The following is a 72,089-nucleotide window of genomic DNA, read 5'->3' on the forward strand; positions in this document are numbered from 1 at the left end:
TTATGAAATACATTCATTACATATCAATTAGGCTATTAGTAGATTTTGAATCCTTGTTAGGAGATTCTAACCTTGTTAGGAGTTGTAGAAGGTAGATGAATGCACTGTCCAATGAAACCACTATCCCAAATAGCTTTAGAGGCAAGACCAATAAACCCACTATCCAAATGATCTCTCTATTATTCCTTGCTGAATAATAGAATTAAACTATACTTATACTTCCTCTTCCTCTACCCTATCAACTGGACTACTCTTCTCCTTCTAATCTTGATACTAAATTACCAACTTCACATCCAATTATCCCTTAGATCACTTAATCACATTTATGAAATACTCTTCTCTTGCTCGCATTCCTTACACTTGATGCTTCTTTGAAACAAGGAAAATATCTTTCCTTTATATTGAGTACTTAAAAAAATTCCTTGAGTTGACCTTGAGGCATTCCAAATTAATTATAATAGGACCACATTAAGATAATTAATTATATCACAATCACATAACATTGTCTTCTCATAGTCTTTACAACTTCTCACACATGCAAATATAGAATTTGGGCACTCGTTGATGTCATCATTAGACTATCTTCTGTCACTATCTACTTCAAATATATCACAATTCTATCTCTATTATAAGATACAATCCATTCATCAAAAAATGCTTATCAAGTACTCTATCTCTATATTGCTCTCTATAAATCACATATAGCTTTTGCATATCTTTGACTTACTTGATGCAAACTTAACCTCGACATTAAGACATAATGTAGAACATGTCCATAACCACGCTTCACCTAAATATCAAATCTTTATCTATAGGACTACAATCTCTTATCTGCTACTCTATGAGTCTTCACAAAACCATACTATGTTGTTATGAATGAAAAAATAATCATGAATTGCAACACATAAATCATGCTAAATTCTCTCCAATGCTTAGGATACTCCCCCAAAGGAATACCATCAGCATTCATGCTAACAATCTCCCCCTTTGGCATTGATGGGAACATAGATGAAAATTATCTAAGTTCTAAGAATACCAAACAACACTCTATTGCAACTAGTATTGTTCTCTTCTTTTCAAATCCTCTTCATCGATCAAATTTTAAACCCTTTGGAATACTACCATGTTCTACATTTTTTAGGATTGGCATTAGTTGTTCACACACTAAAAAACTCTCAACTACCCCCCCCCATTCAATATTTTGATAAGTAAAAATAGGTTTTGAAAGGAACCAAAACCTTTTACAAAGTAACAAGCATATAAGAAAAGAAATCCCATGAGAAATTGTACATCAATACAAAAAAATAGACAATCTAGAAAAAAAGACCATAAAACATTAAATAGTAAATAGGACAAGAAAACAACAACATAAGGTCAGCTATAAGATCCTCATTAAGTCAACAACCTCATCAGCTAGGATTTTTATGTTCATTGCAGAGGCCTTCGGCTCATCAATCTCTTTGTCATCCAAACCATCTTCTTTAAATTTTCCCTTGTGCACTTTTTGGGTCCTTAATCATCTTTCATATCCTTTGTACCCTAGTTTCTCCCTTATTCCATCTTATTCAACAAATTCTTGATGTTCTCTGTGATAGCTTTCAACATGGAACAACTTTGATCAACAAAATTCTTTAACCCATTTTGAGTACTGTCAACTCTATTCTCCATGGTATCCATCTTCTTCTATATGTCCTTCAACATTTATTCCATAGCTCTATTTTTAGCTTCAAGAGGTGTGAGTCTCTTCATCAATTTCTTAACTTCTTCAACATTCCCAATCATGTCCAAGAGCCTACTCAAATGTTTGCCTAAAGTCAACTCACCTAGCTATTAGTCTTGCTGATTTGTTCAAACTCCCTTATGATATCCTGCATATGTTCCTTCATATTGCTAATTTCCCTTCACATCTCACCGGCGTTTCCAAAGACACCACTAATATGCCCTTGATCATCCTAGGCACTAGCCTAGTTCATATTTTCCTTATCAATATCCAAATTATCTTTCCTAAGGTCAGCATCCTCAATGCCTTTATCCTCATCCTTCCCACAAGTAAAAATCTTCTTTCCTTTTAGGTCCTTCTCTTTTTCTTGGATCAGAAGATCATCATCCAAGGGGATCTTCAAACATTTCTCATCCTTCTTCAAACTATTTCTAGTTTTAAATCTAGTAGTTTTTCCATTAGTCTTCTTCCCTTTTTCCTCTTCAAAATCCTCATCTATCCCAATCTTTGTCTCATAATCTACCTTGTTTCTTTTCCTTTTTTAGATGTCAAGCCCCTAGGGGAAATATTTTTCCTCTTTTTAACCATTAGTGCAACTCCTTCTTCCTCAGTATCATCTTCATAGGCTTCATCTAGATCACTCCCCTCAGTATCACATTCCAAGGACTTTTCATTGAAGTGAGGTCTATCCACTTTTTTGGACTTAAGAAAACTCATAACCAACAACATCAAACCCTCATGGAAAAAGCATGATCACTTTTGTGGTCATTCTAAAGAGCTAAGATGGTAGTATCCAGAGATTGTCTCAAGTAGAAAGGGAAAATTATTCTAACCCTATGCCTAAATTGATTAATCAACATGAAGTAGTGGCTATAAATCTTATTAAAATGATCATTTAGGTTTAAATACTCAATAAAAACAAACATAACACACCTCCAAGGTCTAAAAATAGAACGTGGGCTAAAGTAAGAGTTGCAAATTTTGACCAACTTATTTATCTCCTTGGTCATCTCTGCAAACTCATCCACAACTTTATCATAAATTTTCCTATCTCTTATGAAATTAATACCTTTTGCTTCTAGGCCAACGGGTTCAACAATAATATCCTCCATGACTTTCATTCTCTGATTACCCACCAAAATTGTATCATTCTTCCAAGTTTTGATGAATTGCTTGGTGATAGTTGGGTTGCTTCCCATGAGTTTCTCCATGAATCCCATTAAATTGTTGTGTTCCAAAATGTCTCAAATTTTTGTCTTCTACTTCCATTTTTTGTAACTTCCTAGCTCACACTTCTTTCTTCTACCTCCTATATTCCTGAATCTATAGAAATTACTATCCTTACCAGTGAGCTCAAGAAAATTGGAGTTCTCAATCTCAAAACTCCCCATTGGTATCAACAATACTTTCACTTATACATAGGTATCCAATCATTGATTTTTACTTCTTCTACTCAACTATAGGTGTCTCATCTTTGCTAGATAACTTATGACTAGTTATCATTGGTGTACCAACATTCCTACAACTTTTCAGGCCAAATCTATTCAACAAGTCTCTCAAATATGTAGCTTGTAATATGAAAATTGCATCATTATTTTGCACAATCTGCAAACCTAGAAAAAACTTCATGTCACCAATCATGTTCATCTCAAACTCATTCTTCATTTCTTTAAAAAAATTATTACTTGTTTCGTCATTGCCTCCAAAGAGTATATCATCAACAAATATCACTATTATTAGCAAGCCATTCCAAATTTATTTCAAGTACAAGTTACTCTCTAATGTACCTTTACCAAATCCAAGTTTTTCCCAAATACTTGTCCAATCTTGCATACCAAGTTATAGGTGCTTGCTTTAGACCATACAATTCTTTCTTCAATCTGCATACCATATCTCTATCATCAATCAAAGGAAATCCTCCAGGCTACTCAATGTATACCTTTTATTCTAGGTCTCCATTTAGAAAGGCTAATTTTACATCCATCTGATACACTTTGAACTTCTTATTTGCTACATAAGCCAAAAATATTCTTACTACTTCCATTCTAGCTACAAGGGCATATGTTTCCTCATGATTTATTCCTTCTTTCTTTGAATAAACTTTGCATACTAGTCTATCTTTTTATCTTGCAACTTCTCCTTCTTCATTCATCTTATTTTTGAATACCCATTTAGTTCCCATAATATTTTTTTCCTTAGGTCTAGCAACCAATTCCCATGTGTCATTCTTCACAATGAGTGAATCCAATGATCATATTTTCATGCTTCATTTACATTCTTAGGTTCAACTTGAGAAATCATACACATTTCCTCATTTACTCTATTTCTTATTATTGCTCTTTTATCTTTACGTCAAATTAGCTTCTATATAGGGTGATTCTTTGTAAAGTTCTTGTTAGGTGTAGAAGTTGCTATCTCAACTTTTATCTCTTTTCTTGCTTCTAATCTCTGTTCACCTCCTTTCTCAATCATTTACACACTATTCTACAAGCTATTATTAGTCTCAGAGAAAAATTCAACATTCTCTCTAATAATTTTAGGATTTTCTTATTCTTCATCAGAGCTATAATCCATCATCCTCTCTTTAACTCCAAACTTTTCATGAACTTTTACATTTGCACACTCAAAAATTGTCTAAGTTCTATGATTAAAACATCTGTAAGATTTTCTTGTCAATGAATAACTAAGGAACATGCCTTCATCGGTTCTTGGATCAAACTTACCAACATCATCATCTCTCTTTATGTAGAACTTTTTTCCAAAAAATCTGAAATATTATACTGAACGTGTATGAAAAAACCATAATTCATGGGGATTTTTATTCATACCTTTTCTAATCTATATTTTGTTCATGGTGTATACTGTTTTATTGATTACTTCTCTCTAAAAAGTCTTGAATACATCATTCTCATACAACATTTCTCTTGTTGCCTTTGATACTGGTATGTTTCTCCTTTCTAGTATCCCATTTTTCTTAGGTATCTTGGGTGATGATAATTATCTCTTAATTGTATTCTCATCACAAAAATGTTAAACTCTCTAGAAGTAAATTCTTTGCCTCTGTTTCTTCTCAAACATTTAATCTTTTCACCAAGTTCATTCTCAACCCTATTCTTGAATATCTCAAAATTTTAAAATGCTTTAGGTTCTTCTTTAAGAAATTCTATCCACATCATTTTAGCAAAATCCTTTCTCCATAGAATCCTCTTGTTCTGGTAGGACCACTCAAAATCTATATGAACAATCTCCAGCTTCTTTATAGTAGTAAACTTCTTGCTGGAAAATGATACCTTCTTCTTCTTAGCCATGACACACTCTTTGAAAACAACATTAGTAGGCTTCATGATTTTACAAAAAATATCTAACTACAAATGTACTACTAGCCTTCACAATATTATGAAATTTTATATGATAAAACCTTCAATGCCATTACCAACTGTTATCCACTTTTGCAACCAAACATGTCATCTTAGTAGGATTCAATTAAAATACAGTACCTATTGATCTTGTACCTATTCCAATAAGCTTTCCATCCTTTTCTTTGATAATACAAGTCTTCTCTTTGAACTGTAACTAATAACCTTTATCCACCAACTATCCAACACTCGACAAGTTTTTCTTTAAACTAGCAACAAACTAAACATCATTAGTGTTAGTCTTTCCATCAAGATTAATAGATCCTATCCCTATGATGTGATAGGATGCATTATTTCCAACTCTGATAATACCTCCATCATGGTTTTTGAATTTAACAAACTTGTTTATATCACTAGTTATATGATGTGAACATTGAATGTCTATTATGCAATCAAATTTCATTTTAACTTGGGAAAATAGAGCCTCTTCTTCTCTATTTTTTTTTATCAATCTCAGCTTCTTTTATTGTTACAAATCCTAACTCATCACCCCTTTCACTCTAAAATATTTCCTAAGACACATCATCTTCATTTGCATATAAACAATCTCTTGGTCTTCTAGGCTTAAAATTTATCGTATATACTCTCTCTCTCTCTCTCTCTCTCTCTCTCTCTCTCTCTCTCTCTCTGGACATTTAGATGCGGAATGACCAAATTCATTAAAATTCCAACATTTAAATGATTTTCTTACCATGTGGCTCACTCCTTACAAGTAGGGCTATACCTTCTTCAATCTTTCTACCCACTTTAGATCCAGTTTGGCTACTATTACCATAATCTCCATGGGTGCTTGCACTAAAACCCATCTCCATTCATGTCACTTCTCCAAAATATCTCAAACTTTATTCTATTCCTTCCAATCTTCCAAGTAAAATTTCCTTGGAAAATTTCTTAGTGCCTGGTATCAAAAGCTCAATCATTTGTGCTACTTACTTGAATGGTGGTGTCAAAGTTCTCAAAATCTTCCATACAATCTCATCTTCTTCCTTAGATCCACCACATAATTTGATTCCTACAAAAATTGCAAATATCTAGTACCTACATAGCTTTTCATAGATTCATCTTCTAACATTTTAGCATCTTGAAATAAGCATATTAAATTCTGCAATCTTATTCTCTTTGTACGTTTATCCCCTTGAAAAGTAGATTCTAAATCTTTTAAAATCTTATGAGATGTTTCTAGTGGTTTTACTTGACTTTATTCATTTTCAAGAAGAGCTATCAATAAAGCTTGTCGGTCTCTCATATTGCACATAAACAGATCTCTTTTTGCTTCATTGTATTCTTCAAGCTTCTCTTCTTTCACAATTTCCTTGTTAGTCTTTGTCAAAATAAAATATCTTGGAACCGTACATAGCATATGCCATTTTATCTTTTCTTTCTAAATTTCATAGTTAACTCCATCAAACTTAGTACTTCTTTTTTTGAAGTGACTCACCATTGATCTTCCAAAGTTGTCAAGCTTTCTCTTCAAGGACTTGATGCTTTGATACCAATTGTTAGAATATAAAATTCCACCAATATAACTAAGTGGGGGTGGACTAAGGGGTGGTAAATCATTTATCCAACTATTATCATGAGTATAAACCTTATTAATCCTTAACCATAGGAGCAATATGATCAACAACATACATAATAGCACTAGACATGTTAACTAGGGAAAACCTTGATCAGAGGGAAAACCTTGGTGAGGATGGACCCACAAAATGATGTATTAATATAAATATTCCTTATTAGAAGATGAACCTTGTTAGGAGTCTATGAAATATATTAACTACATATTAGTCCATGTTAGGATACTATGAATCCCTGTTAGGAGTTGTGCTAATCCTATTAGGAGTTGTAGAAGGAAGATGGACCTACTATCCAAATAACTTCAGTGGCAAGACTAATGAACCTATTATCCAAATGATCTTTGTATTATGCCTTGTAAAATAATAGAATTGAACTATACTTGTACTTCTTGTTCACCTGTCTTGTCAATCAGACTGATATGTGCCTTTTTATCTTGATATTAGATCACCAACTTTGCATCCAATAATCCCTTGGATCACATACTCTCATTTACCAAATACTCTACTCTTTGATTGCGCTCCTTATACTTAATGCTTCTCTCAAAAAAAGTGAAACATCTTTTTGATTTATACTGAGTCCTTAAAAAAATTCTTTGAGGTGGCCTTGAGGGTTTCCCAATTAATTATAATAGGGCCACATTAAGGTAATTAATTATTTCACAATCACATAACACTATCATCTCACAGTCTTTATAACTTCTTATACATGCAACTCCATACTTTGCACACTCACTAACATCATCATTAAACTATTTTCTATCAATTTCTAACTTTTCATATGATGATTCTATCTTTTTTATGAGATAAATTCCATTCATCAAAAACTTCTTATCAAGTATTTTGTCTTTGTCCTACTCTCTGTAAATCATGTATATCTTCTACATATCTTCAACTTACTTGATACATACTTAATCTCATTATCAGGACATAATGCACAACACATCTATAACTACACTTCACCTAAATAATAAATCTCTATCCATAGGACTATGATCTCATGTGTACTATTGTGGTAGTCTTCAAAAAACCATACTATGTTGTCATCAATAAAAAACACAACCATGAATGCAATACATCAATCGTGATACATGATCTCCAATGCTTAGGATACTACCACAAAGGAATATCATCAACATTTATACTAACATTTTTAAGAAATTTGCCTCTAGGGAATCTTGATATCTTGCCTCAACATCATGTTACAAACACTTTCTTCTCGCTAACTGATAATCTATCCAAACACTTAAAGTGATAGTCCCTCTTTGTAACTGATAGCATTACCAATAGTTAATGCATTCATGTAAAACAATAGTAATGAAAAGTAACCAAACAAATCATAAAATCATAAACACATAAAACAATGATATTGATAATGCATTAAACCCTTGGTTAGAGGGAAAAATTGTGGTGAGGATGATACCCACAACTCATCACTATAGTAACAGGGTTCTTAGTGAAAGCCTTACAATAGTGTCATCTTCTAAATGACTAAATGGAGCTGAGTATTAACAGTCCTATTAAAGAAAACTCTTATAAGAGATTTAATCTCACTAATATAGTGTTCAACCAATTAAAGGATATACAATATGTTTAAAATAAGAACTTCTAAGTCCTGTTAAAGACTACCTTGTGAAAGGGTTTTACAATCTTGTTGATATTCTTGTTAGGTAAAAAAACAAGTTATTGACTTGTACTTCACCTTTCCTTTTTCTTGATAGGTTCATTTACTCTTCATTGACTTTCCTACTTTTGATAGCTTGTTTTATTATTCCTTAACTAATAATCACTCCACTCTCCACTATTAAGATAGTTTCCTTAATGTTGAATACAAACTCCTCAACATCAACTTCTCTCTTTTTTACTTCTTCTTATCTCTTTTTTAATTACTTACCTCATTTTCCCACTTTGCAACCTAATTAGGGTTTATAGGCCCTCCCATACTTGTCGTCTTTGACTTTTCCACCTTGTCATGTCGATAGGTCTTATTGTCTCTAATATGCTAATCCTTATAACATTAAGATAAAACTCTGGCTTATTATAGTATAGCATACTTATCTTCTTTAATCATTTGCTTAATCATTTTTGCATCCTTTTGCCAGTAATGACAACACCACTTAAAATTAGTACCACAAAGGTCTATGATTTTGTTAAGGTAACAATATTATTTAAGGGAATAAATTACACTCACATAAACAATAGAAAAATTAATTAAATAGCAACAATATAAATAATTGACTTATATTTAAGAGCTAGGATTGATACTTTACAATCATCATGTCAAATGTAAAGTTATCTAACATAAAAATTTATGCTTTCTTTGGTTGGAATGTAAGAATGAACACACACACATGCACACACATGATGATCTCATAGTTTTTAGATCTCCTATATGAATGTTGTTGACCTATAAATCTAATAAGGTTTTATTTGAGTTCACTTCTACATGTATAAAGGTGACTTCTATGTTTATGAAACTAAAGCTAGTGTATGTGTTTGAACTCTACATTGAACATCAATCTAATTATCTAAATCATTGTGTCTCTATATTTATGTTTACAATATTTATAAGGTCAACTAGTATTATTATATCTTTCTTATAAAATTTAGTGATTTATAATGGCCATGCTTTGAATGGTGATACTCTGACATGAAATGATCCACTATAGATGAACCAAGGTAAAGAAAAAAGAAGTGTATATTACACCCCTTAGATAGTAATTCATTTATGGTATAATTATTTACATCCCTTTTAAACTATATTCTAGATGTGCTCAATCTTATTTCTACATGATTGACACAAATTAGAATTAGTCTTCAAATACACCAACCTGACATTTGATTTCAAAAAATATACACTTTAGTCAACTTATAATACCTAGTAATAGACGGTAACAAGTGCCTAAATTAATATATTCAATTATAAATGGATAGGATTTAATATTACAACTATAAAAGTGATATGGAGAAATTCTATCTTTTATAAATTAGAACCAAGATTATAAATTATTTGATATGAAAATGATTCAAATCTTGCAAATTATAAATAACAAAAATAACAATAATATTTATATTATTTCTCAAATTCTATATACACAGTAATAAACTCATTAGAAATATATTGAATGTTGTATATTTATTAATTAAAACAAGAGCTCTAAGAGAGCTTGAGTCCCTGCCTTATGCAAGGGTTTAAGGTAAAAGAGTGTGAAAATGATGCTAAGCAAACATATTCTAAAATTAACATTTTAATTGTATTGTTGTTAAATAAATAAAAACAAGATGATGTTAAAATTAAATGAAATTTTTTTCTTATTTTTAATATAAATCAAATATAGTCATTTGTGTAATATGATAAATAATTTAAAAAATATAAAATAAAAATGTATTTGTTTTTGATAAGGTAAACAGGTTTTAAGGGGTCCTAAAACCCATAAGTTTAACAACAAGAAAGGCTGAAAATAAGTGAAAAAACGCCCAGCCAAAACATAAGCCTTATGGCTGAAAATAAGCCCAAAGGCCCAGCCCGAAACAACTGCCCACTAAAAAGGCCAGAGAACCAACCAGAAAAACAGAGACCAGACAAAAAGCCAAAGCCAGGAGAAACAAAAACCAAAGGACAGAGACCCAACCTAGCAGACTACTTCTCCATCTCGAGCATGGTCTGGGCAGCTTTGGCGCACTCTTGTTGCTCTTCTGCCTTATGATCCTGGGCGTTCATCAAATCCTGCTCCATAGTGCTGTCCTTGGCTTTATCCACATCCAGCCTATCTTTGTCTCTGTTCTGTTTATCATCTTCCTCCATCTGGTTCTTGTCTTTGAGATTTTCCAAGAGAGAGAGGATGTTGTCGTTGATCGAAGCGAGGAGGGAGATCATTTGACTTGCCAAGTTGTGATTGTAGTTCTCAATATTTTTTACTCTCCTCTCCATCAGAGTCTCCCAGCTGTTCTGGTCGCCTTGGCTTTCTGCACCTGTCTTGCTCTTGATTTTTTCCATTTGGGAAACCCTATCTCTGACATCCTCAAGCTCATGGAAAAGCCAAATTGATTTGAAGTTGTCGATCATGCTATTGCGGGCATTGTTCAACAGATTCATGCCCGTTTCTCTTGCATTATCAGAAATAGCCACCATAGCCGGGTTAATTAGCTCATTGAGTCTAGGCTTCTCGAGGTCGTCCACCAGGAGTTGGGGGTTCATCGCCTCTCTGTAGATTCCCATAGTGGCCGTTCTCACATTGGAGTTCTTCCAAGCCTTCCTTCTGTTATTAACTTGCACTTCCCCCTCAATCTGTCCAGAGTTGTCATTTTCCTCCAAAGGAGGCTGAGGATGTATAGGGGAGAGGGGAATGGGCAGAGAATCCTTTCCCTGACTACTGGAGCGCTCCATGCTCTCTCCCTCCCTCTTCTGTCTTTTTCTCAGTTTCTCCTCATCCAGCTCCTCCTTCGAAACCTTGTCAGAATCATCAGTATCCATTTCCTCCTCCACCTCAGCAGAGCCAATTTTAGCTGGGGTATGACCTCTAGGGCTCTTTCTGTTGGGTAATTTGATAGAGGGGTAATCCTTCTTATGGCTTTTAGTCTTCTTACCTGAATGCTCAAAAACCTCATCAGAGCTGATGCTCTCGACATCGTCGGAATCTGAGGAAAAATTGGAGCTGCTCTTGTCAACATCCGCCCCCTGGATAGGGTTTTTGCTAATGGTTTGAGCGTGGAAATGCTCATGAATCAGAAGCAGAAGACCCTCATGCAGGGCCGGGTTGACGGTAGCTTTCTTTTTAAATCTAGAAATGGCCTTGTTCATCGAGTTAAAAAGATAATACGGGAAGGAGATCTTACTACCATGGCGAAAATGATTCAGAATCACAAAATGGTGAGTCCTAACCCTATCAAACCTGGGGTCTAGGGTTGTATATTCAATGACAGCGTAGAGAACATACCTCCAGAGCTTCTTTATAGTATCCGTTACAAAAAATGTCTCTTTCTTGTCCAGCTTGTTCAGCTCTTCAGTGTTTTTCACAAAATCCTTGATTGCATTAGAAGACATCTTCTTGTCTCTGAAGAATTTATGCCCCTCCATCGGAATCCCCGTGACTTCAGCAACCACATCCTCAGTAATTTGAAAGTAGACCCCGTTCACCTTAACCTTACCATTATTCCACGAATTCACCATGCTGTTAGTGATCTCAGGATCCGAGCCATGAAGTTTCTCGAAGAAATTAGTAACCCCACCCTTTTCCAGCTCTCTCCAAACTTTGGCCTTGTTCTTCCACTTCTGAACTTCCCCCACCGGCTCCTTTCTGCTCCTCTCACCCGTCATGTTTACCTGATCAACTTCCACAATTCTCATGAACTCTGAACTGTGCAAGTTATTTGCATTCGAAAAAATGGTGATGTTTCTTTTATGATACCCGTGAATATACCCCTTTTTGAAAATAATGGTATCGTCCTTTCGAACGTGTCGAAATGTCAGAGGAAACCCCTTTTGTTGGTGAAAATCACGATGCCAATAATGGCACTTACCATTTATTAAGCAATCTTTATTATCCATAATTGCATTGGATTTGAGCCATCCTTCCCAAGATTTTATCTTGGTCGATAAGCAGCTTTGCCTCCGCCGGAAAATCTTTTCCGGCATGCCAGGTCAGATTATTGGTGGCGTTAACCCCTTTATTAGCAAACCAATCAGCGACTGGGTTTGCCTCTCTGTAAACATGAGTGACGTGGACCTTATCGAACTTTGTGAGAGTGGCACAAGTCTCAGCAATTATGTTCGCAATCGTCCACGAGGGAGGGGAAATACCATTAATGGTATTAATAATATTTTTGGAGTCCCCCTCAAGCCAGAGTTTAGTAATCCCGGCTTCAAAAGCCAACTTGACCACCTTACTCGCAGCTCTTGCTTCAGCCAGATGAATGTTCTGGATTCCCAGCGGAGAAGCAAAGGCAGCTATTCCCTCCCCATAGCTATTTCTTATGATTCCACCGCAACCTGAAGGGCCTAGGTTACCCTTAGAAGCCCCATCAAAGTTGGCTTTTGACCAACCATCTGGGGGGAGAAGCCAGCTAGCATCCTGCCTTTTGAGGTTCCTATCTTTTTCTTTAGCTATCTTTCTGTCCCCTTCTTCTTCTTCTTCCTCCTTCAGCACTTGGAGATTTTCCTTTATATTCTTCGAGACCTTCCTGCCAAGGATTATAGCCGGCTCCTCTCTGTCTCTAAATATTCTATTATTCCTTTCCTTCCAAATTTCCCAGCAAAAATGGGGTAAAATCCAGTCCGAGTGATAAAAATGTATTTGTTAATGTAGAATTTTTTTACATAAAAATAAAGAAAACTTATTTTATGGTTATAAATTTTATTATATAAATTTTTTCAACACTAATACAATTCAATGTAAAAATATAAATTTTCCAAAATTTGTAAATTTCTTTTTGATCAATAAGAGGCTAAAGCCAAGATTTATTATTATTTATTAATCTTGTGTGGAGTCGAAGCCAAGACCTAAGAGATTCACAATTTACTATTGTGTTGTAGGCTCTTGTCTAAAATTTGTAAAAATTTTATCATATCAAGTGAAATACAAAACAATTAATTGTACATGGATTATAAAAATCTATTAACATTAATATAAATAAATCTTCTCTGTGTTACAAAATTTATTATTGCAAATGAATTTCAGCCATTATTATTTGAAAAATTACAACTACTCTCCACAGACAATAGATTTATCCAGTTTTAAAGCTTGCTTCTTATCAAAGCTTGCCCATAAAGATTTTCTTTACCACCGACATTCTGAGGGGTATTAGACACAAACACTGTAAAAATAATAATTCCATTTGGTATATGGAGTGCAGAGAACTGTCGGGAACGACTCGTGAATTTTATTGAGTATAAAGGTTAATTTTTCATAATAAAAAAGTGGGAGGTTTTGGCGTGAAAAAATAATTTTAATAACAACAACAAAAATTATTTATTCCTCATTACAGCGGTCGTCGTCAGAGTATTTCTCTCCTTTCAACTCACACACATGGATAAACAATTATTTAAAAGGCATTGAAATCGATTATTACTAAATGAATCAATCATTTTAGCTCATCGATTCGTAAGACTCCCTAACGACTTTGCATAGTTGAGATAGTTATAGGATTTTAATCAGTCCACACACGAGAAGATTGTAGAGGACACTTGGGAAAATAACATTGCTTTTTTTCTTTGGGTGTTCCGGTTCAGTAAGGATTTCATAGGCAGTGGAAACAATGGGATGAGAAGTTGTGAAGCAAGTTGTTTGGAGAAGTGAATCTGCAGTGAATCATATTGTTCTTCTCTGCTGTGTTGGGGACTACTATGGATCGTGGCCATTGATAGTCGGTGGAGCCTTATAGAACTTTCTAGAAATTGAATCTCGTTTTTTGATATTTTTTGAATTAAAAATGTAAAATTACCCCTAGAAAAATACAGTCCAACCAATCATAAAAGATAAATTAGTTACTGAAAATTATTTTAAAAATAAACTGAATTGTAAATTTATAGAGGTTATAAGATTTGATTAGAAAAAATAACTGTAATCCACCACTGAAAACATTAGTTCCCTCCTTAGATAGAACTAATAATAAGTGTATATAAAGATGTCACTGGTCACTGGTCATAGGATATTGATGCCCACATAGAGTACAATTTAGTGGCTATAAATGCTTCCCACTACTATCAAATTTGAGAAAATAGTGAGCAGAAGAAGAAAGTATTGGAATAAGCAACCGACTTCATTTGAAAATAATTCCAATATGGTTTCCTAGTTTTAGCATGTGATCATGGTTGACTGAATTAAAAGAAATTGATAGGAAGGAACACTCTTGGAGGTCAACCCGTTGAGATTCGTCCTTTCATAATTTAGATAAGGCGGTGTGAAAAGGGTGGTCAACTATTCCTCATTGCGTACGGTATTTTACCTTTGTGTTCGGACGTTTTATGGGGTCAATCATCAATTCATGTTTCAGGGACTTAGATAAAATTATTCCCTTCATTATGTATGGTCGTTTTGCCATATCATTTCGTAGTTGTCACTTCAGTTTTCACAAACGTCCGCTTATTATTATAATAAATTATTATGAATTGTCAAGTCCGGGAGAAAAATTATGGACAATTTCTTACTTGATATGTGAAGAGTTTAGCAACTGTTTGCCGCAAGTGGTACAACTTGATTTGATCTTTATTTCAATTATATGTATCGGTTGAACTATATATTCTTTTTCCTATCATGCAATTTTCAATTTAGAATGAAATATTTTATAGAGTCATGGGTGTTTTCCCTTCATTTGTATTGTGTCTTTTCAGTTGATCATTTGTGATTTATAAATGTTGATGGCATTTATTTGTAAACTCATTCTATTTCATCAATATAATTCTTTTGCTCTCAGTGTGGACATAGTCATGATTTGTGGTGAACTATGATAAACATTTGTGTTTATGTGTTTTGATGTTTTGTACTTTTATTAGTATTCTTAATTAACTTACAATTGGCATTAGAGCTTTACGGTTGGGTGGAAGCGGAACTAAATCACAAGTTTTATTGGTTATCATTTGTGATCTATAAATGCTAATGGCATCTATTTGTAAACTTATACTATTATATCAATATAATTCCTCAGCTCTCAATGTGGACATAGCCACGATTTGTGGTGAACCAATGCATCTTGTTGTTCTGTACTTTTATTTGCATTCTTAATTAACTTACAATCAATGTCATTTTACTTAGTTTAAGTAGTTGCTATTGGTGTTCAGTTTTTAATTTTTGATGTTTTATTTTCTAGCTATCTTGTTTTGTGTCTATTTCAACTACATGATTTGATAAATTAGTTATGATAATTTATATTTTGCCATAGTTTTCTTGTATACAACTAATAAAAAAAGAGGTTTACATTCTCAAATATGACCAATGAATGTTAAATATTAGAGACTAATTTCACAACTCACAAGTTCAAAATTGAAATTTTTTGTTCTTGCCAAATAAATTTAGCACACTTAATCAACCTTATATTTTTCAAACCAAAAAAAATTCTTCAAAAAAAATTAAAGTATATTGCCACAAAAAGCTATGACTACACGTTACATCTCTTCCCAATATCCTAAGCATAGTTAATTGGATAAGAGTCTCAAAAATGATATAGCCATGCAATTTTAAATTTTTTCACACATTGAGATAAAAAAACATTAAAAATAAATACTTCAAATACAAAAAGTTTAGATATTTATCTCATAAGATATTTGGAAATTAAGATTATCATTGAAGTAAAAGAAAACATTTTTAAAAGGTATAGTAAATTGACAAAAGAATGACTTGTCTCCACTTGTGAGTTGATGGAAAAGAATAGAGACAATTCCATATAGTAGACATATACATAAAATTCACAAGAACAAAGAAAAATTGAAAGAATGTAAAGAAACTAGGTCAAAAACTAAGGAAAAGAGATGATATTAGGAAAAAAGGGAAAAGTGGACGTGAACAAATATATGACAAAGATGAGGAGATTTATAGACAAATAAATTTGAAATATTGGTAGTCTAAACATTGAATTGGGATATGAACTTATCATGATTTTCTACTAGTTGCAGTTGAGACATCATGGTTTTTAAGTCATACTTAGTCCATATAGCAAGTTGCATGAAATTAGACTCTATAACTTGGTTTTTTTATGCAACTCGAGCTAGTGATTTGATGTACATTTTGAAGATTTTTGTAACTATGAAAATTCATGAGAATTAATAAGAAAAATATTTTCTAGTGGTTATGGTATAATTTTACTAAATTTTTCTATATCTAATTGATATTTTCTATACTATATTTGCACCAATATATTTCATTAAAAAAAATATGATATATATCTTCTTCATGTTAACAATAACAATTTTTTTCTTTCATGAAAACTTTATAAAATAAATGGTCAAGACATTGATAAGTATGTAAAATTCATGAGCTCATTCTATTTTTTTATTTAAAAAATACAAGGTTTATTATACTTTTTTCTATCCATATGTGAAACCCTTTTAAGATATATTTTGATTTCAAAATATTTCATGGTTTGAAGTATTTAGTAATTACCAAGTCCTTGGAAAAAATACATCCGATTCATGCATTTATTATTCTATATTTTTTTAAAAATAAAATGAATTTATTAATATAAAACTATGTTTATAAGTTATGCATCCTTTTGTAAAACTTAAAGCCTAGTCACTTTTACACTAAGTAATAGATGTTTAGGGAAATAAATTCAAATTTTATGTTAAATAATAGGGTGAAATGGGGTTTTCTTCTACTAGCATTTTAAATTGATTGTATTTCCATATACATCATAATGAGATAAGTTAATGTGGGAGCTATCAAGCTTATGACTACTCCTAATGGATATCTATTTACAAGTGAAGTTTTCTTTTCCAACTCTATCATTAATTATTATATTGTATTGTAATTTGAAAACTCTAAAGATCTATATTATGTATTTGTCCTTGGTTTAAATGCATATTTCAAACCTAATCTTTTTAATTGTAGTAACAAAAGTTAGTGTTGAATAATGTAATTATTTCTATATCTATTTAACCTTTAAGATTGTCTACCTTTATCACCATTGAAATAATTGAGACTGATTTTAGTCTTTTGTACCCATATCAATGAATGAATAGCATATTTTCTGTTATATTAGTAGGGGCCACAAGGTCCTTAATCCTAAATACATGAAGTGATAGGGTTTCATCACAATATAAAAATAAACAAAACCCAAATATAATTTTTTTTTCTCAAGAATAGTACAAGAAGTGTTTTTGTAAGGAACCCAAAACCTTGTAGAGTTTTAGAAGAATCTGTGACCTTTTAGAGTTTCAAAATAACCTTAAACCTTTCAAATGAGTACATCACAAATTTCCACAAGACATAAAAATTTAATACTTATCAAATATCCAAGTACAAAATGTATAGAGATTTTTTTAATGATCCCCAAATGTTGTGATTGTGGTTTAAAATAGTAGTTTAAACTACCCATTTGCATCTAGCACTAGAGTCCTCATATGAAACCACCTCCTCAATATTAAATATCCCCTTCACATTTGTAGAAGAGGATCCAACCTTAATAGGGGTGATAGAGAGGAAGGAAAAATGTGATGCAACCTTAGAAATAATTTATCTATTGGAAAGGTAGCTAGTGCTAAGAGAATACCATACTGAGAAACCATTATCCTCCTCCCACCAAGAAAGCCCCATCTCTATATGTGATGCATCTACCCAATAAGAAATAGGCCAAAGACTAATAAATTAGAAATACACCATTCTTGTATCCTAGCTATCATCAAAAGTGCCACCTTAATGGAGGTTCGCTTCACCTCCATAGAATCTAGACTAGAGGGATCCCAACTAGGAGCTATGGAAGTTTGAAAAAGAAAGGATAATATAAAAACTTTATAATAATACAAATCCAACCAAAAATAAATCATGACAATGTTGGGTTCTTTAAAAATTATGGCATCATCTTGAACATCAAGAAAATAGAACTCTCCACAAATTTCATAATACACAAGTAAAATAAGAAGATGTCTAATAAGATAAGAAGATCATGGAGGATATTTGGATAGATTATTTTGGAAAGGTATTTCAAAAATAACTAGAAGAGTTTATAGAAAAATCACATTCACCATAGCCTCCCTATTGCTTTCAAAATTATCATAATTGAACCAAAGATATGTCAATCAATCTCACCAAGCAATGACACCATTTGAGGGGAGTAGGGTAGGAATTCTTGCCTTCATTAAGAGTGACATATAAAATACTCAAAAGCTTCTATCTTAGACAAAGAGAGACAACAAGATAAAAAACAATCTACTTAAGGATATCCATTAGTTGAATGAATAGATAAAGCACCCACAACATCTTCTCTACCAATCCCTCTAAATTCTCTAATCAGAAAATCTAAATCATGAAAAAGGAGATCATCCTTTGACTATTTGAGCCTAAGGAAAAGTGACTAGTGGGGAGGGTTATTTTTTGAATAAAATAATAAATCCCCCTAAAAATTTCTAAACAAGAACCTCTCAAAAACTCACCAAGAAAACTTCATGAGGGAGTTGTAACTATTGCAATGTACATACTATTGTTTCCATGAATAGAATTCCTCAAGTAAGAACACAACACTTTAGAATTCTAATAATCTTATTCATAGGACAAGATCCAAAGTATGTGTAAGAATTTGGCTTACGCCTGAATTCACCCAAGACCAAGGAACTCAAATACAAGCACAACAATAGACCAAAAAGAGAGTATCATCAGAATGACAATATATTCATTTAATATGCCACATATGCCATATGCAAGTACAATACGAGTGCCTCTATATAAAGGTTTCAAGAGAGCTTCTAAAATGCATAGAAGTCAGCATCATGATATGTCACACAACCAAACACATGTCCACTAGATATGGGTTATCCTCCATTAAGCATGGAATTAAGCGTGATGTTGTGAGGATAAGCCTACAATGGTGTAGCATGCAAATCAGTGGTGTAGACAACCTGTGCTAAATGAGGAGTGTGAATAACTATGTTGTCAACATGACAACTCACTGAATGATGCAAACTCCTATGTTGTAGATACCGTGTGCATAATTAGAGTTGTGTAACTCATGAGAGTACACAAACTCCTAAGTGTGTCACATAAATAAATAATAAAACAATGAAAAATACTAAAATAATGCATTAACCTAAGTAAACTTAAGTAAAGTGTAAATAATAAATACTTATTTACACCAAAACCCCCCCTTAAGTGCAACTGAGGGCAATTCCCTTAAGCTTATGAAATCTAGGATGAAATGTAGGATGGGTCCTAGCTACTAGGCCATGTTAGGTAAACATGTACATAATGATATGCAATGTCTCATAAAGCGAAGAAAGAGGAAAAACCTCATGGAAAAAACCCTACTCCAAAAAGAGAGATGAAATGATGTATGGATGGATGGAGTAATCAAGACCCCCTCATTATGACATACATCTAGTATATACATTAGAGAATGATGAGAAGAGGAAGAGAGACAAGATAGGCTCCCCCCCAAAAAAGAATGCTTGCCAATGATTGCTCCAATGAAGAAGCTAATCCAAGATTGTAGAATGGTGTTCCTCCCCTTAGGAAGAAATAATGCCAAAAGTACAAATGAGATGCTTCCACTGTGTGTGGAAAGAATCCCATGGATAAGTGATGTCTCTAAAACTTGCTCAACTGGCTGAAGAACCTATCTCAAAGAACTAACTATCTCTGCAACTAATGAAGAACTCCTCTGCAACTGTTGATCATAAGTATCCACAATCACTTTAACCTGGGACAATTGATCATGTAGAGAATGAACAAGAGAGTTAGATGGAGCCCTCGTGACAACTAAGGAAGGAGTTGTTGTATCAGGAAGAAGAGGTAGATCATCAATGATGTCCACCAAATCTATCACTGTAATGTCCCCATTTTGGAGGAATTAATTATTTATAAAGTTATCTATAAAAAAATATATTACAAGGTAACTTTATAATTAATTAAGTGATATATCTTATAAATTCATTAAATAAAATAATGTTCTAGAGGTTGCTAGAAGGAGCAAAGAAATAATTTTAAAAAGAGAAGCTGACCTAGCGAGGAAAAAAGAATAAATAGGCATTAAGGGCTCATTTCCTATCATCGAGATTTATTATTGACTTTTGTTGATGTGCATTGTGGAGCCTAGAGTTTCTACAAGTAGTCACAGTTGGCCATTGAGAACAAAAACTCTCAATTGGTACACAATTTTGAGGGTGTGAAAGATCAGCTAAATTATTGCAGTTGTGGGAAGGATATTTTAGTCCTTTCACTTGTGCTTAATTTCTAGTTTGGAGTTTCAAGTGGAGTTGCACTTTCACCATATCATCTTTAGCAGTTAGTCTCTAGTATCTGATCAATCTAGATTCTTCATTTCAGTTTGTAGTTCTAACAAGTTCTTGATTGTATACAACCAATTAGGGTTTGTTTATAATGTGTCATGTCATAATGTTTTGGTGCTAAAAATTGCCATATCATTTGTAAAAACATTTGGTTTTCATTAAATGAATACATTGGCACTATTATTTCCTTATTTCAGCAATATACTTTAGTAGTGTATTGAATTTAGGGTTTTGTTTAGTGGCCTATTGGAAAGGGTAATTACAGTGGTATCATAGCAGGTTTCCTTCCATCTTGATAGGGTTTATCTAGCCAATTTACATAGGGAACCAGCATAACTAAGAATATGGTTGAGAGACATTCTGAAAGCCCATCTGGAAGTGTGTGAGATGATGAGACTTTACAACATCAAGAGAGGCTTCAACAGTCAATAGAGGCAAGTACATAGGCAATGATGGTTATGATGCAACATTTGATTAGGGAAAACAAGAGAAATAATCATGATACTAACCAGGATGACAAGAGCATAGTAGGATCACAACATAGGACACGGTCCGGAATAGTTGACAAACCCACATTTCCTACATTCAAGGAAGAAACTCCAGCGCACACACCTGATGCTATGGTAACGAATATTGTAGATGAACTTTGACAAGAAAGGAATGAGTGGGATTCGTTACCAACATATCTATAGGATGGGTGGACATTTGACAGGTACCTGAACTACAGAGCTGCCATGTAGAAGCAGGTAGATAAGCACAGTGAGTTGCAATAGGTCACCAACAAGTTGGTATTACCCACATTTGATGGCAGTGGAAAAATGACTACTCAGGCTTGGATTCATAAGGTGGATACTTTCCTATCTCTGAAGACTATGACAGAATTTGAAGTGCTCAAATATGCCACTTTAAACTTAGATGGGGCAGCACATGATTGGTGGACACATGGCATCATCATATTGAAAAACAATTAGATAACCACTTATCAAGAATTCATGGATAGATTGATAGAAAGGTTTGATAAAAAAATCTTGAAGTTTATTTTTGGGAGTTAGCCCAATTGAGACATTCAAGAAACTTAGAACGATTTATCAATGACTTCAAGAATCTTGCAGTGATGGTGCCTAACATTTCAGAATGGAGGCTAGTCATTTTATTCACAGAGGGATTAATTGAACCACTCAAGGGGTGGATAAAGGCTTTTGATCCTCCTACATTATAGGAAATCATGAAGAAAGCCCGTAGTATGGAACTTGCTGCTCCAGCAAACCGATTTAGTTCAAAGGGTTCTTCATCATTTAGAGATAAAAAAGGGGAATTCGACAAGGTTAAAGAGAAGAGCTTAGTGACTCAAAAGGAAAGTTAGCTATACTCTTGGATAAGGAAACACTTAATGACCTATGTAGGAAGAAGCTATGCTTCTTTTGCAAAGGTCCTTATGAGTTTGATCATGATTGTCCTATGAGGCCTAAGGGGAAGGCTAATCAGGTGATGTGGGCTTATTATGAGGGTTTAGATTTAGAAAGCTTAGAGCACCATGATGAGGATCTTAATGAGGTAGAGGTTGAATAGGAGATTAATAGTGCTGAGAAAAAAGAGGCTCTAGAGCTACATTTACAGGAGGCACGTTTGTTTAGTATTCAAAGAGAGGGATCTTTTAGACTCCGAGTAGTCTTGGCAGGGCAAAAAGGTTATTACTCTATTAGATATAGGTGCAACACATAATTTCATTGATGCATGATTTGTGGAGAGGCGTGGACTCATTATTGAGGAGTTTGAAGGATTGAGAGTCAAGGTTGCTGATGGATATACTCTTCACTGTGACAGGATGGTGCAAGATCTACCTTTGCACCTGAACAACTATGAGTTGAAGGAAAACTATCATGTGCTCAACATAGGTGACATGGACATAGTACTTGGGATGTAGTGGCTACAGTCTTTGAAGGAGGTTACTCTAAGACTAGAGGATATGGAGATACAGTTCAAGGTGGATGGCAGGACTCATGTCCTGAAAAAATTTGTACTATTGTTGATTAGCCACCACCAGAGAACCTTACATAGTTAAGAGGGTTCCTTGGTCTATGTGGATTCTATCATAGGTTTTTCATAGCATTTTTGTGGACTCGGGAGGCATAGGAGTGTTTTATGTGGTTCAAGGAAATAATGACTACATGCCTAGTATTAGCATTTCCTAATTTCACAAAACCATTTGAGCTTCAATGCGATGCTTTTGGAGAGGGATTTGGTGTTGTACTCATGTAGGACAAGCATCCTATAGCTTATGAGAGTAGGAAACTCAGAGGGCCTAAGAGATCATTCAGCATATATGATAAGGAGATGTTGGCCATCATGCATGCCTTGGCCAAATTTAGACAGTATCTTGTGGGCAACAAATTTTGTATTAAAACTGATCATAATAGTTTGAGGCACTTTTTAGGACAGTGGGACCTGAATGATCATCAGCAAAAGTGGGTGAGTAAGTTACAAGCATATGATTTTGATATCACATATGTTAAGGGGATACATAATATTGTTGTAGATGATTTATCTCGTAGGCCACACCTCACTTCTATGATTCAGATATCAGAGGATTGGCGACACTTGATTGTAGCAAAATATGCCAAAGACACGTGGGACTCTACTATAGTGGAAGGAACAACAATCAACACCAGATACACTCTCATAGATGATTTGATCATTTACAAGAATAGGATTTACTTAGTCCTAGGATCGGAAGTGAAGCAGTTGATTTTGAGAACATTCCATAATTCACCTACAACAGGCCATCCTAGGTATTTCAAGACTTACAAGTTAGTACGGGAATGATTCACTTGGAAGGGACTTAAGGCTGATATTTTGCAGTATGTGTATGAGTGTCATGTTTTTCAGTAGAAAAAACAAGAGCACACTTATCCAATAGGGCTCCTACATCCACTTCCTATTCCTGACAGGAAGTGGGAGTGCATCTCTATGGATTTTATTACTGGCTTGCCCAGGGCCTAGGGGCGTGATTGTATCTATGTGGTGGATGATAGGCTGACAAAATATGCTTACTTCTTCCCTATCACTACTACATACTCAGCAGCTTAGGTGGTAGAGGTCTTCTTCAAGGAGGTTTTCAAATTACATGGTTTGCCTCAAAGCATTATGAGTGACAGGGACAGCTGCTTCATGAGTCACTTTTGGTAGGAGGTATTTCAGTTGTGTGGTACTAATCTTACACCTAGCACTAGTTATCACCCATAGACTGATGGTCAAATAGAGATTGTAAACAAATGGGTGGAAGGGTATTTGAGGAATTATGTAGCAAATAAACAGCAAGCTTGGGTTTGATGGATATATCTCTGTGAGTATTGTTATAATACTACATACCATATGACTATACAAATGACACCCTTCATGGCACTTTACAGCTATGAGGCACTTAGTTTCTTAAATTTTTTGTTGGACAGTCAAGTACCCCGTGCAGGTGAACTATTATAGGAAAGTAAGGATATAGTTGCTACTCTCAAAGATAACATTGCTAGAGCTTAGAACCAACAAAAGAAGTATGCAAACAAGAATAGGACTGAGCATAGCTTTGAGGTAAATGATATGGTTTACCTCATGTTGCAACCATATAAGAAGTCCACTCTCAAGAAGAGTGATGTAGAGAAACTCAAGCCACGCTATTATGGACCATTCAAGATTGTCAAACGAGTTGGTGAGGTGGCTTATCAGTTGGAGCTTCCTGCATATAGTAGAGTGCACAATGTGTTTCATGTATCATGCCTCAAAAAAGTGTTGGGTCGAAATGCGATGCCTTCTATAGTATTACCTCCCTTGGATGATGAGGGAAAATTGATCTTAGTGCCAGAATCCATTCTGGATAATAGAGAGAAGTAGCTTCACAGGAGAGTAATCAGAGAGTATTTGATTAAGTGGAAAGATTTACCTGTTAAAGATGCTACTTGGGAGGGAGAAGTGATTTTTCAGCATCCAACATTAAGATTGCTTGAGGCCAAGCAATTTTAGGGGGGGCAGACCTGTAATGTCCTCATTTTGGAGGAGTTAATTATTTATAAAGTTATCGATAAAAAAATATATTACAAGGTAACTTTATATTTAATTAAATGATATATCTTATAAAGTCATTAAATAAAATAATGTTCTAGAGGTTGTTGGAAGGAGTAGAGAGATAATTAAAAAAGAGAGACCGACCTATCAAGGAAAAAATAATAAATGCATTGAGGGCTCATTGCCTATCATCAAGATTTATTATTGATTTTTGTTGATGTGTGTTGTGGAGCCTAGGGTTTCTACAAGTAGTCACAATTGGCCATTGAGAATGAAAACTCTCAATTGGTACACAATTTTGAGGGTGTGAAAGATCACCTAAATTATTGCAGCTGTGGGAAGGATATTTTAGTCCTTTCCCTTGTACTTAATTGGTGGTTTGGAGTTTCAAGTGGAGTTGCACTTTCAACATATCATCTTTAGTAGTCAGTCTCTAGTATTTGATTAATCCAAGTTCTTTATTTCAGTTTGTAGGTGTAACAAGTTCTCAATTGTATATAGCCAGTTAGGGTTTGTCTGTAATGTGCCATGTCATAATGTTTCGGTGCTAAAAATTACCATATCATTTGTAAAAACATTTGGTTTTCATTGAATGAATACATTGGCACTATTATTTCCTTATTTCAAAAATATACTTTAGCAATGTATTAAATTTAGGGTTTTATTTAGTGGCCTATTGGAAAGGGTCATTACAATCACTAAAGTTGGACCTAGAAGACTAGATGTACCCTGTTGTGCTAGACCTATCACTGTAGCGATGTAGGCATGTGGACTGAATTGATGTAGTGACCTCTTGCTACAACTCTCGATAGAACCCCATATGTATGAATCTATTGAAGCACTATGACTAGTGTCACTATCGGTTTCCACATGGTATGATGTGTGAAGAGGATTAGAGGACAAGATTGGTGAACTTTCCTCAATGTATATATCCTTCTCCAAAAAAATTTGATGTGTCTCTAGATCCAATAGTTTCTATGCCTTCACACAATCTTCATAACCAATGAAGGTACAAGGCCGAGGTGACTGTGCCTTTCAACCCCTAGAAGATGTGTTTTCCCATGCAAGATAACCAAAGACTCTAAAGTGTGTCATAATAGGTTTTCTACCGCACCATGCCTCAAAAGGAATCTCTCCATCTAAGGTTGGATGAGGAGATTGATTAAGAATGTGAGTGGCACTACTAATTTCTTCAACTTCTAATGATGGATCTAGAAACTTGGCATGTACCATGCAACCCACCATAGATTTGAGAGTCCTAATCCTTAGTGTTGCAACATCTATCTTGTGCAGACTGAATGCTAGTAGATTCTGAAGATCAATGCCCTCGAGTCTGCAAAAGTCTTTAAGTCTTCTATTCACATACATGCTTCCACTGTCCATTCTCAGAACTTTGATGGCTTTTTGAGATTTCTTTTCAACATGATTCTTGAGGGCTAGAAATTTGTCTAACACTTCATTCTTATTATGAAGAAAGTAGACCCAAGTGTATCTTGAAAAGTCATCAACAAAGGTAAGTATGTAGTTACCCTAGTTGAATGCAAAAGGACCTACTAATACCATGTGAACCATCTATAAAACACATGGTGCTCTTGAATACTTCCCTCTTTGTAACTTCCCTTTGGATGCATATCCACTAAATCTATTGAACATTCACCCTTAGAAAAGTTGATTTGAGGTAGACCTTTGACCATTCTATATGTGCAAAGTTGTTGGAGATAGCGGAAGTCAAGATGACCATACCACTCATGCCATTATTGCATTGTTGAATTTGATTGTGATAACAAAGCCTTTGAACTAGACTTGGGCACAAAATGGGAGAAAGAGTATAACCTTTTGTTATGATTCACTTTCCCCATTGCAACCAAGGAATCATCTTTTAAACTATGCACCTGTACTCAGTCTAGAAGGAAATCAACTCTATGTCCATCTCCAAGGTGAGTGATTTGGTAGATTGATAGCAGATTTGAACTTAGGTTTGAAACATAGAGAACATCTTGAAACTCTCCATTTTCCATCTCCACATTTCCTTTCCCTTCAACTTCCACTTTGGTATCATCTTCCAAAAAGATGTGTGGTACCTTTGAATTCTTCATTGAAGAAAAATCCTCCTTTGAAAAGCCCATATGATATGAGGCACCTGAGTCAAATATCCATTCCTTTGAAGAGTTAGAATTAGACATGAGTGATTTCCCTTTGCCCTTGGAATCCGAAGAAGACCCTTTATCCTTAAAAGCATTAGGCAATGGAACATTATGTTTCTTCATGATGTTGGTCAACTCATCAATATTCTTAAGATAACAGTCATGCTCTTCATGACTCATTTTCTTACAATAGGCACACTTTTTATTCTCCTTATTGTTGTCCCCCTTCTTGTTGGAATTCGAGGACTTGCCTTGTTGATTGGATTGGGGTGTTGTCTTTTCTACATCCTCTAATTTGTTCTTCCATGTCTTCTTACCCTTTCCTTTATTTGAAGATTGTCTAGCTAAATTTTGAGAAGCCTCATTATTGGCCACCAATGCTTTAGACTGAGGTGATTTGAGAATCTGCATTGATTTCAACTTCTTTTCTTCAGTATCCAATAGATTAGCATATTCATCAAAAGTGACTTTCTTATAAGAAAACCCTAAGGTAGTCTTTGAGGTGTTAAAAGAAGATACAAATGTGGAATATTCTGATGGTAGCTTGTTATGTATGAGATAGATCAATCTATCATCTTTGATAGAACTCGCACAACCAGTAACCTTTGTCCTTAGTTCATTCACCTTGATGATGAAATCCTGTATTAAATCATATGACTTACGATCTAAGGAGACATGCTCATCTTCAATTTTGAAAACATCCTCTTCAGACACTTTACCATAAAGGCTTTCAAGGGTATCCCAAGCTTCCTTGGATGTAGAACACTTCTTAATTTGATACACGATCTTATCATCAACCCCCAAACATATATCACCTAGGGCTTTCCTATCCATTGCTACCCAAGGTGAAATATCACTTGCTGATACCTTATCACCTACTAGTTTAGGAAGAGTACCTATATTGTGAAACTCCATTATGCATTAAGTGATACCACATTTTGATGGACCATGTAGCATAGTTATGAGGAATTAATTTTGAAAAATTAAAGTTGCCCATAATGCAAAAAATGAAAGAAAATTGTAGAAAAGAGAGAACACAACACCAAGAACACCCCTCCTTTTCACTAAATCAAGAAACCCCCCCCCAAAAAAAGATGCTTTTGGAACTTTATCAGTAGTACGATTACAATGGGCCACTTGCCAATTTTGGCCTTCGTGGACTTTTGATATTACTTGTTACAACCTCTTAATGGATTACAAATCTAGAACTTTACAATGTGCTACAATTCTAAAGCAATACAAAGCAAAGAGAATCCCTATTTTTGAAAGTGACACTTTTGTCCACACAACACTATGATTTGACTACAAATCTAGAAAGTAGAAAAAAATAACACACTTTCAAAAAAAAAACCTATTTTCGACTCTAGATGTGCCCGTACGGAGCGTTTGAAGTTGCAAAATGTAGGATTATATAGGTATAATTGCCAAAAAATAAAATTTCTAACAAATTCATGCACCAAAACTAGAAAAATGCTGCACCACCAAAAAGCTTAAGAAATTCTACCCAATTTCAAGAAAAACTCATCTGATTTGGAGTCTAGATGTCTGAGTTATAGCCTCGCAAAGTCGGACAACAAAAACTAAAATCAATTTGGAGAGGGGTTGCATCAGCAAATGATAGGGTTAAATTTGATGGTCATATGGCAGACACAGAAGTTCTATTTTAGCCTGGTATGATGGTTAGATGGCTATCAATTTTAAGCTCATGTAATTGACGATGTCAGCGACTCCAAGCCCAGTGATGACATCAGTGATGACGTCAACTATATGGACATGTGACATGGAAAGAATCCATAGTGTATGGATTCCATGTGTCAACTGAGTCAGATGTACATTGGCTAACTGTGGAATCTAATTGGCTTCCATGTAGATGCTGATGTAGGTCCACGTTGGTAGTGGACGTGGCTGTGATAGTGAACCAAAATGCACTGCGTGTTAGATGATTATGTGGGCAGGCTTGAGGTGGCGGGGTCAACTAAGCAAGTGGAGCAAATTAAAAGTTGATACATGGTTGTCCTCTAGGTGTAGGAAAAACAAATGAGTACACAACATGTGGCATGCTGTGAATGGACACAGAATAATAGATCAATGCCATGTTAGTTTTCTGTCGCTAGGTAACAAAGTTTTATGGGCACTTGAGTTTGTAGTCTGCAGTCACCAAAAAGGGAAATGTTGGTGTTGGTATTTGGGATTTTTCCTACTAGATTATTGATTTATAATCCCACATGTGTGGGGTAGTAAAATCCAATGTGATTTAAAAAAAATACGTTGTGAGTTTGAAATAAATCGACTACTAGAGTTGTTGCCTTGGCTGCCAAAAGTCTACAGTATGTTTGATTGCTAGAAATTCAGACTTGGCCATCAAAGGTTAAGTTCTATGCAACCAAATTTAATAAGGTCAAAAATTGAATAAAGATCCTTCCCAATATGAAAATTCCCTGCTAAATAAATAAAAATATTCCACCAAAATTGCAGAGCTAAGATCTACGAGCCTAATTCTGCAAAAAAAAAATTCTCTACAACTAGCCCAAAAGGTCAAAATAATTTGATGAAAAATAATAATTGTAGAAATAAATTAAAAATTAGATCTTAATAAGCAATTAAATAGATTTGAAATTGATCATACCCAAACTACAAATTAGGGCCTTTGGGTTTTGATTTGCAAAAAAAATTGCATCACAATCAACTTTCACCCAGCATAGGAAAATTTATAGTCGATCTTCATCGAATTGACATTCTGAATGCAACAGTTAGGTCAAATCTGGCTCGAGACACACCCAAATTTGGTGGATTCTCTAGAATCAAGTTGAGGTTTTGTAGCATGAACGATCTCGAATGACTATGTGTAGAGAATCTCCCTCAGCTCTGATACCATGTAAGAATTTGACTTAGGCTAGAATTCACCCAAGGCCAAGGAACTCAAACACAAGCACAACTATAGACCAAAAAGAGAGTATGATCTAAATGATGATATATTTATTCAATATGCCACATACGCCATATTTAAGTACACTAGGAGTGCCTATATATAAAGGCCTCAAGAGAGCTTCTAGAATGCATAGAAGTCAGCATCATGATATGTCATACAACTAGGCACATATCCACTAGATATGGGTTATCCTCCATTAAGAACATAATTAAGTGTGATGATGTGAGGATAAGCCTACAATGGTGTAGCATGCAAATCAGTGGTGTAGACAACATGTGCTAAATTAGGAGTGTGAAAAATTGTGTTATCAACATAACAACTTACTGAATGATGCAAACTCCTATGTTATAGACACCATGTGCATAATTAGAGTTGCATAACTCATGAGAGTACACAATATCCTAAGTGTCTCACATAAATAAATAAATAAAGAATGCATTAACCTAAGTAAACTTAAGTAAAGTGTAAATAGTAAATACTTATTTAAACCAATAGTGTTAAATTACTATCATTAAAATAAATATAAATACTAGTAAGCTAAAAAATATATCTTGCTAATGTCATAATGGCATGAAGTGAAGAAGGATCTTGAGCAGACAACCTTTCCATCACCCTTCATGAAAAGATGATAAAGAAAACTAAGGCATAAATAGACATCAAATTCCTGCAACCAAAGCTCAAAATCTAGCTCTCCTACACACAAACCCCAAATTAGGGCTCTTAACCACACATCAAAAAAGATTCAATAGAAATAGTGAAAAGATTAATTCAAATATTAAATTCCATCCATAATATTTGTAAGAATTTCCCTTAGGGAAAAATTCATCCAAGACCAAGGAACTCAAACACAAGCACAACAGTAGACCAAAGAGAGTATGATCAGAATGGCGATATATTCATTTAATATTGATTCATTGAAAGTAAACTAGGAGTGACTCTATATAAAGACCTCTAGAAAACTTCTAGAATGCATAAAAGTTAGCAACATGATAATTCATACAACCATTCACATGTCCACTAGATATGGGTCATCCTCTATTAAGCACAAAAGTAAGTGAGATGATGAGAGGATAAGCCTACAAAGGTGTAGCATGCAAAATAATGTTGTAGACAACATGTGCTAAAATGGGTGTGTGAATCATTATGTTGTCTACATGACAACTCGTGAGAGTACACAAACTCCTAAGTGTCTCACCTAAATAAATAATAAAATAATGCATTAATGTAAGTAAACTTAATTAAAGTTTAAATAGTAAATATTTATTTACACCAACAATATTGTACATCCTAAAATAGATCAACCATAAGGAAACCCACCCCTCAAAAATAATTTTTAAAAGGGCATGAACATGGTGAAGACACCCACTCCAAAAGAACTAGGTGTCCCAATCCTTTTGACCATATCCAAAAAAATCTACTTATAAGCATGAACCACATACAACAAACTACAATGCTTAAAAAACCCTAGTTCCACTATTCTAGTGAATTCCTCTACAAATTTAAATCTTATCATAGAAAAACATCAAAAAATTAGGGATAGTCTTATTTATCTCCATTGCACCAATTGGAGATAAAGTAGCTCCTATGTCTCCCCTACCACTATTAAAAAAAATAATGGAGCTCTAGTCCTCATCTTAGGTAGGTGAGAAATCTCACCTTTCTTCCAATCTATCCCAACAAAGCTAAAAACCCATGAACCATGAGTACATTAAAAATGTTCCCAGACTGAACTAAAAATAAATAACTCATCTCCCTCATCTATTAGAATATTGTATCCTTTAAGACTCACCATTAATATATCCATCCTTTCTATATCATATTTACCTCTATTCAATGCTATAATTGGTGATCAACCCCTAAGGACATAAATATAACAATCCCTCTTAGTAGGACATACCATCATCATAGTAACAAATCTACCTTATTTTGTAGCAAATATTAAAAATTCTCAAGAGAAGCATTGTTTTATTCTCTAGGAAAACATTAGGCGTTAGAGGATAGGTGCCCAAACTACTAATGTTAGAACCCTTCAAAACACATGCATATACACACAAAAACCCTCAAAATATAATATTATCCTTAACCATATCCAAAATGTATAAAATCTTAGAGTCATTCAAGAGTGTACCACAACACACCGATAATGAAAAACTAGTAGGGAATTGATTGTTGGAAAATAATTCCAAATGACACTAGATGTGCTTGCACCATTGTGATCAAAATCCTCCTAATCCTTTGATGCCTCACTTGCATCTCAATCTCTACATCCTTCACTATTGATTGTACTCCCTCTAATTTTTTATCTATAAATTAACATGTATTTTTGTATTAAGGTAAAAACAAGTTTTGTTAGGACACAAAGCCCCAAATAAGTATATATTAAAGAGGATCTAGAACACTACATAAAAGAAAAATTATCACAAATAAGATAGATACCAACTAGCATCTAAAAAAACCACAAAATTGTAGCCTTGAAATATAAGAAAATCAAAGATAAATATAAATCTAATAAAAACCAGCACACATGAGATCCTAGATCATTTTTTATTTTCTTACATACAATTTCATGTTTTGTTGTGGATCCTAATCAGACTCAAAGGTTTATTCAGCACGGTTTTCTCCCCATATTATTTCTATGAGGGTTTGGGGGCAGTGCCCCTAAGATGAGGTCAAGGGGCAATGCCCCTGCGGGGTCCTGCCCAGATGTGCCCCTATCATAGTATAGGGTGGGGTTGAGGGGGAGGTGTGTTCCCTTAAATTGTAAAAGGTGTTAGCTGCTATTTTTCCTATTGGATGACTTATTCTAGCTCTAATTTTGTAAGTAGGAAAAGATTGTATAAATAGGCTGAGTAGGGATTTCATAAGGTAATGGTGGTATTGTAGCTTCTTGTGGCAGTATTGAGGTATAAGGGATTGCAAATTGTAATCACTAGATAATAATAATATTGGACTTACTTTTGGTGGATGTAGCCCAGGGATTGGGTGAACCACATTAAATCTTGGTGTCTTTTGTTCACACTTGCATGCTTTATTATTTTTTGATATTGGTTATATTTGCATGTAACTATTATTTCTTTCCGAGGTTAATCCTAACATTTGAAAAATCTAAGTGTCATGTCTTTCCTGTTATCTCTAAAAAAATTGTAAATTCAGCATCAAATATTTGAATCACACCTTTGTCTCTATCCTCTGGATTAGGTTCTAGTGATTTCATTGTCAATGTTTCTTGTAACTTTTCAGTTACATCTATAAGAGTTTTCCTCAAAATCTTCACTTCCTTATTCTTGTTGACAATCTTGCTTAGGGATGATATTAATTGTGTTTGATCATCATCATCCAAGCCTACAATTTTTACAAGGGATAGTGAAGTGTTGAGTACATTCTCCTCCTCCTCCTCTTCTTTCTTCTTCTTTTGTTCTTATTCTCTTCTCTTTTCCTCATCCTCTTTCTTCTTCACATCTTCCTTTCTTATGATTTCTTTGTCCTTTTTCCTCTTCTCCTCTTCTTCTTCCTTCTTTTTTCTTCTCTCCTACTTCTTTCTTCTTCTTTTCTCTTCTTTTCTTCTTCTTCTTTCTTTATCTAATCTTCTCTTTGTTTTCCTTTCTTTCTTTTCTTTTTTCTCATCTTCTTTTCTCTTTTTCTATTTTTCTTCATTCATTCATTTCTCCTCTTCCTCATTTGAGTTGGAGAAATCAATGATAGTTCCAACACTACCTAGTCAGATATTCTTAAAAGGATCTTCTACAATGTTTACTATCACCTATGTGGCACCAACTTGTATGGTGTTGGTTCCAATTGTGATATGGGGCATTGTTGTTGCTGCTTTAATCAAATCTTCCATCATCTACATAATTTAATTCTATGTTTCCTCATTAACTTCTTGATAGTTGCCTCCCATTATCAATATGGATCTCTTCTTGTTCCTTAGATAAGGTTTTATACTTTTTATTAGACTAGCCATGTGTGCATCATTGTCAATTTGACATAATTTACTAAGTGAATTTTGTCTGATATTTTAATCTTCTTTAGCAACTCTGTTCCTTCTAGTTATTAATCTCTCATAGAGGTCTTTGGGAATGTCATCATTTACATCCTCAAATTTCTTATTAGATAGAAAAATATGTCTAATAAAAACATTTTCTAATTGTAGTCAATCTATGCCAGTGTACAAATGATGAAACATGTTTAATTGAACAAAATTTCCATCATTTACAATTGTGTTGTTTACCTTTTCTATTTTAGGCTTCTAGTCCTTCCTTCTTATTTGTGCACATCCTTATTCCTTCTCAATAGATTTCAAAGGTTCTATCTAACCTAATGTCTTCTTTCTTGGCAAGCTTGGCATGATTTACATGTTTCTCTTGTTTGGTCCTATAGTCATATCCTTCATTCTCTTCTTCCTTGGTGAATAAGGTAATTCTTGTTTCACCTATGCAAGTCTCATTGACATCCTCTTCACCTCAACAACTTCTGCCTCTTTCTCCTCTGAATCCTTTTTGAGTGGAATGAGAGGTGTAATAGGTGTCTACTAATGTGAAACCACTACATAGGGACCAATTGGTGTTGCAGTAGGAGGTGCGGCCATTGTCACACTATCATTTGGTCTTGTTGATGCCAAGGGTTGAATGTACATCATCTATTGCTAGCCAATTTTTTGCAGTCTAGTGAGAGTGTGTCTCACTAGCTTACTTCCTCAGTTGCCATTCCAACTGGTTCTGGAATGATTTTTCATGTCTCCTTCTACCTTTTTCTTGGTAGATTTCTCTAATTTAGTTTGACTAGTTGATTGTATCAACTCCTCATATGTTCCAAATCTATCAAACTCTTTATCTTTTTCTTCTTTAAGGATAGCTTAGGCATATCCTTCTATCTCTTCTTATGTTAATTCATAACCCAAGGGTTCAATATTCAACATTCTTGGTTCAAGTGCTTCCATGTAGGTGAAGTTTGTGTCTACCATGAAGGAAATGTCTTCCTTGAATTTGTCTACCATATAAGGTGGGAATCTGAATCTTTCCTATAGCTCTATTTGATGTGTCTTCATTATAAGATTTGCACTATCATTCACCTTCTCAATAAGGTATTTGTTATATATGCTTTTGAAATCTTTTCCATTGTACATCTGTTACTCCTCACTATTGTAAATGTCTCCATAAATGGAAATCTTTTGATAAAATGGAAGAATATATGTGTATTTAAGAACTAGAATCTAAACTAATTTTTCTTCACTTTCTTTATCCTCTTCAAGTTCTCTGTCAATTGCATTCTCAAAATTTCACACATATCAACCTTCTCCTTGTCAACACAAATCTTATAGGTTGCTTCTATAGAGCTTGTCACTAGGTCATCTTCTGTAGAGATATAACACATTCTTGCGGCAATAATTCTACTCAAGAATCTAACATCATGTTATTTGGTTTTGCTTATGACAATCCCTCTGCCATTGCAAACTAATTTATAATTGTCAAGCACTAACTTCTTAACATTTTTCTCATTGACTAGTATGCTACTTTCATTATATAGTTGTGCTACCTCATGAATCAAGTTAGCATAAATTTCTATCACATTATCTCCTAGCTAGAACTTAGCATCATGAATTCTACTTAACATTATCCTTTTCCATTCCTCATTATCAAACTCATAGTAGAAAAGAATCTTGATAATGACATTTTCCTTCAAATACTAAAATCCTTTCTTATAGCTCATATCCTAATTATAAATATTGTCAAATTCCATGGATATATGATCCTCTCCTACATTCTCAAACTTACTTCTTAGATAGCTTTTAACATCTTTTGAGTGTAAGATGTTTCCAAGAATTCTTGACAATGTGAAACTAGGGTCATCACTTACATTCTTGACTGCGTTCAGCTTTAGTTTGGGTGTTGCTTCATCTTCCACATTATGAATCAAAGATTTATCCATACTTACAACTGAATTTTTGACATAATTTTGAGATTTAGAAGTGAAATACTTAGATAAAATGCGTAACTACGATGTTCTATGCTTCACACTTGTAAACCCTTCAAATCTTCTTCATTTTTTTGTCAAATTGCTCTTGATAGCTTCTTAATACAAGTGAAGAAGGCACTCTTTAAAAATAAACATTCTATAACATATCTAATGTGAGTTTGTTAGAAGAAAAAACAAGAATATCATAAATTATTTAGACAAAAGTATATATTTCCATCTGCATTACAAAAAAAAAAAAAATCTTGTTCTTGAACAAATAAATGATTGTGTTAAAGTCACTAGACCACAATAATCTAAAATGTTGTTTTTATATCTCATACTATTCAGTTAATACAAGTGAAGGAGAAACTCTTTACAACTAAACATTTTATAACATATCTAATGTAATATGATAAGTGAAACATATTGAACTTAGTATTGAACTACTAGGTTTATTTTCAACTTTCTATATACCTTTTGTTCAAATATGGCCAATATTTGCATTAGCTTTGAAAATATTGACATTCTTTAGACAATGGATGGTGACAATGAGATATTTTAATGTAGCTTTTTATATCATCCACAAGTTCATTTTGATATTCTGCACCAGTTCATCTAGATAACTATTTAGTGGAGAGCAGTATAAATTCCATCAAAGTCTTTTAAACTAAAATTCCAATCATATCTCTTTTATGATACTATTTAATATTCCAATCTTGATAGATATTGTAATTATTGAAATACCATCATCCTTATCAATTATACTTAAGAAAATAAATTATACTCTATTGATATGTCAATCATGGTGAAAACCATTTATAGATTGGAATGTGACCTAAAGATAGAATATTTAAACAAATTGTAAGTTCTTGCCACGTGTCAATCCATATACACATCATAATCGCCTCCATGTGGCCAATTTTGAGTTTTCAAGCTTATTTGTTTGAGAAGACATTTATTATTAATTTTTAACCATTAGTGAAAAAGAAAGATTCTTCCCATTGAGTTTAGGAAAAAGTTCAGAGATGAATAAAAGAAGTTTGGATGGCAGTGAGACTTCATAGAGAAATGGCATCTATAAAACCCCCGACCCTTCCTCCAAGTTTTATAGCACAAGAGTCAACTAAATCTCATGGATCATGGTCAAGAGTCATCTGAATCTCTGAGGTTCGCTCTTGCTTTACCTTCTCAATAGCTTTAATCCTTTCAATCCCAATTAAGAGTTGTCTATTAGAATTTTTGTTCTATTCCTCTAAGTTTTCATATAGATTGGCTTCAAAATCAATTGGGTTTTTTGTATTCATGCTAAGAATTAATGCTTGCCTTGTCTGAATCAATTGATCCTTGCCAAGTGATCTTTATATTCTTATCTAGCATATGTTGATTAATATGGAATTTTTTTGTTTAGAGACTAATGCTTGCCTGAATCAATAGTTTTTTTTTATGTTAAGTATTATTGTGTACATTTTTTTAGTTTTTTTTTTATATTAACTATTATTGTGTACATTTTTTTTTAGTTATATGCCTTGATAAAATCATTTAGATAGCTTGTTGCTTAGTTGAGTGACACAGTGTGTTAAACTATTTGACCTAAACTAGGAAAGGATCTATCAGTCATCTAAGCTAGTTTATTGGTTTCTTTTGGCTTTATTGGTACTTAAATGGCTTTCAAGAAGATGAACATGTTAGCTAGCATTCCTTCACATGACTCGATCTTATTGCAAATTCAAATTTCTTGATAGAGAATTGAATGTGTCTTTGTTATTCTTTTATATTAACTAATTCTAAATTAGAATGGTCTTTTTTAATTAGAGAATAAATGAGTTCTTGTCTCTGACATATTTAAAGACTTATAATACAATGAGTTGTTTTTGTAAATTGCAAGCATAAATGTGCATCATGTTTCAGACAATTTAACAAAGTGGAGCATTTAGTTGAGCACATGAAAACTTCATATCCCTCTTCACTTGAACCGATTTGTGATATTTGCAAAAAGCATTGCAGGTTCTATGACTCATTAAGGGAGCATTTGATAGGTAGTTTTTCTTAAACATTTCTCATCATGTTATCCTTAAGTTTAGCCTTTTTTTTTCTGTGAATGAAAACACAAGGGCAAAAGCAGGAATCTACAAATGTAGGGCTTATAAAGTAGCACTAAGATTTAAGGTTTTGTAATCAGTATCAGATATTGACCATTGAATAATTTTAGGTATTTAATATATGGTGTTGAATTTATTTTGAACAGGTCCTTTACCCAAAGCTGAGTGTACTAAATAGTTCAATGAAAGGGGATGCAGTCTTTGTCTCAAAATTTTCCCTAGTTTACAATAACTCAATTATCACCAAGAAACTTGTCAATCCTTGCCTCCTATTAGTTCTTAACAAATTTTCTGCTCTCTTTTTTTGATCCAAATGTTATTAATTGTCTTCATTAAGAGATAACGACTAAAATGTATAATCCTTTATTTTTGACTTTATTTTACAATGGATAATGCCCTAATTTCTGCTGATCAACCTATTTTTTCCCTAAAGGAATCACTTTGTCATAATTTCTTGGTCCATACAGAATGGTAGGGGGTGATTATCCTTGGTGCATAAGACAGTCCAAGCAGAAAATAAGAAGATACAATTTTTAAGTTCAAATAAAGGAAATATTTCTGCCATTGCAATAGATTGTGAGATGGTGGGTGGTGGTCAGGATAGGTCTCTAGACCTTTGTGCATGAGTGTGCTTGGTGGATGAGAAAGAAAAAGTGGTCTTCCATTGTTATGTCAAGCCTCCAATTCCAATAATAGATTACAGGTAATAATTTTTTTCCAACTTACTCTATTTTGTGAGAAATATAAAAATCCATTAAAACTCACAAACCGAAACCTAAAAATATGCTCAGCACATGAAGGTACCAAGTGCTAGTTTTTCTCGACACCTTAAGGAGCCAAGTGATAGTTTTCTTGGCACTTGAAGGTGCCAAGTGATAGGCAACAGGTGTCAAGCTAGCTTGACATGTGAGGAAGATAAATATAACTTAGAAGAATTTCAACGTGAATGCTTTCACCATTAAAATTAGAGAGTCAAAGCTTGAAGCTTCTAAACAAACTTCTCAAATGCAATGAATAGAAGAAGAGCAATGGATTCAAGTATGCCTACTTGATCTCTATTCAACTTTGATTAAACTATTACAAGATTTGGGAGCATTCAACTCCAACCAAAAAACCCTAAAATAACCCTAAACTGGTGAAAAACTTCAAACTTCAATAAACTTTAAACTTGCAGCTCTAATGGCTGCATACAATGGTGCCTGGAGCAATCACTACTTCAACAAGAAAAATACAACAAAAATGTACTTATAGAGTGAATAGGGGAAACATGTGCAACTGGAGAGATTAGATCTGCTAATCACTTTCTTCTTCTTCCTTCTCTGCTCTGCTCTACTTTGCTAAACTCTGAACTAACTCTAAATGAAAATGAAATGAAAAACATTCCTTTTTCATATTTTTCTTCCTCTTTTCCTAATTTCAAAGCTCACCCACCACATTTATGTTTTATGTCTGTTCTGGAGTTCGTCAGGGGTGGTAGGTGGGTGTTTGGCTTAGGGGGAAAATGTCAATAGCATTAAATATTCCAACATTCCCCCTTTGTCCCGAGCCAAACAAACAAGGATCACTTTTGATCCAAATCAACTACACCAAGACTCTCTCTTAGGTGTACAAAACTTCCAATGCCTAATGGATTTGTAAAAATATCTGCTAGCTATTGCTCAGGCTTGCAAAATTCCATCTTGATATCGCCATTCTCCACCAACTCTCTGATGAAGTGATATCTAATCTCTATATGTTTGCTTCTCCCATGGTAGATTGGATTCTTCGACATTGTAATTGATGAGATGTTGTCACAATAAATTATGGTTCCATCGTCTTGCCTTATATTCAAATCTATCAAGATCCTCCTTAACCAAATATCCTAACATGCTACTACATTTCCTACTATGTATTCAGCCTCTACTATAGATTGAGCAACAATGGGTTGCTTCTTGGATGCCCACGAAATTGCACCTGATCCCATATGGAACATGTATCTGGAAGTGCTCTTCCTATCATCTATACTTCCAACCCAATCACTATCAATATAACCCACCAACTTGAAATCATTATTTGCAATATACAAAATTCCAAATCCCTTGGTACCTTTCACATACATAGGATTCTCTTTCCTGCTTGCCAATGGAAATTCTTTGGTGTTTCCATAAATCTAAAAATCAAACTTATTGCATGCATTAGGTCTGGCCGAGTTCTAGTCAAATACATTAAACTTCCAACCATACTCTTGTATAGCATTGGATCCACTCTCTTGCTAGAGTCTTCCTTGCTCAACTTTAGACCTATTGTAGTTGGTGTTGGGAATGCCTTACTATTTTGCATTTTAAATCTCTCCAAGATCTGCCCTACATACTTTTCTTGAGAGATGAAGATGTCATGATGCATTTTTTTTACTTCTATGCCTAGAAAGTACTCCAAGAGACGAAGGTCTATCATCTCAAATTCATTTTTCATGTTCTCTTTGAACTCACCAATTAGAGTCTTGTCATTACTAGTAAAAATAAAATCATCTACATACAAGACAACAATCAACACATTTCTATTTTCTACCTTGATGTAGAGAGTAGGTTCACCATTTCTTTTGCTAAAGCCATTTCTCATCAAATATGATTCAATCCTACTATAACATGCCCTTGGAGCTTGCTTGAGCCCATAAAGAGCTCTCTTCAATTTATATACTTTATTCTCTTCACCTACAACTTCATAACCAAGTGGCTACTCTACATATACTTCTTCTTTCAATACACCATTTAGGAAGGCAGACTTCACATCCATTTGAAATACCATCCATTTGTGTTGAGCTGCAATTGCTATAATAGCATGCACGATTTCCATTCTTGCAACCGGAGCATATGTCTCATTGTAATCTCTTCTATACTACTGTTTGTAGCCCTTGACTACTAGCCTTGCCTTATGGTTATCAATCTTGCCTTTAGCATTACATTTGGTCTTGTAGACCCATTTCACTCCAATCACTTGCTTCTTGGGAGACAATTCAGTTAGCTCTCATGTCCCATTCCTTTCTATAGCATCTATCTCCTCATCCATGGCTTTACACCATTATTCTCCTTAATAGCTTCTTCAAAATATATTGGATCACTATGAAAAAATAATGCAAAATTAACTCTCATCATAATCTTCATACCTTTCATCTTGGTATATCTCCCTAAGACTCTTGGTCTTTCTTGGTAATAGGGAGGAGAGTGTGGGATCAAAATCTTCACTATTGTTGCTTTGCTGACTAGCTCGGTCTTCACTGTTACTCGGCACTGACAATTGATCATGCCTAGAGGAGCTCGACAATGCCTGAGGCTACTTACCTTTTCTTCTATTTGCTCCTTTTTCTTTTTTTTCATTAGCATCCTCTTCACTCATAATTGGTACTTTACTTGAGGTGCTCATCGATTCATCAGTTGGTCCATACCATGACTGATTTTCAAAAAAATTCACATCTCTTGAAAGAATCATCTTGTTGTTGAATGGGTCATACAATCTGTATACCTTTGATTTTGAGTTGTACCCTGTGAAGATGCACTTAAAACCTTTTTCATCCAATTTTTTCCTTTTCTCTATAGGCACATGTGCATATGCAACACATACAAACACCCTTAGGTGTTCAACTGTCCATCTTCCTTGTGACCATGCTGCTATTGGAATTCTATCATGAACTGCCTTTGTAGGACACCTATTAATTAGGTAAACTATAGTTGCCACAACCTCTCCTCAAAATTCAATTGGGAGACTTTTCTCTTTCATCATGCTCCTTGCCATTTCAACAATGGTCCTATTTTTTCTTTCAGCCACTCCATTCTGTTGTGGTGTATAGCAAGTTGTGAGCTCTTTCTTTATACCATGTTTCCTGTAAAAATTTACAAAAGAATTGGAGGTATACTCCCCTCCTCTATCTGATCTTAGGAACTTGATATAGTGTCCACATTCTCTTTCAGTCTAGGCTGTAAGTTCTACAAATTTATCAAATGCTTCAAATTTATTCTTTAAGAAACACACCCATGTCCTATGACTGAAATCATCAATAAATGTTATAAAATAAGTGCTCTGCCCAATAGAAGTAACTTGCATAGGACCAACTAGGTCAGTATGCACTAACTCTAATTGATATCTAGCCCTCCTAGACTTTTTAGAATTAAAGGAAAACCTATGTTGCTTACCCAAAATACAAGCCTCACACTTGTCACATGAATTTCCTATTCATGGAAAACCTTCTACCATTCTTTTATTTGACAACAAATTTAAACTAGCATAGTCAAGATGACCATACCTAAGATGTCATAGCTGTGAAGGGTCTCCAATCACACTCCTTAGAGCTGATTGTGTGTGAGGTGCAACACCAACTTGAGATGAGAAACATGTCTCTATCCTCAAGGGAAATATTCTATTCTTTGTCATTTGAACTATTGCAAGTAAGTTCTTGCTCCCATCCTTTTCATGAATGACACACATGTCATTCTTCATCAGCACTTTGTATCCATTTTGAATGAGTTGACCAATGCTCATCAAATTGTGCTTCATACTAGGGGCAAAATACACATTTTGTATTTTTTTCTTCTCACCTTTCTTGGTGCAGACCATAATAGATCCTTTGCCCACTACTGGTAGGGTTCCATTGTTACCCATTTTAATCTTGGATTTAAAACTCTTGTCAATGAATGAAAACAAGGTTTCATTACTACTCATGTGGTTACTACATCCACTGTCAAGGTACCAAACCTTAGGGCTTCCTTCTTCACCAACATTACACATGTTGAAAGTAGTAACAAACCTTAGGGCTTCCTTCTTCCAACATTCACTTGCATAATGCCCATATTTATGATAGTAGTAGCATTCTACATTACTTCTATTTGAGTTGTAGTTTTTCTTACCTCCTCTTGAAGTATTTTGTGAGCTACTTGCTCCATCTACTCTTCTTGAGCTTTCTGCTCTTCTTGAGCTTTCTGCTATAGCATTTCTTTGTCCTCCATTACCTTGGCTTTTGCCTTTGTAGTTTTTGCTCGATCCATTTCTTCTTCTCCTCCTTCCTTTTGGATTTGACTGAGCTTTGAATGCTTTCTCTTGGGAAGAAGAAGATGTAGATCTATTGAACGTATGCTCATGGGTTTAAAGAGTACCCATCAACTCATCCATTGTCAAAATAGTGAGGTATTTTGCCTCTTCTGTGGTCATGACCAAATTGTCATATTTATGAGGTAAACTCATCAATATCTTTTCGACTATCCTCTTCTCTTGATAGTCTTCTCCATTTGATTTTAGTTGATTAATCACATTGGAGGTCTTTGAACTGAAATCTACAATTGATTCATTTTCCTTCATCTGAAGATTCTTAAATTCCCTCCTTATATTCTGTAGCTTTACAGTACGGACTTTATTGGTCCCCTTGAAGTTCATCTCAAGGACATCCCATGCTTCATTTTTATAATTTGCTGCTGCAATCTTTGGGAATATTGTCTTTGTCATTGCTACTTCAATAAGACTTAATGCCTTAGCATCCTTCCTCCTTGACTCTTTCAACTAAATCTTTTGATTATTGGTAAAAGCAACATACTGAGCTAGGTCTGTCACATCATTGAACCCATTAACTACAAACTCCCACAAATCATTTGCAACCATTATGGTTTTCATCATCTTTGCCCATGTATCATATTTTTGTCCATTGAATGGTGGTGGTTGTTGTCATATCTTTCCTGTATCTATTGCCATGTCAAATATCCCAAGAAAATAAATGCCCTAGCTCACTATGGATGTGGGGCCTCAAAGCTCTAATAGCATATGAGAAATATAAAATTCAATTAAAACTTATAAATCTAAACTTAAAAATTTTCTTGGCACATGAAGATGTTGGGTGCTAGTTTATCTCAACACCTTAAGGAGCCAAGTGGCAATTTTCTTGGCACTTGAAGGTGCTGAGTGACAAGCAACAGGTGTCGAGCTATCTTGGCATAAGAGGAAGATAAATATAACTTATAAGAATTTCAATGTGAATGCTTTCACCATTAAAACCAAAGAGCCAAAGCTTGAAGCTTCTAAACAAACTTCTCAAATGCAATGAATAGAAGAAGAGCGATGGATTCAAGTATGTCTGCTTACTTTCTATTCAACTTTGATTAAACTATTACAAAATTTGGGAGCATTCGGCTTCAACCAAAAAACCCTAAAATAACTCTAAACTAGTGAAAAACTTCAAACTTCAATAAAATTTAAACTTGCAACTCTAATGGCTACATACAATGGTGCCTAGAGCAATAACTACTTGAACAGGACAAATATAACAACAACGAACTTATAGAGTGAACAGGGGAAACATGTGCAACTGGAGAGATTAGATCTATTGATCACTTTCTTCTTCTTCCTTCTCTACTCTGCTCTACTTTGTTGAACTCTGAATTAACTCTGAATGAAAATAAAATGAAAAACATTCCTTTTTTCATATTTTTCCCCCTCTTTTCCTGATTTCAAAGCTCACCCACTGCATTTTTTTTTTGTCTTTTCTAGAGTTCGTCAGGGGTGGTAGGTGGGCGTTTGGCTCTAGGAGCAAACATCAATAGCATTAAATATTCCAACATATTTGTGGTAATAGTCTGCTACTATTATATGCATTTATCTTTTAAAATGGTAGGTTAATGTTTGTAGATATGATAGAACTGGCATCAAACTAGAACATCGTAGGGATGCCATGCCGCTTAAGCAAGTGCAAGAAAAAATTCAGCAAATTTTATATAATGGAGAAGCAATTTGGCGAATTTGTCTAAAAGGAGGAAAAGCCAAAGTTCTTGTAGGACATGGCTTAGATCATGACTTGTAGTGCTTATCAATGGAATATCCTACCCATCTTATAAGGTACACATGTTAAATATTAAATAAATATAAGATAACATTTTATGCATGCTCATTTCTCAGGGACACTGCTAAGTACATTCCACTACTAAAGCGTAGCAAAACCAGTAATTCACTCAAGTATCTTACTCAATCATTCTTAGGGTAGTCTCTTCTACACCTTATATATTGGTTGTTATGTGGAAAATAATATATTAAACTATATTAATGGTGATATTAATCTTTATTGATGTTTTAGGAGTTTCACAGAATAGCTTAAATTTTATGCTCCAGAATCAATCGATTAAAAATATCTACCAAATTGTGTCTGATAATACCATATTGGTTACCTTGGTTATACTTTTTTTAATGTAACTAATATACTTTAGTTACAGTTTTAGTGCTACGTGTATTTTTCTATAAATCATTTCTAAATGGTATAATCTTCATACAAGTTAATTTTTAAATAGTTAATTTTTTCTGAGTTATAGATGAAGGTATCACAGAATGAGTGATCAAAATACATTTGTCTATTTTTCATAGGTATAAGACCTAGAGCGCCACTCATGACCCTTATGAAGATAAATGCAATAGATTAACAGACATAAAATATAATATTTTGACTTAATATATCAATTATCTTAGTTTTCTTCATTTCATTTATGTTATTTACATGGCCTTAATTTTAAGGTATACTATTATAAAAGCAAGTAGTTTGTGTAAATGAATTCCCAATTCAGCCACAACATTTGTAAGACTAGTGGTCATGGGTATTTTGGGCTTATGCTATTGTTGGAAAAATAGAATTTTCTTTAAAGTCCTAAAAAATTGAGGATTGAAGTCATTCAGCCAATCAGGTATAGATCTGTTAGATGAGTGATTATCTATTTTTATATTCTGCCAGGTATAAGATTCAGAATGGCACTCATGACCCATATGAAGATTCAGTGTTAGCAATGCATATTTACAAGAAATTGAGAAATCAAGATCATTCCCAAACAGTTTCCTTTAGTGTAGGTGAATTTCTTCCTGAGAATATGGCGTATGCAAGAATGAAACAGAAAGATCTGGAGAAAATGAGCCCTGAAACTCTACTTCATATTTTGCAATCCAATTTCTATTGTTGGTGCATAGATTCCACTTCATAAGCAGCTTAATGTGAGAAATCACTTGAATCACTTTGACTAGACTTTCATGATAGCAGATAAGATGCATTTGTTATGTAACCACATCACTTTTATGCCTGAAATAGATGATAATAATGGATAGGAAATAAATCATTTAGAACAATTTCAATGTAGTTATAATTTGAGTCATTTTGCATTGTTATGCTATCTTAGAAATTATTCATTTATATATTTTGCATATATTCATGTGTAACTGTTGATCTTACCAAAAGTGAAAATTTAATATAAAGATTTTCAACCAGAGATAGTTGTTGCATAGTTTTGATGATCAAAAAAGTTGCTTGTTTCAAAGTCAAATGTTCTCAAGTCTCCCCTATTTTCAACTATTACAAGTTCCTGTATTGACCACTTGGCAATAATGATTTTCTGTGAGAAATAATTGGAATATCCATGAACTTTTCACTTTACCAATTACCATCTATGTCTTCTCAAAAAACATCACGCTTATCAGTATGGTCAATGATAGGCTCATCATGTCTTGAAGATGAAGGCCCCATCTCAAAATTATCTTATCAGACTATCAATTATTATTACTAAAGACTTAGTGTTCATTGATCACTTCTTTTATTTCAACCTATGACATAGTATCTTCTTTTTATTTCTTTTCCTTGTTTCTCTTTTTCTTTCCTTTTTCCTCTTCCTCACTTTCAACAGTATCTTATGCCTCAAACATAATTTGGCTAATTTATTCATTAGAAATAAAAAAAATATTCACAAAACTATTTTTCTCCTCTTGCTTAGATGGTTCTAAGGTAAATGGTACACTAGAGACTAAGATGTTTAGATGTTTTAATATACTAAAGAACTTATTTCCATCCTCTATACCATCTACACACTTTTCTATGCATTCTAGTAACTATTCTCTAAGTGTAATTCCTTTTGGTCTTGGTGTAGGTGTTGGTACACCTTATGGTTTGTATTCATCAAAACTATAGAGATTGCTTCCTCTGTTTCCTCACTAACTCATCATACATGCCTATCATTCGGTTTATAATTCTCATCATTGATCTTATATTTTATTTTTCTATGTTCAAAATATTATCCATCTCATTTAATATGAGCATAAAGATCATTAAGTGTTTTCTCTTTATATTATCCACCTCTAAACCTTTTGTCTTCTAAAATCATCTCTCAAAAAGTTCATTAAGAATGCTTTCGTAAATCTCAATATGGTTTATCTTAAAATTTAGTAAATAAGTAATAACAAAATATTCTAATAGCTTTTGATCCTTATCTCATACCTTTCATAATACATATTTAATTAATTTCAATCATACCTTCTTTTTCTATCCATTATTTGATTTTCTTCATATATGGTTTCCACTTTCTTTTCATATTATCCTTTGTTACTTTTATCCATGATTTTACCTTAATTTCCTTCTTGGTCTCAGGTACCTTTATCTTCTTAGGACTGTGTCTCTTATCCTTAACCTTGGGTCAAAGAGCTCTAGAAGTCCTTATTCATGCTTCTTATTCCTTGTTTGTTTCTCCATTAGCATGTGTCCCTTATCCTTAACCTTGGGTCAAGGAGTTCTAAAAGTCCTTATTGATGTTTCTTATTCCATATATGTTTCTCCCTTAGCATGTGAAGTTCTTCTTGTTGATTTCCATGTATCTTTTTAAGTTACAAGAGCAACCTTAGACTTCTCAACAACTTCCAATAGTGGATATGTCACTTCAATCATTTGGACATTAAAATAGTTTATATCATAAAACATACTATATCTTGATATCTTCAAATTCGATGAACCATGATACAATATCATTTACTTTTTAAAGCCTTATTTTATGGAGATTAGCTACTTGTGGGAATGAAAATTACCAACAAACTATAAACTATAATATACTTATTACTTTAAAGCTAACATAAAACTATCCCAGTTAATGTAATATTCCAACATTCCCCACTTATTTTCATCAATAAAACAAGAATGGAAGTTGCAAGGTTCCTAATCCAACCCTTTCAACCATGTAGAGACTTTGATGAAGAAACTTCAACAATCCTCCTAGCTCGATTTGATGGCATCAGTGCATCTCCTAACTCCAAATTCTGAAGTTGTCTTCATGAATGCTCCTACCTCCCCTACACAATGAGACACATTTCCTCTGAAATTCCACATCTCCCCCATGTGTTTAAAATTCTTCCTTTAGTGCTACACATGAGACACCATTTTTCTAAAAGTCTACATCTCCTTGCAATGTGTATATATAGTGCCTCCTCTGGTGCTGTGGAAATGTTCAATCATCACTGATATTTCTTCTCATGAGATGCCTTTCTTTTGAAATTTCACATCTCCTCTAAGTGTGTCTATTTTCTCCTCAGGTACTTAGAAAAACATAAAATCATGCCTTCACTTGCTTCTTAAAAGGAGAATCTATTGGAAAGTTAAATGTAGTGGCCATTTCTTCCTGGAGCCAAATGCTCACCTACCCCCCTGACGTCCAGAATAGATAGAAACATAAATACAGTGGGTGAGATTTTTGAAATCAGAAATGAGGAAAAATGGAATGTGACAAAAAGGGAATGTCTCTACATTCATTTCATTCAGTTATATTACTCAGAAGATTAGTCATTGCAAACTATAGCATAGAAGGAAGAAGAAAAACAAGTTTGTGCCTATAATTGCACGTACTTCCCTAGTTCACTCGATGAGTTTGTTGTTGTTTGGTTTTGTCCTATTGAAGCATTGATTTCTCTAGGCACCTTTGTATGCAGCCATTAGAGTTGCATTTTTAAAAATTTTGAATTATTAAAATTGTCTGAAGTTTTACTAGTTAGGGTTATATTAGGGGTTTTCTAGTTAAAGCTGAATGCTCCCAGATTTTGTAATAGTTTATATCAAAGATTGAATAGAAGGCAAGAAAGCATACTTGAATCCATTGCTCTTCCCTTATATGTTGCATTTGATTAATTTGTTTGAAAGGTTAAAGCTTTGGCTCTTTGGTTTTTAATGGTGAAAGCATTCACGTTGGAATTTCCTAAGTTATAACTTTTCCAGTTTGAAATAGAAAACTCAGCATCCTCTTTCTTAGTTGGAGCCGAGCTCACTTGGCATCTATTGTTTCTGAGAATTTACTTTGTGTGTCGAGCTCTCCTTTAAGTTCTGAACAAATTGCCACTCAACACCTTCATGTTCTGAGCAACACTGGCACTTGGCAATTGTTAGTGCCGAGCATAACTGGCACTCGACACCTTCATGTGTCAAGCATATTTTTAGGTTTAGGGTTGTGAGTTTTAAATTTAAATTTATATTTCTCACATGGTATTAGAGCTCTGAGGCCCCACATCCACAGTGAGTTAGGGAATTTTTTTTCTTGGGATATTTGACATGGTAGTATATACCAAAAAGATATGGCAACAACCACCATCCTTTAATGAGAAAAACTATGATACATGGGAAAAGAAGATAAAAACCATTATGGTTGCAAACGATTTGTGGGAGATTGTAGTAAATGGGTTCAATGATGTGACAGACCCAACTCAGTATGCTACTCTCACAAATGCACAGAAGACTCAATTGAAAGAGTCAAGGAGGAAAAATGCAAAGGCATTAAGTTTGATTGAAGCAGCAATGACAGAGATAGTATTCCCAAATATTGCAGTAGAAAATTATGCAAAGAAAGCTTGGGATATCCTTGAGACAAAATTCAAGGGGATTGATAAAGTTTGTATAGTAAAGCTATAGAATATAAGGAGGGAGTTTGAGAACCTTCAGATGAAGGAAAATGAATTAGTTGCAGATTTCAGTTCAAGGACCTCCAATGTGATTAATCAACTAAAATCAAATGGAGAAGACTATCAAGAGCAGAGGATAGTGGAGAAGATACTAAGGATTTTACCTCATAAATATGACAATTTAGTCATGACCATAGAAGAGGCAAAATACCTCACTATTTTGACAATGGATGAGTTGATGGGTACTCTTCAAACCCATGAGCATAGGATCAATAGATCTACATCTTCTTCTTCCCAAGAGCAAGCATTCAAGGCTTAGTTAAATCCAAGAGGAAGGGGGAGAGGAAGAGATGGCTCAGGCAAAAACTCTAGAGGTAGAGGCCGAGGTAATGGAGGACAAAGAAATGCTACAACAGAAAGCTCAAGAAGAGCAAATGGAGCAAGTAGCTCACAAAATACTTCAAGATGAGGTAAAAAAAACAACTCAAATAAGAGTAATTTTGAATGCTAATACTATCATAAATATGGGCATTATGTAAGTGAATGCTAGAAGAAGCAAAACGATTAGTCAGGACAAGCAAATTTGGCTGATGTGAACATGGGAAGTGGAAACAATGCCACTGCCTTCATCATGTGTAATGTTGGTGAAGAAGGAAGCCCTAAGGTTTGGTACCTTGACAGTGGATGTAGCAACCACATGAGTGGTAATGAAACCTAGCTTGTTTTCATTCATTGACAAGAGTTTCAAATCTGAAATTAAGATGGGTAACAATGGAACCCTACCAATTGTTGGCAAAGGATCTATTATGGTCTGCACCAAGAAAGGTGAGAGGAAGGAAATACAAAATGTGTATTTTGCCACTAGTATGAAGCACAATTTGATGAGCATTAGTCAGCTCATTCAAAATGGATACAAAGTGCTAATGGAGAATGACACGTGTGTCATTCATGAAAAGGATGGGAGCCAAAACTTACTTGCAGTAGTTCAAATGACAAAGAACAAAATGTTTCCCTTGAGGATAGAAACATGTTTCTCATCTCAAGTTGGTGTTGCACCTCCCACACAATCAACTCTAAGGAGTGTTATTGAAGACTCCTCATGGCTATGGCACCTCAAGTATGGTCATCTAGGCTAGGTTGGTTTAAATTTATTGTCAAATAAAAGAATGGTAGAAGGTTTGCCACACATAGGAAATTCATCTGACAAGTTTGAGGCTTATATTTTGGGTAAGAAACATAGGCTTCTCTTTAATTTTGGAAATTATAAGAGGGCTAGATATCCATTAGATTTAGTGCATACTGACCTAGTCAGTCCTATGCAAGTTACTTCCATTGGGGGGAGTACTTATTTCATGACATTTATTGATGATTTTAGTTGCAGGACATAGGTGTATTTCTTAAAGAATAAATCTGAAGCATTTGATAAATTTGTAGAATTTAAAGCCCAGGCTAAAAGAGAATGTGGATACTTTATCAAAGTCCTAAGATTAGATAGAGGAGGGGAGTATACCTCCAATTCTTTTGTAAACTTTTTCAGGAAACATGGCATAAATAAAGAGCTCATAGCTAGCTATACACCATAGTAGAATGGAGTGGCTGAAAGAAAGAACAGGACCATTGTTGAAATGGCAAGGAGCATGATGAAAGGGAAAGGTCTCCCAATTGAATTTTGGGGAGAGGCTATGACAGCAATAGTTTACCTCATTAATAGGTGTCCTACAAAGGCAATTTGTGATAGAATTCCAATAGAAGCATGGTCACGAGGAAGATGGACAGTTGAACACCTAATGGTGTTTAGATGTGTAGCATATGCACATGTGCCTAAAGAGAAAAGGAAAAAATTGGATGACAAAGGTGTGAAGTGCATCTTTATAGGGTACAACTCAAAATCAAAGGCATACAGATTGTATGACCCATTGAACAACAAGATGACTCTCTCAAGAGATGCAAAATTTCTTGAAAATCAGTCTTGGTATGGAAAAACTAATGAGTCACCCAACACTTCAAGTAAAGTACCAATTATGAGTGAAGAGGATGCTAATGAATAGCAAGAAGGAGTAGATAGAAGAAAAGGCAAACAGGTTCAGTCATTGTCGAGCTCCTCTAGGCATGACCGAGTGTCAATGCCGAGTACCAGTGAAGATCGAGTTAGTCAACAATGTAGTGGTAGTGAAGATTCTAGTCCCATACTCTCCTCCCTATTACCAAGAAAGACCAAGAGTCTTAGGGAGATATACCAAGATGAAAGGTATGAAGATTATGATGAGAGTGTTAGTTTTGCATTATTTTCTCATAGTGATCCAATATATTTTGAAGAAGCAATCAAAGAGAAGAAATGGTGTAAAGCCATGGATGAGGAGATAGATGCTATAGAAAGGAATGAGACATGGGAGCTAACTGAATTGCCTCCCAAGAAGAAAGTGATTGGAGTGAAATGGGTCTACAAGATCAAATGCAATCCAGAAGGCAAGATTGATAGGCATAAAGCAAGGATGGTAGTCAAGGGCTACAAACAAGAGTATGGAAGAGATTATGATGAGACCTATGCCCCAGTTGCAAGAATGGAAACCATGCCTTTTGTCATAGAAATTGTAGCCGAACACAAGTGGAAGGTATATCAAATGGATGCAAAGTCTGCCTTCCTAAATGGTGTATTGAAAGAAGAAGTATATGTGGAGCAGCCACCTGGTTTTGAAGTTGCAAGTGAAGAACACAAGGTATATAGATTGAAGAGGGCTCTTTATGGGCTCAAGCAAGCTCCAAGGGAATGGTACAATAGGATTGACTCATATTTGATGAGAAATGGCTTTAGCAAAAGCAATGGTGATCCCACTCTTTATATCAAGGCAACATATGGTAATGTATTGGTTGTTTTCTTGTATGTAGATGACTTAATTTTTACTAGAATTGATAAGGCTCTAATTAATGAGTTCAAAGAGGTCATGAAAAGTGAATTTGAAATGATAGACCTAGGTCTCTTGAAATACTTTCTAGGCATAGAAGTAATACAAATGCATGATGGCATCTTCATCTCTCAAGAAAAGTATGCAGGGTAGATCTTGGAGAGATTTAAAATGTAGAATAGTAAGGTAGCCCCCACACCAATAGTAATAGGTCTGAAGTTGACCAAGGAAGACTCTAGCAAGAGAGTGGATCCAATACTATGCAAGAGTATGGTTGGAAGTTTAATGTATTTGACTGCAACTCAGCCAGACCTAATGCATGCAGTAAGTTTAATTTCTAGATTTATTGAAACACCAAAGGATTCCCATTGGCAAGTGGGAAAGAGGATCCTAAGGTATGTGAAAGGTACCAAGGGATTTGGAATTTTGTATACTACAAATGATGATTTCAAGTTGGTTGGTTACACGGATAGTGATTGGGTTGGAAGTATAGATGATAGAAAGAGCACTTCCGAATACATGTTTCATATGGGATCGGGTGCAATTTCATGGGCATCCAAGAAGCAACCTATTTTTGCTCAATCTACAATAGAGGCTGAATACATAGCAACAAATGCAGCAACATGTCAACCTATTTGGTTAAGGAGAATCTTGATAGATTTGAATGAAAGGCAAGAGGATGGAACCACAATTTATTGTAACAACATCTCATCAATTGCATTGTCTAGGAATCTAGTCTTCTATGGGAGAAGCAAGCATATAGAGATTAGATATCACTTCATTAGAGAGTTGATGGAGAATGGGGATATCAAGATGGATTTTGCAAGTCTGAGCAGCAGCTAGTAGACATTTTCACCAAGCCATTAGGCATTGGAACTTTTGTACACCTAAGAGAGTGTCTTGGTGTAATTGATTTGGATCAGTAGTGATCCCTATTAGTTTGGCTTGGGAAAAAGGGGGAGTGTTGGAAAATTAGATGTAGTGGTCGTTTCTCCTCGGAGCCAAACACTCATCTACCCCCCTGGCGTCCAGAACAGATAGAAACATAAATATGGTGGGTGAGATTTTTGAAATTAAAAATGAGGGGGAAAATAGAATGTGACAAAAAAGGAACATCTCTACATTCATTTCATTCAGTCATATTATTCAACAAATCAGTCATTACAAACCAGAGCAAAAAAGGAAGAAGAAAAAAAAGTTTGTGCTTGTAGTTGCATGTACTTCCCCTATTCACTCTATGAGTTTGTTGTTGTTTGGTTTTGTCCTGTTGAAGCACTGATTGCTCCAGGCACCTTTGTATGCAACCATTAGAGTTGCAGGTTTAAAGTTCAAGTATTAAAGTTGTTTGAAGTTTTACTATTTTAGGCTTATATTAGGGTTTTTCTGGTTAAAGCGGAATGCTCACAGATTTTGTAATTGTTTATATCAAAGATTGAATAGAAGGCAAGTAGGAATACTTGAATCCATTGCTCTTCCCTTGTATGTTGCATTTGAGTAATTTGTTTGAAAGGTTAAAGCTTTGGGTCTCTAGTTTTTAATGGTGAAAGCATTCATGTTGGAATTTCCTAAGTTATAACTTTTCCAATTTGAAACAGAACACTCGACATCCTCTTTCTTAGTTGGAGCTGAGCTCACTTGGCATCTATTATTGTCGAGAATTTACTTTGTGTCGAGCTCTCCTTTAAGTGCCAAGAAAATTGCCACTTGACACCTTCATGTGCCGAGCAACACTAGCACTCGACAATTGTTAGTGCCGAGCATAATTGGCACTCGACACCTTCATGTGCCGAGCAAATTTTTAGTTTAGGGTTGTGAGTTTTAAATTTTAATTTATATTTCTCACAGAATCATGTCACGAAGCCGGCTCTTCTCTTCAAAGACACAAATTTATCAAGTCCCCTCTTCTTTTTGAGGATAAATCTTCATCCCTGAAATGACATAAATAGGTGCTTCTCATGTAATAGTCATCTTAGAGTGAGAAGCTAACTTGAGATAATGAAAATCCTCATATCTGTGCTTGCAGCCTCCTCTAATGTCTCATTAGTTTCTATATATGTGATACTACTTTGCAATCTTTGATAGAAGAAACATTTACACCTCTAAAATCATTGAAACCTTTTTAGAAATTGACGATGACAAATGAAAGGCAAGTTTTAACAGAGTCATGTACAATAAATCAATGAAAAGAAAGAGTTATAAATTCTCCAACTACACTACATCTCCCGTAATAGTAAGAGACAAGTCAGCTCTACACTACAACCCCCATAATGACAACTAAAAAATTTGTGTATAAAGTAAACCATCCCAACGTGAGAGCTATGCCACTTGGATTTATTAGAAAACCTCTACTAACACTAACATTAATAGGCCCATACCAATAAAAAATTGTAAGAAAATTTAAGCTTGCAACTTTTAAATGATATGTCAAGCCAAGGCTACACCATATATTAGAAATTTGTTTCTCTTTTATCCTTTGTCTTCATCTCAGACACCAACAAGAGTTTTAATTGTTTAAAACATTGATTGCAAATTAAACTCCTCTTCTACCTAGCAGTGACTCTATAAAACAAATTTATGAAAATTCACCTCTCTGTCTATATTGATAGGAAAAGCATGACTTCAACAGCGAGAAAAAAATAGATTATCATACTCAACAAGAAATGTAGTTGGTTACGTAATAAATGGACAAAGATGGAAATGAAGAATCAAACTAAATATTAGGCCCATGACTCTAGTAATAATGTTCTTGAGCACAATTATGGCAGGTTGTAAATCATCTCACTAAATATGTGACTACCAAGCATTGCCTTCTTGCAGCAAAATTTGTGCATTGTTACTTTGAAAACTTCTTCTTCCATTCACTATCCTCTTCTTCATAGGTGCATATCTTCATAATCAAAATATTCGTTATCAAATAGTCATTTCATCAAACAAACTTATAGTTTTGCAAACACTTGTTCTTTCTAGATTTTATTGCCATATTGGACAACATAGAATACTATACAAGTACTTTATGATTATACCTAATCAATTTATTTAGATTGTTTTGAAGCCATTGAATTCACATTAGTAGAAGGACCTAATGTAATGCTCCCTCCAAGTTCTTGTGCACTTTGAACACATGCATATGAATGCTATGCTAAATAATATCATATTCCACATCGCTATTGTAGATTTATATCTATTTTTCTTTGGATTGCACATAGAGTTAAATGAGCCAAGCCACACACAAATAAATGAGCCAAGCCACATAAGCTTTGTTCGATGCACGAAATTCAAAACTAGGAGATGAATCACACATTAAATTATTGGAATATTAAATGCATATTGATGTTTTTCCTTGGAGCCAAACGCCCACCTACCACCCTTGACGAATTATAGAATAGATAGAAAACATGAATGCAGTAGGTGAATTTTCAAATTTGGAAAAAAAGGGGGAAAATATTTTGCTAAAGACAACAAGGAATGTTTGATTCATTCATTCTATGAGACAAAGAGAAAAAGGTTCAGCAGAGCAAAGCAAAGTCGAAAGAAAAGTGATCAGCAAATCCAGATGTTGTAGAGACAAAAGGAAGCTTGTTATGTGAGTGCAGTTGCACGCACTTTTTTGTGTCATTCTGTAAGTTCGTATTTTATTTTTTGGTTTGACTTGTAAAGCAGTGATTTCTCTAGGCATTATTGTATGCAGCCATTAGAGCTACAAGTTTAAAGATTTTGAAGTATTGAAGTTGTTTAAAATTTTAGGATTATTTTAGGGTTTTCTGGTTGAAGCCAAATGCTCCTAGATTTTATAATGATTTAATCAAAGTTGAATAGAAAGAAAATAAGCATACTTGAATCCATTGTTCTTCTTCTATTCATTGCATTTGAGAAGTTTGTTTGGGAGTTTCAAGCTTTGGATCTCTGGTTTTAATGGTGGAAAAGTTCACATTATAGTTCTATCACTTGGTATTATTTTTTGGTAGAAGTCATTTTCTGCAGTGGCTATCAAGTTCACTCGGTACCTTCTTCTACTGAGCTCCACCCTCCTATCACTACCAAGTTCACTCAGCATCCACACTGTGGAGCTCACTCGACATCCATTGGTGCCAAGTTGTTCTTCATCTACCGAGCTCACTCAACACTCTCCTCTCACTCGGCTTCTTAAGGTGCCAAGCAAAACTAGCACTTGGCAATAGTTTTTGCTGAGCATTATTTAGGGTTGTGAAAGTGTTTTTCAAGTTGGTAATATATTTCTTCACATGGTATCAAAGATTTGAGGCCCCACATCCAAAGTGAGTTAGGGCATTTGTTTTACTGGGATATTTGACATGGCAGGAGATGTAGGAAAGATGTGGCATTAGCCACCACCCTTCAATGGACAAAATTAGGATACATGGGAAAAGAAGATAAAAATAATTATGGCTGCAAATGATTTGTGGGAGTTTGCGATAAATGGGTTCAATGATGTAACAAACCCAACTTAGTATGCTGCTCTCACAACTGCACAAAAGACTCAGTTGAAAAAGTCAAGGAAAAAGGATGCAAAGGCATTAAGTCTTATTGAGGCAGCAATGACAGAGAACGTATTTCTCAAGATTGTATTAGCAAATTATGAAAAGGAAGTATGGGATATCCTTGAGACGAACTTCAAGGGGATTGATAAAGTCTCTACAGTAAAGCTATAGAATATAAGGAGGGAGTTTGAGAACCTTCAAATAAAGGAAAATGAATCAATTATAGATTTCAGTTCAAGGAGCTCTAATGTAATTAACCAACTGAAGTCAAATGGAGAAGACTATCAAGAGTAGAGGATAGTAGAAAAGATATTGAAGAGTTTACCTCATAAATTTGACAATTTGGTCATGATCATAGAAGAGGCAAAAGACCTCACTATTTTGACAATGGATGATTTGATAGGTATTCTTCAAACCCATGAGCATAGGATCAATAGATTTGCATCTTCTTCTTCCCAAGAGAAAGCATTGAAGGCTCAATCAAATCCAAGAGGAAGGGGGAAAGGAAGAAATGGATCAAGTAGAAAATCTAGAGGCAAAGGCCAAGGTAATGGAGGACAAAGAAATGTTGTAGTAGAAAGCTTAGGAAGAGCAGATGAAGCAAGTAGCTCACAAAATACTTCAAGAGGAAGTAAGAAAAATTACAACTCAAATAGGAGTAATGTAGAATGTTACTACTATCATAAATATGGGCATTATGCAAGTGAATGCTAGAAGAAGAAAAATGATTAGTCAGGACAAGAAAATGTGGCTGATGTGAACATGGGAAGTGGAAACAATGCCACTACCTTCATCATGTGTAATGTTGGTGAAGAAGGAAGCCCTGAGGTTTGCTACCTTGACAATGGATGTGGCAACCACATGAGTGGTAATGAAACCTTGTTTTCATTCATTGACAACAGTTTCAAATTTGAAATTAAAATGGGTAATAATAGAACCCTACCAGTAGTGGGCAAAGGATCTATTATGGTCTGCACCAAGAAAGGTGAGACGAAGGAAATACAAAATGTCTATTTTTCCCTTGGTATGAAGCACAATTTGATGAGCATTGTTCAACTCATTCAAAATGGATACAAAGTGCTGATGGAGAATGACACATGTGTCATTCATGAAAAGGATGGGAGCAAGAACATACTTGTAGCAATTCAAATGACAAAGAATAGAATGTTTCCCTTGAGGATAGAGACATGTTTCTCATCTCAAGTTGGTGCTGTACTTCACACACAATCAGCTCTAAGGAGTGTGATTTAAGACCCTTTATGGCTATGGCATCTCAGGTATGGTCATCTTGGCTATGCTGGTTTAAATTTGTTGTCAAATAAAAGAATGGTAGAAGGTTTGCCGCAAATAGGAGATTCATGTGACAAGTGTGAGGCTTGTATTCTAGGTAAGCAACATAGGCTTCCCTTTGATTTTAGAAATTCTAAGAGGGTGATATATCCATTAGAGTTAGTGCATACTGACCTAGTTTGTTCTATGCAAGTTACTTCCATTGGGAGGAGTACTTATTTCATGACACTTATTGATGATTTCAATCATAGGACATGGGTTTATTTTTTGAAATCTAAATATGAAGCATTTTATAAGTTTCTTGAGTTCAAACCCCAAGTTGAAAGAGAATGTGGACACTATATCAAGGTCCTAAGATCAGATAGAGGATGGGAGTATACCTCTAATTCTTTTTTAAATTTTTGCAAGAAACATGGCATAAAGAAAGAGCTCACAGCTAGCTATACACCATAGCAGAATAGAGTGGCTAAAAGAAAGAATAGGAGCATTTTTGAAATGGCAAGGAGCATGACTAAAGAGAAAGCTCTCCCAACTAAATTTTGTGGAGAGGCTGTGGCAACAACAATTTACCTAATTAATAGGTGTCCTACAAAGGAAGTATGTGATAGAAATGGAATTATGGTCACGAGGAAGATGGACAATTGAACACCTAAGGGTGTTTGGATGTGTTGGATATGCACATGTTCTTAAAGAGAAAAGGAAAAAATTGGATGAAAAAGGTGTAAAGTGCATCTTCACAGGGTACAGCTCAAAATCAAAGGCATATAGATTGTATGACCCATTGAACAACAATATGATTCTCTCAATAGATGTGGAATTTCTTGAAAATCAGTCATGGTATGGAATGAATGATGAATCACCAAGAACCTTAAGTAAAGTGTCAATTATGAATGAAGAAGATGCTGATGAATAGCAAGAAGCAGTAGATAGAAGAAAAGGTAAGCAACCTCAATCATTGTCGAGGTCCTGTAGGCATGACCGAGTGTCAGTGCCAAGTGACAATGAAGATCACGCTGGTCAGAAAAGTAGCAGTAGTGAAGATTATGATCCCACACTCTCCTCCCTATTACCAAGAAAGACCAAGAGTCTTAGGGAGATATACCAAGATGAAATGTATGAAGATTATGATGAGAGTGTTAATTTTGCATTATTTTCTCATAGTGATCCAATATATTTTGAAGAAGCTATTAAGGAGAAAAAATGGTGTAAGGCCATGGATGAGGAGATAGATGCTATAGAAAGGAATGAGACATGGGATCTAACTAATTTGCTTTCCAAGAAGTAAGTGATTGGAGTGAAATGGGTCTACAAGACTAAATGCAATGTTGAAGGCAAGATTGATAGGCATAAGGCAAGGCTAGTAGTCAAGGGCTACAAACAACTATATGGCAGAGATTATGATGAAACATATGCCCTGGTTGCATGGAAACCATGTGTGCTATCATAGCAATTGCAGCTTAGCACAAATGGAAGGTATACCAAATGGATGTGAAGTCTGCCTTCCTAAATGGTTTATTAAAAGAATAAGTATATGTGGAATAGCCACCTAGTTATGAATCAGCAAGTGAAGAGAACAAAGTATATAGATTGAGGAGAGCTCTTTATGTGCTCAAGCAAGCTCCAAGGGCATGGTATAGTAGGGTTGACTCATATTTGATGAGAAATGGCTTTAGCAAAAGCAATGGTGAGCCTACTCTCTATATCAAGGCAACAAATGAAAATGTATTAATTGTTGTCTTCTATGTAGATGATTTGATTTTTACTGGAAATGACAAGGCTCTAATTGGTAAGTTCAAAGAGGCCATGAAAAATGAATTTGAGATGATAGACTTTGGTCTCTTGAAGTACTTTCTAGGCATAGAATTAAGACAAATGTGTGATGGCATTTTCATCTCTCAAGAAAAATATGCAGGATAGATCTTGGAGAGATTTAAAATGTAGAATAGTAAGGCAACCCCAACACCAACAATAGTAGGTGTAAAATTGAGCAAGGAAGATTGCAACAAAAGTGTGAATCCAACACTATACAAGACTATGGTTGAAGTTTTAATGTATTTTACTACAACTCAGCCAGACTTGATGCATGTGGTAAGTTTGATTTTCAGATTTATGGAAACACCAAAGGATTCTCATTGGCAAGTGGGAAAGAGGATCTTAAGGTATGTGAATGGCACCAAGGGTTTTGGAATTTTGTATACTACAGAAAAGGAATTCAAGTTGGTAGGTTATATAGATAGTGATTGGGCTAGAAGTATAGATGATAGGAAGAGCACTTCTAGATACATGTTTCATATAGAATCAGGTGCAGTTTCATGGGCACCCAAGAAGAAATCTAGTGTTGCTCAATCTACAATAGAGGCTAAATACATAATAGCAAAAGCACCAGCATGTCAAGCAATTTGGTTAAGAAGGATCTTGATATATTTGAATGAGAGGCAAGAGGATGAAACCACAATTTATTGTGACAACATCTCATCAATTGCATTATCCAAGAATGTAGTCTTCCATGGGAGAAGAAAACATATATAGAGATCAGATATCACTTCATCAGAGAGTTGGTGGAGAATGGCTATATCAAAATGGAATTTTGTAAGTCTGAGCAATAACTAGCAAAAATTTTCACAAAGCCATTAGGCATTGGAAGTTTTGTACACCTAAGAGAGTGTCTTGGTGTAGTTGATCTGGATCAGCAGTGATCCTTGTTTGTTTGGCTCAAGACAAAGAGGGAGTGTTGGAATATTAAATGCATATTAACATTTGCCCCTAGAGCCAAACACCCACCTACCACCCCTGACGGATTGCAGAATAGATAGAAAACATGAATGTGGTAGGTGAGTTTTCAAATTTGGAAAATGGGGGGAAAATATTTTGCCAAAGAAAAAAAGGAATGTTTGATTCATTCATTCTATGAGACAGAGAGAAAAAGGTTTAGCAGAGCAAAGAAAAGTAGAAAGAAAAGTGATCAGCAGATCCAGATGTTGTAGAGACAGAAGGAAGCTTGTAATGTGACTACAGTTGCATTTACTTCTTTGTATCATTTTGTAAGTTCGTAGTTTATTATTTGATTCGACCTGTGAAGTAGTGATTTCTCCAAGCATTATTGTATGTAGCCATTAGAGTTGCAAGTTTAAAGTTTTTGAAGTATTGAAGTTGTTTAAAGTTTTAGGGTTATTTTACAATTTTTTAGTTGAAGCCGAATGCTCCCAAATTTTGTAATGATTTAATCAAGTTGAATAAAAAGCAAGCAGACATACTTGAATCCATTTTTCTTCTTCCATTCATTGCATTTGAGAAGTTTTTTTTGAAGTTTCAAGTTTTGGCTCTCTGGTTTTAATGGTGGAAAAGTTTATGTTATAGTTTTATCACTTAGTATTGTTTTTTGGTAGAAGTCATTTTTTGCAATGGCTACCAAGTTCACTCGGTAGCTTCTTCTAATGAGTTCCACCCTCTTGTGGCTACTAAGTTCACTCAACATCGACACTACTAGGCTCACTCGACACCCATTGGTGCCAAGTTGTTCTTCTTCTACCGAGCTCCACCCTCATGTGGCTATCAAGTTCACTCGACATCCACACTACCGAGCTCACTCGGCATCCATTAGTGCCGATTTTTTCTTCATCTACTAAGCTCACTCGGGATTCTCCTGTCACTTAGCTCCTTAAGGTGCCAAGCAAAACTGGCACTTGGTAATAGTTTTTTGCCAAACATTATTTAGGGTTGTGAAATTATTTTTAGGGTTGGTAATATGTTTCTTCACATAAATCACTACCCATCATTCTTCTATCATAAAAAATGGAATAGTTTATATCATAAAACATACTATATTTTGATAGTTTTAGTTTGATATATTTTGATGATATTGCAATACAATATCATCGGCTTTTTAAAGCCTCATTTTCTCCTAATTAACTGCATAAGGGGAAATCCAATTTCCCAACAAACTATTAACTATCATGTATTTGTTACTTTATAACTAATCTAAAACTATCATGATAAATGTAATATTCCAACACATATCAACTTCGTATTCTTCCTCATGTCTAGTAGTAGTAGAGGCTTTAATCTTAGATTGCTTGGATTGTTTGATTACTTCACTCTTGTGCCCAGAGTTTTCATTTTTTTCTTTGTTATACCCTCCTTTGCTATCTTGTTAATAATATTTTCTATTTTTCTATTCTTCAAGTTCTTCTAGTGTTACATTTTATTACTTTCTACATCTCTTCATATGTTCCCTATCTATCTAGATTGGGGTCATTCTTAGATATAAGAATATCATCTACATATTGAACAATTATAAAAGATCTACTTCATATCCATATCCATAGTGGGGGTCCATTAAACTGTTGGTTCAACCACTTCCATGCAACTACTATTAGCTTCCACCATGAAGTATATAGTGTCTATCTAATTCTTAATAATTTCTTTTGGAATTCTAATTCTCTATTTCATGTCTTGTGAAATCCCTAGAATAAATCACACAAATCTCTTTCATTTTGATTGCTATCTTGCATTGTATAGTGTTTTGTGATCATGAGAGCAATGGGTATGTCATTTCTCCATGCATGAGGATGCATATTTGGGAACTTATCTATGATATAGAAAAATATATACATAAGATAAGTAACATAAACTTGAACACATGTAAATTATCATGTTTGATTCTCTTCATTTTTCCAATAAATGTTGTTTGATAATCTCTTAGAAAACAAAGGGCTCATTCTCAAGAGCCATTTTATAAGTTGTATGAATGATATGTGATAAAACTAAATTGTTCTTCTACCATCTTGCATGTTATACCCAATTATCGTATAGCTTAATGACACATGCTTATGTATGATGGTTGTGAGGGTTGTAGCTTACTTAACCCACTTTGTTCAAGTGTTTTTTTAGCTTCCTTCTTGACTAGATTCATCTCAGTAGGTATAAATTCAACATCATCAAATTGAGTCACAAGGTGAATAAGTTCTTTGGTTATTTTGATAGGCATGTCTCCAAACCAAAATAACTGATCATGAATCCTACTAAAAAATATCTTCATCCACTCCACTCCTCAAATTATCCATAATCTAAATAAATCTTTAGGGTTTCCAAACAATTGAATTATGTCTTAAAGGTCCTATTCTTATTAAGAACATCCTTAAGGTGACTCTGCATATCAAAATTTCTAACTATTTCATACTTGTAGTCTATATATTCTTTTTTGTCTTGAATATACAATACATCATCAAGAGCTTGAGAGAGATGCTACATAGATAGTATCTATGAAAATACAAAATTATGTCTTTGATCAACTGATCAAGGCCTACAATCAAAGATATCATGTCTCTCAATATTGATATATCTTAATCCATATGCATATCTTCTAACTTTGCAAATTCTAAGGAATGATATTTTATGCATAATTTCTCCCCCTAAGGCGATGCTCAACCATCTCAAATTGATGTAGAAGGTTTAATTTTTTACACTAAAAGAGTTACTCTTAAAGACTATTCTTTCCTTGATGAATCTTTATTATGCTTCCCACTCTACAATTTCTCATTTCCATTAATTTTTTCCATCACAAATGTATCATTGATGTTCTCATAGTTTCCTTGATGTGATCCATTGTTCCTTCTTCCATTTTAATTGTTCCTTATGACATTATCTACTCTTCTATTTTTCACAAAACCATTAAAAATGTAGTATATAGTTGTATGCCCTAGACTATTACATTTGTAGTGTGTAACAACTAAATTTCCATTCCTTGGTCCATACTTATTCACTTCCAAACCACAATCACTAGTGATATGTTAAAAAATATTCCACTTATAACATGTAACTATAGAAGATATGACATTTTTATTTCCAATTGGTCTTCTAGATTAGCATCTAGGATTAGATATCTCATTTTCCTACTTATTTGATCTAGGCCTACATTCATGTGTTATGTTCATAAAGCCACAATTGAAATAGTAACCAATAAAAGGCTTAGAATTAGTATTACCTTCTAATATTTATTGACATGTCCATCATTTTTCCATGCATGACATTATCCTTTGATATTCTTGATCTTCTCTTTAGGTTTATAATTATAAATATGTATCTGAATAGAATCTTTAATTGTCTTTCCTCAATTATTTTAGAAATTTTGAAATTGTAGTAACCGAGTCCATTCATGTCACCCTTAGATTTATGTTGATGCAATTCCTTGCCAAGTTTATCACTACATGAATAGAGATTCTCAAGATGTAAATCTTATTCAACAAGTTTCCCATTAACAATGTTAGTGTACCTTTCAATATTGTAATAATTAGATATTGAATCTTCAAGTTCCAATTTTACTTGTCCAAGATTTGTATTCAAGTGATGACATCCACCTATTTTCCTCTTTAAAAATACTTTATGTCTTTCCTTCTTGTCTTTCGCATCATCAATTTCTTTGGTCATTCTAAAAGTAGTAGTCTCAAATTCATGTTGAAGTGCTTCTTTCTCTTTTTGAAATTTTCCCAATCAGATATGATTCCATATCATCTTTCTTAGTCTCATTGATCTTTGTGATGTGAATATCAGGATTTAACAGTGTAATTTTTGAGTCAAACTCATTGACCCATGTTTCATGACTAGTGATTCAACATGAATCCATCTCTCATGAGAATAAATGGAACACTTAGCACTCATTGGATCTAGGTGTTGCTCACAAGGGTGAATCACCAAGACTTCCCCTTGTGAGCATCACCTAGATCCAATGAGTGCTAAGTGTTCCATTTATTCTCATGAGAGATGGACTCATGTTGAATCACTACTCAAGAAACATGGGTGAATGAGTCTGAATCAAAAATCACATAGTTAAATCCTGGTATTCACATCACAATTTGACTTGCTGTGGAAATTATCTCCTACTTATCTCATTGATCTTCTCAACAAATTCATTTCTCTTTGATCTAGAGATATGAATCCATTCCTTGATTTTGTTGTTGTAATTTTGTCCACCATTTAGCTTCAATTTAAATCACTTTATGTATTCATTGGTTTTCTCCAAATCCTTAAGTATTGCATCAGCATACATTAAAGAAACTTATAACATCATGATTTGGTCTCAAGGAAAGCCTAGCCAAGGGAAAATTGATGTGGGTATCGATCCCAAAAGATGATGCACTAATCCAAAAGCATGGCTATTAAGAGATCTATGCCTATTAAGATTTGTTGGATAAAATTTGTTATAATAGTTCCTATTAGGATACAAAACATTGTTAGAGGTTTGTAACCCCATTAGGAGTTTAGAAAAAAAAAAGGGGGGGGGATTGATCCCAAATAGATGATGAAATAATCCAAAAGTATCTCTATTAGGATATCCAAGCCTATTAAGAGTCATTGCACAACATTTAGTATAAATAGTTCCTATTAGGATACAAAATATTGTTAGAGTTCTATAAACCTATTAGGAGTTGAGGAAGAAAAAAGAAAGAGCACTTTCTCGAGAATGATGGTTACATCCACCTTTGAATTTTCCATCCAAATATAGAAAAAATATTACATCATTTAAACTAAACTATACATGATATCAGATTTGTCTAATTATTTCCACTTTAGCTCACATATTTTTTGATCAAACATCAAGGCGTGCACATATAATCATATAGGTCATATATCACATACATCATCCTCCATACCAAATAGAACTTTCCTTTATACCCTTATGATTAATTAAATTAGTTGGCTTACATAAAAATTCACAAAATGTGTCCAATCAACTAAAAATTTAGAATATTTGAGTGAAGGTTTAATTCCTTGGATGTCATCCATATATTGATAAGAAATTGAATTGATGAGTAAATCCAATTTTCTAATCCAAATTACTCAATCTCATAATCAATCTTGAAACTTTTTCATATTGGAATTTTCCTTCTTCACATCACAAAAATATCTTACATTTACTATATAAAGCATGTTCCCAAAGTTATAGCCACATTTAATAATTCTCCTACAAAAACTATCTAACTATATCCTATATTTCCTTTTTGGACATGGACAATTTTCTCATACATATCAAAAGAAAAATGATTTTCACTTTAATTAATAATGCAAATTAGATAGGTTTCCATTAATGCCAACACTTGACTACTCACTTTACACCCTCTTTCTCATAAATGCAGTGGCTTATAGTGCATCCAAGGAGGTGTTTAATGCTTCTATATCCACTTCATCCAGGTTAATGATCAACATGATGATGAAGATAATTTTCAAACTATCAATACAAAAAAATTAATAGACCAAGGGAAATCACTAAAAAGAGGAAGTGGGGTGACAAAGATGACAAATATTTTAAGGATGTTGATAGAGGATTGGATGAAGGATCTAAATTGTCTCTCAAAGGAGTAGGAGAATATCTCTAATGCTCAAAGGTTTCTAGTTTAGGTTTTTCTTTTTCTTTTTAATGGTATACTTTAATTTTGTCTATGGCCATAATGGTGAAAAATAACATCATTATTATTTTTTGTGGTTTTATTGTTTGCAACTTTAATTGGGAATAAGTCTTTTCTTCTTTTAGGTAGATGGAGCTTAGATAGGTAAAGTCAGATTGTATTATGGACAAAGTAGTTCTACTGATATTTTAGATTTTCTTGTTAGAAATGTATGTATATATATATATGTATGTATGTAGAAATGTATGCACACACACACACACACACACACACACACACACACATATGTATATGTATGTATGTATATATATACATATATATATATATATATATGTATGTATGTATATATATACATATATATATATATACATATATATATATATATATATATATGTATATATGTATGTATATACATATATATATATATATGTATATATATACATACATACATATACATATGTGTGTGTGTGTGTGTGTGTGTGTGTATTCATTTATTTATTTATTTATTCATTCTGTTCTTTGATATGTAATCAATTGAAGTATGTCTCTCTATTTTATATAATTTAATGTGATTGTTATTATCTGGGTTCAAGGCCCTCTTTCAATCATGTATTAAAAAAAATCCCAAGCATAGATGTATTCAAGGAAGTAATAGTTTAAATAATATCCAAAGAAGATTGTAAAATTGTAAAAGGGGCATCAATAAAATATCTTCTTCTGGCACTACAATTTTACAACCCAAATAACTACTCAAATATATGAATTTGGGGGACCTTTTCAGAAATTCAAGGCACCAAAATGTTGAGAAATGTAATCCATAAACTATGTAATAATTTTTCTTTATGTTAAGAATAATTTTAGTGAGTTGTCTTATAGTTGTATTCTATTTTCACCAAAAATAACACCCAAGATCCCAAGTTATGGGTTTAGCATTCTTGTATTAGAAAACTATTCAAAATCTTTATTATATTTTAATATGTGTTAGAAATTCTTTGTGAAAGCACTTGAAATAAATTTGGTTGCACCATTGTATGCATAGTTGTTGTCTCAAATTTAAATAAAATTCAAATTCAAATCCCATTCTATGTTGCTAAATCTCTAATTGTTTTGTTCACTTATATTGATTTTGATGTGTATGCCAAGTTCCTAGAATGATAATAGGGGTATGTGCATGCTTGTGTCGTCCTTCCAATTAAATATTGGTATAGAGTGTTGGTGGCAAGTAATGGTAAGAGAGATGTGTCATTTCAGGCCCATAGAATCATAGGGGACCAAGTCATAGTTTACAAGACCATGTGTAATGCTTGTATGTTTAGATGATTTTGCAAAATCATTTATTTTGTTTATTTTTCTTTTATGATTACACTAAAATTCCATGTTAGCTAATAATTTCTAATTCACATTTTTCATGGTTTTAGTTATCTAGTCTTACATGTTCGTTTGGTAACCATTGCTGGAATATTTAAAATTTAACTTTATTTTCTTCTTATACTACTCCATTAAAGCTTGATTTTTATTTCATGCTTAAAAATTTAAAATCCCACTAAAGATAAAAACATTTCAAAGTATAATGAAATTAACTTCCTTAGAATCAATCTAGATTGATAAAATTATAATAGCCAGGGACCCTCATAAAGTAAATTTGTCATTCCAAATAACCAATCCAAATAAATAAGAATTGGAAAAGTATATTTGTTATGAGTCCTCTATCATGTTGATACTATGGCTAACAAATCCTAAAATAAATTTTAAAAAAATATTTTGAGTTAATTAATATTTCCTTTTTAGCATAAATAAAAATAAATGAATATATTAATCTCTATTCTTATATGAATTGAGAGAGCCAAAGTTTTTTATTAGGGAAAAAATATACTACATCTTTTAGATATTTTCTAATACGCCATTTCATATATATGTAACTAAAAATATTTCCCATTTGGATCCACCTTGGTTAATCTATTCTTAGGATATTCTCTCTTTGGTGTTTGTACTCAAGATAGGATTAAAAATGTTGTGACTCATGTTGCGAACACTTTTGGTTGTTCTTGGATCTATTTCACTTGGATATAAAGGAGTATGTGATTTATCTCTTAATCAATTCCAAGATAATTTAAATAATATTTTATCTATTCTATTCAGACACATTTTGTTGATACTAATATTCCTAGATTCTAGGTCCCCTTTTAGTATTGGTATGCTTAATTTCGATATTCCTTGGAGTTTAGATTCTCTTTGTATCCTATCTTTACATGATTTCATTTATTTAGTCCATTTGTAATCTTGTCATATGTTTAACTCTATAAATCATGTATTACAGTTTGCCAACGCCATATATATTATAGATGTTTTTAATAGTGCTAATAGTTGATCATATGTCCTTTTATCCAACTTTTTTTTCTTTTGACCTTAAAATTGATGAATTTTCTCATATCATAGATGAACTTTCTATTATTCTTAGGGTTCTTGATGTTTTTATTGATATCTAACTTTAACTTGCATGCAAGAGGCTCTTACAAAGAGATTCTTTTAATTTTATGTAAATTTTAAATTGGCTTACAAGTTGGGCCCTTGAATGGTTGATGCAAGGTAATTTTTAGGTGGATTTCATCAAAAATATTTTTTTACCACTCTCTTTCCAAAATATCAATGTACATGAGCTTCACAAAGAGTTTCTTAGTTCATGATATGTCTAATCTACATATGAAAAGGGATTAATAATCATTGGTCTTACAAAGGAGAAGGTTGATAGGATCTATATTTTAAAAAATCCCCCAACGATTACGTTAAACTAGTAGTATTTTGATATCATAAACTAAATACTAATTTGCTTGGTCAACCTTTTTTGGTTGACGATGTCACACAATGAGTGAAACACATTTTTCTCTTGATTTTGTGTAAGTGTTCACATTAATATGATATTGTCAAAAGTTCTAACTTTTTTTTAATCCAAACTTGAATTTTGAGAATAATTCATGCATTATAAGTCCACACGTAGATTTTCCTTCATTTAACTAATGTTGGATATAATTCTCATGTGTGCTTATATGTTAAAGTCCAAAGAACTATACTCTTAAGAATGAGGAAGTAAAAAGATGTCATTAAAAGAAATTTTGTTATGAGGCATAAATGAAAGCATTTGTATGTGTCATGTCCCCTTTTCAAATAATTAAAAAAAAATCTTTGCTAAGGCAGGCAGGCCCAAAAAGGTGAAGTTTTGGAAAAAAGGGGATAATATTTGGAAGCGAATGGACTAATAAATGAATATTATTATTAAAATATATTTTATTAACCCCTCTTGGACGTGAGTTAGGGTTATGCCCTCTTTTACAGAGTTTGGAGGCATTTTGGGCTCATTCCAGAACTTGATTTTTGCTCATTTCTTTGTTATTCTTCAGAAGCTGCCAAACCTGTGGAGAAGGAGACCCAAGAATAGGAGTTTGCAAGTTTATAGGAAGGTTAAGGATGGGATTTTTAAGCCATTCCATGTGCATGCTCATGCAGAGTTTGCTTTTGTGCTGAACAGTGCAGTTTTGTGATTTTTCGGGTGTGTTTTTTATAAGAGTTTGGTGTTTCCAGTTGAGTATTTCATATTAGTTTGGGTTGCTGCTATATTTCAGACTTTTAGATGTTAAAATAGAGCTGAATATATGTATTTGGTTGTTATTATACTTCTGTGATAGATTATTAATTTTTTTGTGGTGTTTTTGGGCTATTCTATGTTGTTTTTGGGAGCCCGATGAGCATTGTTTTTATCCTCCATTTGGGAGTTGTTGTGTAAATGTTATACAGATCTGAAAATTTCATTTTGTAGGCTTTTAAGCTGCTGAAATTTCTTAAAAAATGTCCACTTTCAGATTTACTAATAATATGTGAAGCTGTGAATTTTTTGGCACTATTTTCGGCATACCCGATTTGGGGTTTATTGAGAAATTGGTGGATCTTTGAAAGTTTGGTTGTTTGATCTTAAAGATCTGATTAGAGGCTTGAAATATCATATAAAATAAAATAAAAAGACATTTCAATGGTATCAGAGCTATGATCTTGCTAGCCTGAGGGTTTGTAGAAGTTTGCATGTCAGTTTTGACAACTACCCAAATCTTGCATGTCAAAATTTATGGTTGCATGCTACTTCTAATCATTTGCATGTTAGTTCTTGGTGAATTTGGTGGTTGCATGTTACTTCTAATCAGCTGTATGTCAAAATCTATGGTTGCATGCTACTTCTAATCATTTGCATGTTAGTTCTTGGTGAATTTGGTGGTTGCATGTTGCTTCTAATCAGCTGCATGTCAAAATTTATGGTTGCATGCTACTTCTAATCATTTGCATGTTAGTTCTTGGTGTTTGAAGAAGTTATAACCTATTGGGTTTACACTCTACTTTATCTAGAATGGACAAGTATAGTACAGAGTCTTAGAGGACACAATCTTGGACAATTGATATCCAGAGTCAGAACAGTAGAAAGGATGGTTATTTAGACATTCGAGATAAACTTAGGAAAATAAGCCATGACATTTCTGAACAGTTGGTTGAGCACCACCATATGATGAATGACATGTTGTCCAACCCAGCTAAGGTGGATAAGTTGACCAAATTTCTATTTGGCAGATTTTCTCACAGGGCAGGTGACACAATTACTAAGAACTTGCATAAGGAGTTTGAGAAACTAGCTTATAGCCAGGCAGAGGTCTTAGATTCTACTCTGCCATAGGAGGTAGTGTGTTTAGGTGGTGATTATGAGGATTTTTTTGTGCATGATGGTGAGATACCTGATAGAGATGAGCAGACATTGAGCATTCATGACTTTGCTGAGAAAGAGTACTAGGCATAGTTAGATGCTTCATCACATGAGGTTGAGGCTGGTAGTACTTCAGATGATTTTTCCAACCAGTCGAAAGTGAACAAAGATAGTATTGTGACTTCATTATCTCATCATGACAGGTATGTGGAGTTAGTTGGTATTAGTCATATTACTCAGGTGAGGAGTTTTCTTGAGTTACCAGCTGATTCTAGTTTACAGATATGGACTCGAGATTGTTATATTGGCATTTGGAATTCAATTGACTCGAGATCTTTAACACTTTTTGGTAGTAGTATTTGTTTGGGTGCTATCATGGATTTGATTAGCAGATTGTACGGTGTTGTCTTTTCTTGTGCTAGTAGCTTGTCTGATGTTGGTATTAGTTTTTATACACCAGTGTTGGGCTTTGTTCATATATCCAGTCGACCATACTTGCTGGAATGTGTTGATGATCTTTCATATTTGGCAGTGTGTACAAATGAGTCCCAGGATCATATTAGCATTGATGACATCCAAGAGGATGCAGTGGGTAGTTTTGAAGACTTAGTTTCCTTGGCAATTTCTTTTGGTACAAAGGAGTTGGACAACAGTGCTATAGTTTTTGATACTCCGTATGTTGATATGAGCTTTGGATTTTATTCACAGGATATGGATGGTAATACTCTAGAGACTAGTAACTTTGAGGTTACTCCTTT

At 34.0% G+C, this 72,089-nt stretch overlaps 1 pseudogene; it reads left to right on the top strand.

Annotated features, from left to right (window-relative positions):
• Window positions 1-21,862: 21,862 nt before the first annotated feature.
• LOC149561892 (RNA exonuclease 4-like) lies at window positions 21,863-45,787 on the top strand (annotated as a pseudogene).
• Window positions 45,788-72,089: the final 26,302 nt, after the last annotated feature.

The sequence above is a fragment of the Cupressus sempervirens genome, chromosome 4 (assembly GCF_028749045.1).
Source record: "Cupressus sempervirens isolate cs-2001-9-10 chromosome 4, ASM2874904v1, whole genome shotgun sequence".
NCBI lineage: Eukaryota > Viridiplantae > Streptophyta > Pinopsida > Cupressales > Cupressaceae > Cupressus > Cupressus sempervirens.